Raw genomic sequence first — 72,089 nt, forward strand, 5'->3', positions numbered from 1 at the left:
TTCTTGAGATCTGATATATTCAAATGACCGTAACGCTTGTGCCATAAATTATTTTTAGGATTTTCTGTATTTAGCATTAAATTATCCATTACCTTTGATTTAATTTTATAAATACCATTCGAAACAAATGCTTTGAATTGAAATTCTTCATTCTTAAAAATTTCCACCTTGTTTTTCGAAAATGTTATAGAATAACCTTTTTCAGATATCTTACTTATCGAAAGAAAATTAGACTTTATATTTGGTATGTATAAAACTTCCTTTAATGTGTAACATTTATTCCAAAATTTTACCTCTATTTCACCAATTCCACTTACTTTAAATTTATCACCAGAAGCAAGTATTACACTGCTATCATACTCATTTAATTTTGAAAATGCATTTTTATTTCCACAAACATGAGATGATGCACCACTATCTAGGATCCATTCATCCCGATTTTCTTCATTCATACAGGAATTGATGACAAGCATAGCACTATTTACGTTGTTTGCTTTGTTTTTGGAATAACACTGAGATTTGATATGTCCCTTTTTTCCACATTCAAAACATTTTAAATTTTTCGATTTATTTTCATTATTTGATCTACTCTCATTATACGATCTATTTTTGTTGAAGTTTTGTTTCTTGTTTTTAATTGCAAACACTTGTTCCTTACCGGTACTAACGTTTTCATTTTTACGCTGTTCTTCTTCCAAAATTTTCGTTTTCAATTGTTCCAGACTAGGCATTGCATCTCTGCTTTCAATTGCCACTACAAAATTTTCTAAATCTTGAGGTAAACTGCATAATAGAAATATAGATAATAGTTCTTCCGGAAAATTTATGTCTAGATTTTTTAAATCTTCAGCTATGGAACAAAATTTATTAATTTGTGGTCCATACTTTTCGTCAGATGTGAACTTAAATCTTACGAATTGTTTAAATAAATTTACTTTTCTTGATGGGTTTTTTGCTCTATAAATATTTTCTAATTTATACCAAGCCTCCTTTGCTGTCTTACAATCCTTAATATGTATTAGCTCAGAAGTTCTCACCGCTAATGTTATTGTTGCTAGGGCCTTGTTATCCTTGATCTTCCATAACATCTTTTCTTCTTGAGTTGCCGTTTCACTCAACGTAAATTCAATCATATCCCAATAATCTTGAGTAATTAGGAGACTTCGCATCTGTATACACCAAGATGCATAATTATCTGGATTCAATTTTTCTATTTGGTAATTTGAGTTTGCCATTTTTCGATAAATATTTTACTTTTTATATTTTATGAAATCAAATTGCACAGAATCTTTTATTGTAGATCTGGGCCCATAACCATTGTTAATAATATTACTTTTTATATTTTATATAAATTATATTTATTAAAATTAATATTTATTAGTTGAAAATTTCTGACAAACTAAAAAATATTTTTTCCAACATTAATACAAATTTCTCAAAAACTAATTCGATAGAAAATTTACATTGAAAATAAGTACAAGTATAAAAAACTAAAGTACAATAAATCCATTTCCAACAGCCGTATATATAAAATGATATATAACTGCTATCGGACGATCTTGTGCACGATAAAAACTTATATAGAACTTTAAGTTGGAAGTGTAGAAATCGGATGGCATACATTTTTTTCCGGATTTCATCGTTCTAGGGTGTGTACTACAACAACAAACTTTTTTTTTTACAAAAAATGTAACTATGGCCGTATATATAAAATGATATATAACTGCTATCGGACGATCTTGTGCACGATAAAAACCTATATAGAACTTTAAGTTGGAAGTGTAGAAATCGGATGGCATACATTTTTTTCCGGATTTCATCGTTCTAGGGTGTGTACTACAACAACAAACTTTTTTTTTACAAAAAATGTTACTATAGCCGTATATATAAAATGATATATAACTGCTATCGGACGATCTTGTGCACGATAAAAACCTATATAGAACTTTAAGTTGGAAGTGTAGAAATCGGATGGCATACATTTTTTCCGGATTTCATCGTTCTAGGGTGTGTACTACAACAACAAACTTTTTTTTTACAAAAAATGTTACTATAGCCGTATATATAAAATGATATATAACTGCTATCGGGCGATCTTGTGCACGATAAAAACCTATATAGAACTTTAAGTTGGAAGTGTAGAAATCGGATGGCATACATTTTTTTCCGGATTTTATCGTTCTAGGGTGTGTACTACAACAACAAACTTTTTTTTTACAAAAAATGTAACTATGGCCGTATATATAAAATGATATATAACTGCTATCGGACGATCTTGTGCACGATAAAAACCTATATAGAACTTTAAGTTGGAAGTGTAGAAATGGGATGACATACATTTTTTTCCGGATTTCATCGTTCTAGGGTGTGTACTACAACAACAAACTTTTTTTTATACAAAAAATGTAACTATGGCCGTATATATAAAATGATATATAACTGCTATCGGACGATCTTGTGCACGATAAAAACTTATATAGAACTTTAAGTTGGAAGTGTAGAAATCGGATGGCATACATTTTTTTCCGGATTTCATCGTTCTAGGGTGTGTACTACAACAACAATCTTTTTTTTTACAAAAAAATTTCATCGTTCTAGGGTGTGTACTACAACAACAAACTTTTTTTTACAAAAAATGTAACTATGGCCGTATATATAAAATGATATATAACTGCTATCGGACGATCTTGTGCACGATAAAAACCTATATAGAACTTTAAGTTGGAAGTGTAGAAATGGGATGACATACATTTTTTTCCGGATTTCATCGTTCTAGGGTGTGTACTACAACAACAAACTTTTTTTTACAAAAAATGTAACTATGGCCGTATATATAAAATGATATATAACTGCTATCGGACGATCTTGTGCACGATAAAAACCTATATAGAACTTTAAGTCAGAAGTGTAGAAATCGGATGATATACATTTTTTTCCGGATTTCATCGTTCTAGGGTGTGTACTACAACAACAAACTTTTTTTTACAAAAAATGTTACTATAGCCGTATATATAAAATGATATATAACTGCTATCGGACGATCTTGTGCACGATAAAAACCTATATAGAACTTTAAGTTGGAAGTGTAGAAATCGGATGGCATACATTTTTTTCCGGATTTCATCGTTCTAGGGTGTGTACTACAACAACAAACTTTTTTTTACAAAAAATGTAACTATGGCCGTATATATAAAATGATATATAACTGCTATCGGACGATCTTGTGCACGATAAAAACCTATATAGAACTTTAAGTTGGAAGTGTAGAAATGGGATGACATACATTTTTTTCCGGATTTCATCGTTCTAGGGTGTGTACTACAACAACAAACTTTTTTTTTACAAAAAATGTAACTATGGCCGTATATATAAAATGATATATAACTGCTATCGGACGATCTGTAAACAAAAATAACTCACCACACCAAAAAAAATGTTTATTTTGATAAAACAGCTGTTACGGTTTGTTTTATTTTTCGTCGGGTTGTTTTCTTTATGTGCGTATAAATGATGTACTCCTAGAACACTGACTATAAAACATCTTATGTATTCAAATACATATATTTTTCTTAGCACAAAATGAATATGTTTAGTAATTTGTTTTTGTTTTATTTGTTTACGTTTTTACGGAAACTCACCACACAACAATCTAAAACAGCTGTTAGGGTCTCTTGTTTTATCAAAAGGTTGTTATATTAACGGGCATAGAATAGATGCCAGATGATTTGGGTGCAAAATAGTCAATTTTTTAGAAAAAATAGTAAATTGATTTTTTGAAATCGTCAAAAATTGTTATAGATAAAAAACATATTTGATGATATTTCTATTTCTAAAAAATCGTCCCAAATAATACACAAGTTACAAAAACACGAAATTTTTTATTTATATATTTTTAATTTTCGGTTATTTTTAATTTTAGAAGAAATGAAATAACACCCCACATTGTGTATTTTACTTTTAAAAAATTAATAAAAAAATTAAATTTTTGAAAATGAAAAATTTTCCCAAACAACGCATACAAAAATTTGCGGTGAAACTTATATGGAATAATATTTCATTACGAAAAACTGCTTTAAAATTGGAATTAATTTTTATTTTATTTTATCGCGAGCAATATTTTACTTATTTTGAGGTTAATTTTCATCAAAAAATTGGGCGTTTATTTTTTGTCTTTGGGGTATTATTTGAGCCATCTTTTTACACGTTTTCCTTGAAATGTACTTTATTAATATATTTATTGAGAATTTTTTTCTTAAACATTTTTATTTAAATAAAAAAAATAAATAAAATAAGGCACATAATATGATATAAAAATATGGTATTAAAAACAAATCATGTATAATTATGCTATTATGCTCCATGAAACATGCATTTGTACTTCTTCTTCTGTCTGGAATCTCGTGTTTTGATAAGATAACCGGTGGCATATTTCTGGCTCAATATAGAGCCATCCGTGTAATAACGGATTTTTGCTGGTATTTACTCTTGTTTACCGCTTGACCAAGACATTCTGAATTGTGATCAGACACGTCCGATGATTGTGTATAACCTTCCAATGTGGCCAGTGTCCTATAACTGCTTTTTACCATTTCGCCTAAAGTATAGTGCCAATTGGCTATAAGCGCCGCCTCAAATCTTAAAGATGTTTCAATGTACACATGGCACCACTTATACCGAAGCAGCATGTACGCTGGACTCCCTGTAGTAATTAACTACAGTGCAAAGCAGTCCACCAGATTATTGAAGCATTAGCTAGAATTGGTCTAATTACACTTTTAAAAAGCCAAGACCTCATTTCATGCCCATAGTTTTCCTTCATATTGCCCAGCACCGATGTGCTTTGTTGATACTATCCTCTATGTGGTGTCTCCATTTTAATATTTGGTCAAGGATTACACCTAAGTACCTAACTTTGTCTGTTACTGGTTGAAATTTTTGTCTTTTTTGTGGAAATATGAGATTTCCGTCTTCGCCGGGTTAACATTGTTACCTCTCGGTTGAGCGCAGATCAGTGTCGTATTGAGAGCATCCTCAGACCTGTTACACAAGCAATTTGGATCCTTTCCCTTTAAAAGTATTACGAGATCGTATGCGTTGCAGACAGGTCTAAGTGTTTTCTCAGTTAGGGTCCATAGGAGGCTATTTATCGTGGTAACCCAGAGTAAAGGTGACAAAATGCCACCCTGTGGTACACCGCGAATTAGCATTTTCCTGATAATTACATCGTACATCTCACAGCTTATCCATCTGTTCATTAGCATGTAGTCGATCTAGTTATGGAGCACGCGGTCAACATAAATCTGTTCTAGAGATTGGGTAAGAGAATCAGTGTGCACATTGTTGAAAGCGCCTTCGATTTTACTGCATACCGCCAGTGTGTATAATTTTCTATCGAAGGATTCACCTATGTAATGGACAACTACATTTAAAGCGGTTTTCACCGATCGTCCCTTTCCATAAGCATGTTACTTAAAATTTAGGACTTTTCGTCTATTCTTTTCAAGGTTTTAAGTAGAAGGAAGTAAAACTTATCGGTCTATAGGATTTAGGTGTCGCAATAGCTCGGTTCCCTGGATCAAGCATGCAATGAATATCTAATATTTTTACAGCCAGCTCAGCATTTTGACCACCAAGAATTTCTAATATACATTTATTATTTGCACTATAAAGTGCATGCATGGGCCACTATTTTGTTGTTGACCAGGACTTCTATTTATCTCTGTTGTTCTATTGGAATTTTGCCTGTCAGGTTACCGGCATCGTAGACTGCATAGCAAAAATCGTCCCGGTGTCTTCTAGCAACTTTGGCGTAAGATTGACGACTCTTTTCCTTATTCACTGTCCAGCTTCCACTTTCTCATTTTTCAGGACTTTAGAGATATCCTTATCTTCGAGGTTGATCTCGAGAACGTGGTCGCCTTCGAAATATCTGGCTTAGCGTTGTTACTCTTACTCGCAGGAATTTGACTTGAGCTTTCTTTGAGTGAAGTATGCCTTAGCTTCGACTGTGTATTATAAGAAGGCGTTGCTCTTTTTCTTCTTAGGTTAATTCTCAGTTGTCATATCCTAGAAAACCTGATCCTCTTTGCTTCAGATCTTGTGAGGGAGTCCGATTTTTCTTGGGAGTGTCGTGAGATTGACTAACTATTATTTTCTCAAGCATCTTTTTTAACTTCCTCCTCTGATCCATCATCACCCCAAAATCCGCCATTTGCCTCTATTTACTTGTAAATTGCAATATAAATTAAAAACGGTTCTTCTAATTGGTGGATTGGTGATTAAAAAAATGTAAAATGTAGATAAATATAAACCCCACATTTTAAAATCATTTTGCGCCAAGACACTTAGTAAGAAAAATTATTATAATATTGTTAGGGTTTTTAACTTTCTTGTATTTTATGTCAAATCCAAACTGACAACATCGTCTTTTCCCTCTGTATGGAAGCTAATACGTATTGTACCTATTCTGAAACCTGGCGTTGTTTACGATATAGATGATTTAAGGCCTACTTCGCATATAACATATAAATAAAGAATATGGTTTCTCTTGACTTGACGAAAGAATTTAATTAAATTAATTACTCTGTAATGATTCATAAACTGAACGAGTTTTTTGGTTTCTCGAAATCAGCTTGTAAGTACCTACCTTTCTTGTAGGCAACAGTTTGATGGGAAATATTCCCGGCTTTTACCACTAGATAATGTAGATGTTTTCTTTTTGCGGATGATGTCTTTCTCCTTTTTACTGCTAATCGAGATAATAGTGATGGACTTGAGTCTAATATTGATTATAGTCTGGCACGTTTTTCTCTTCTAGTAATTCATTAGTTAGTTAGTTAGTTTGAAAGGAGGATGTACATATATACATCAAATCAAAAGAAATACACCTAGGCCTCTATCGGGCCTGTTGTGCGCTCCTTAACCAGTGCCTCAGGTGAGAATCAAACCCACCACCTCCGTCTACCAGACTAGAACTGTAACCACTAACCTACCGGAGGCCAGTAAGTAATTCTTTAGTTGTTAATTCTGGGAAGACTAAAGCTATGCTTTTTGGTCTCTCTTTGGTGTTTGGGTCTTCATATTGATGATCGGCTTACTTTTAAGGGACATGTTGACCGCGTATGCTCCGATAAATAAATTGTGGCTTTATTAAATAAATCGGCTTTTATTTATATATCGTTTATTCTCGCTACGATGCAAATTGACCCAATTGTGACCGTTTGATCACAATAATTTTATTATGAATTTTGTTAGGGAAATGTCAAATAGCCAGCCACAAAGATCACGTCTTACAAACGCTCAGCCGCAGCCACACGCACAGTCTCAGGTCCCACACCCTCATGGTCAATCTTCATCAAACTCTAAAGAAAGTGAACAAGTATTATATGAATAATACTTGTTCACTTACCGAAACAGTACAAGATCAATTAAACGCCGAAAAAATTAAGATTTGTCCGCTGGCAGCGTTCTCAGGTAAGCCAGAGGAATGGCAAAGTATTATCGAACGTCTTTTCGCTAGAGGGATAACTGGGAGGGAGTCAGAACCATATTTGCAATACGGCGTATACCATTTAACCATACCACTGTGGATGTCAGTCCACTTGAGAGCAACCGCACGGTTGTAATTTTTTTATGGAGTTTGACAAACGTCCGGTTTAAGCCTGTATTGTTGATCATGGTGTACTGGATATCAGGTGACATATAATTTAGCATAAACATATGGTGAAAATGCATTAATGTCGTTGTAATATATTACATATATAACAAAATTTAATATTTTGTTGCTCCTCCTTTATTAGGTATTGCCTCCTTAAGACGTTTTGCATACTTAGAGTCAAATTGTTTAAGGCATTATATGGAATCGCATTTCTCCTGCATCCTTTCCTAAAATATATCGATGTTTTTCCGGCTTCTAATGGAATTTTGTCATCTAGAACAGTTCACAAATGTTCTTTTGGATTCACTTCGGGAAACGATTGTAACAAGTCTACCCGCTCCTCCGGCTGAGAAACAGAATTGAAGTATGGTCATCATCTTATTTGTAGTCTTTAATTTTCTTTCACAGAACTTCTTTAAACTTTCTTTTGACTTTCTTATTTTGTACATGTTTACTATATTTCATGTTCCTGATAATGAAATTTTGTATTTTCCTTGTATTTCATCCGACAAAGGTTTAATTTTGGCCGTCTTGTAAAATTGATTAATTAAATTTTAATTTTTACCAATTGATCAGTTTCTAATATAAAAATGTATTTGGAAAATAGAAATATCATAAATTAACTTACCTTTTTATTTTTATAAAATTTTTAATAATTCTACTCCAAAAAAATTACACTTCATTTTGTTGGACTCATATTTTACTTGCATTTAATAATAGAGAAAATTAGTGATCATACAATTTTACACTTCATTTTGTCCGATAGTGTAATTCTTCATCAATTGAATTGAAATCAGTCAATTCAGCAAGTGCGAGATATTTTCAGTTGCCACTACAATGAATTTTTTGCCTTTAATGATGTGCTATTTTAAATAATCTCAATAAAATTGTTTTGCACGGGATCAGGTTCGTAGTTATGCCTATATAGACGATGGATCTAACGCCACCATAGTGGACAGCCAAATAGCACATCAACTGAGAATTGTTGGTAAAATTGCACTCTTGAGTTATATGTCATCCGAACAAACAGAAATTATTAAAATGGGAATACGTGAAATTGAGGATAAATTAGTAAAATATAAAATGTCAAATGTCTATACGTCATCCAATTTAGCGTAATCACTTTATACATAATCGCCGCATTTGATCCTATATAATCGGTCTCAACGAATATTTCATATATAGTAGAAGGCAGTTGGCATTTATTCTTATCTTATGTCAAAAGCATGGGTAACGTCTAATAATATTGCCGAACAGTACTTTTTTTGTTCAAAAGACTTTCGCGAAAGCCGAATTTATGATCTGGGGTAATGTTTTGACTTTTTTTAAGAATGTTTAATTTTTCGTTTGAAAAACTCTAAAATAGTTTTGACAGACAAGGTAATAAGGTGATCGGTCTACAAGAGGATGCCAACGTTAAATCCTCTCGTGGCTACGGTACCATAATTATTTGGGAGATTTTCCATACGCTCTGAAAAGCTCCTAGAGACAAGATCGCATTAAATATTTCCTGCTAGGTTTCCAATCTAACTATTCGAAATATAAGCGTGCAACGACCTGGATGCAGCGATATGTCGAGAATCTTAAAAATTGTTCTAATGGTACAAAGTGTATAAAAGGGCCCTTGACGGTGGATGAAAAACGTACGGCAAAATTTTATTTATATCGTTGGGCACAAATGCATGTTTATCCAGAAGATTTGGCCAATCTTACAAACAACAGCAAAATAGTAAATAGCTCTTTAAAAACTTTATAGGTGAAGATGGTCTAACGATGCAATAGTCGTCTATAGCGCGCCCAGTGTAGTCCAGTTTCTGCAAGAAAGGCAATAATATTGCCAAATAATCATACACTTTCACATCTTATAGTTCAATATAACCACAATAAATTTCTACACATATATACGGCAACCATTATATGTAAGACAAGGCAAACTTTTTGGATTCCGCTAACCAAATGAGCGCACATTTGAGTGATTGAGTTCAGCTCTTTGTTAGGCCATTTACCTACACAAGAGTAGTTTTTGTGGACCACTAAATGTGGTCCAAATCAAAATTGTTTTTTTAAATGTTTTACAATTCGCGCAGTTCAACTAGAACTAGCCACAGACTTGTATAGTGATGCATTTATATTGTGCCTTCGAAATTTTATGAATAAGAGAGATATACCACTACAGATAAGAAGCATTTGTACAAACTTTGTTGTAGTAAATGAATTAAAAGGTTCTGGAGACTTTCTTGACCACGATGGCATCACAAGAAAATTAGCCTCCTGGTAATGAAATGGATTTATAATATACCAGCCAACTAACCGCAAGGAGGAGCATGAAAGCGTTTAGTAAAATTCTTTAAAAAGTTTTTACATAACATGTTAAAAGAAAAAGCGCCAGTTTACTTATTGAGGCCTAATGTATAGTTAACGCTCGACCACTAACCCAGTTACCTGTCACTCCAGATGAGCCTAAGCCTCTAACCCCTAACCACTTCCTAATAGGGTGTTCAAATTCTACGCAAACACCTTCATCATTTGAGCCTCGCTAAATATGTTTACGTAAACAATGGAGAGTGTAAAAAAATAAAAAAAAATTATTTGGAAGAGGTGAATAAGGGAGTATTTGCCCAAACTTACGAGGCTAACTGTGTGTTGTTTTCCAGCCCAAACACTCAACAAAGGAAGGTTAGTTTTGATTTGTGACCCTTATGCCCCTAGGTCACTTTGAAGGCGAGGAAGAGTAATTTAGTTATATCACGGTAAAGATGGAATAGCCAGATCAGCAGATGTTAATACGGCGTACTCAAACGCCCTATTTCTTAATTGGCAGTATTGGACGTTGAGATTTCCCCAGATGGCCGAATATGTGATTTTCAAGTGATCGATTAACGGGGATTGGAGTGTTGGTGACATGGTAACCTTGCATTAGAGATGACAATAAATGTATTATTTGATATGTATTTGCATCTATACACTTGTAAATTACAATATGAATTTAAAACGGTTCTTCTAATTGGTGTATTGGTGCTTACAAAATGTAAAAGGTAGAGAAATATAGAACCCATATTATACATGGTGTGTAACACCAAGAAATATTAATCTAAGACCCAACAATGTGTATATATTGTGGGTCCTTGTGAAATTTTGAAACGAACGATGTCCGTCTGTCTGCCTGTGTAAAACAAGCTCACGTTAAAACTAAGCTAAGGATATCAACCAAATTCACAAAAAAAAAATATTGTTATTCTAAGCAGTTCGGTATTGAAAATCAGCAAAATCGGTTGACGACGTAAAAAGTTATGAGTAAAATTTAGGACTACCTCAAAAAAAATTATGTTTTTTCTTCTTTTCTTCAGCATTATTCGCAGAAACTTTGAAAGATAATTAGATGAATTTTGTCTTACATTATTTTTTCTGCCAGGGATCAAGTATGTGGAAAATCATAAAAATCGATTCAAAATTTCCCATATCCCCCCTTTAAATATATAAATTTTATTAATTAATAAAGCAATTGGGTAAAATTTGACATGAATTTATTAGCTTTATTCCAGAACTTTTCTGGCTAAAGAGAATTAATGAATTTTCTCTTCGTACTTATAAAAAGTACGGGAACAGAAAAAACTAAATTTCTCTTTCAATAAATTTGTATTGATGTTTATTCATATAAATTTCTATTGATATTAAAATTAAATTGAAAAACTACAATCACACATACTTACTTATTTATAAAAATAAATCAAAAATATCAAACATTTTATTTCTATTTGCCAGGAAAAAATGTTCTGGCCAAAGTATAACAAGTAGTCCAACTCTCACAAATAAGAAATTACTCTCTCACATCTACGAGTGCCGTGTGAATTAGACTCTCTTGTGAGAAATTAAAACTTGTCAAAACACTCAAATGTTTAACTTACATTTTTGGCCACTTTTATGTATCGTACGCGAAATTGCAGTTATCCACAAAAAAACCGCAATTTTTTAAAATAGTTTTAAAGCACTTTTAATTTAGAATTTTGTTTAATTTTCATGAACTGGAAAAAATTTTTGGTTAATTTATTGACATTTTATTTTTGTTGTTGTTGAATTTTATGTTACAAACAAAGTTTAAATTTTTGGTATTGAAAATTCGAACAAATTTAAAATTGTAACTTTTTTTATAAAACTCTGTGTGTTTAGAATGCACCAATACATATACATTTTTGTTACTAACACATATTTAGATTTAGGTACTTTTTCACTAACACATGCTTAGAGTTAGGTACTGCTGTCAAAGAGTCGGACTACTTGTTATACTTTGGTTCTGGCTAAAACCTGCAAGTTCTGGCAAAGAGAAAATAATTTTAATTGCTCAAATTTGTTCTCTTTTACAATTTCTGGTAAAAACCTGCAAACTTGACAAGTAAAGGAACAAAGCTATTATGTGTGCACAAAAATTATTTTGATATTTTATTATTGATGGAATTAATGTTATTGATGGAATCAATGTTAATGTCTGGTATACAGCTTTTAACCATACTATCGACTATCCGTTCCAAGGTGTTAAGTAGGATGGACGTAAGACTTATCGGTTGATAGGACTTAGGTGCCACATAGCTAGGTTTCTCAGGTTTGGGTATAAATATTTACCTGCAACCTGCCATTTTATGGGGATATATGTGAATTTTAAGCATGCAGTGAATATCTGAGACAGATGCACGGAAAACAGTCCCGCTTCCACCTGTAAAAGTTCCGAAAAAATGTCATTCGACCCCGCAGCTTTATAGGGAGCAAAGCTCTTGAATGTCCATTTAACCATGACAGATGTAATAACTATTTCCGTATTCGGTTCATCATTTGTTACGGAGTGCCGCATTTTTCGGGATGGTTTCGAGGTTTGCTCGCTAGTTAGCGATTTTACTCTGAGATCTAGTGGCTTATTGTGTTACCCTTAGAGTTACCATTCCCTTATATTGAGAAAATGGTTTCCCTCCCTAATTTCGTTGACTACTTGGTTCTTGCTATCTCCGTAAAAACATAAAAGAGCTCTACCAAGGTAGAGTAGTCTGTGCGCTTGTAAAGTAAAGTCTTCTTCGTCCAAACAGCTATAACGTGGGTTGCCTGTACGTTTTGACATATATCCAATCATGAGTTCCCAGTAATTATAGGCTTCAATTAGAAGTATAATCGAGTACTTTCTAAGAGACAAGAGAGTGCTAGTACTATCCGTTGTCAGAGTGGGCTAGACAGGAATTCATATTCTACAAGTTGTAATATTTTACCTTTTGAGTTACTTCTCACTCAAAGCCCAATCATATATACATTTTAATAGCGTCAACAAAGGAGTGCGAATATCACTTTGGAAAAGGGTTTAGTCTAGGGACGACCCTTTGTTTGCGCAATCATCAGATGTGTCGTTTTCAGGATGACCTCATGTCCTGGAACCCATATAATTTAACGTGGTGTGCCAATGATTGAATAAAATTGAAAAGACATTTCCATTTAATAACTTGATTGATGCAAGGCTGTCCAAGTATATATATGTATAGATTGAATTTAGTTTATTGCTTAAATGCGTTGAAATTTATTACAATTTGCTTGGAATCTAAGCTCGATTGTAATCAAAAGTTATTTTCTGAAGAAAAATACTTCCGGTTGATATATTTGTACAAAGTATTACGAATACTGTTTAATATAAACAATTTCTTTTAGCATAAAATTTAATTCATCAATACCGCCGAGACCAGAACATAATTTAACATGATTTGTTTCAGAAACTACATAGTGCCGGTCCACACTAGGAGACTCTTGTTGAGAAACTTTTGATTTTGTGTGTTGATATTTCTTTCTCTTACATACAAAAATTAAAAGTTTCTTGGTGTGAACCAAGTCTTAATTGCATTGATTTGTTTTTGTACGAATGAGAAACATAACAAACCAAGTTTCCGAGTACAAAAGCTCCATACCGCGAGCTTCTTTTTTGATTCCCAGCAGTTCGACGGGACAGTTCCGAACCTACCACTTGTGGTGGCCCCTAGCCACCTGACTACCATTTTAACATCGTCACTCTACACCCTACAAAGAGACAGTAAAGAGACGATTGCCTCCGCTCTCACTTACAAAGGGGACACTAAAGTGTCGACTATCTTCATTCTTGATTACAAAGAGTTTATTTGTGACGAAACATGCGAATTGGAGTCAGCCAGGTGGTACTTCCGAAAGTAGTTATTTTACCCATCTTTTGGAGAAATGATTATTACTTTCTACTGGATGACTCAAATTTATATCTTTCGGGTCAATCGTCACATTATTGTTCCATAGTATTCTAGAGAGTGGACACTTGAAATTTTTAAATTTTAGTTCCATTAATATCTATCCACTTGGCTGACTCCAATTCGTATGTTTTTGGTCTTTCGTCAAAAATAAACTCTTTGTAAACGAGAATGAAGACAGTCGTCACTTTAGTGTCCCCTTTGTAAGCGAGAGCGGAGGCAATCGTCTCTCTACTGTCTCTTTGTAGGGTGTAGAGTGACGATTGACTTCCTCTTAAGACAAGCCCATGTTAAAATGGTTGGTCACCTAGGTAGTCAGGTGACTAGGGGCCACCACAAGTGGTAGATGAAGTGGTCAGTTCGGGACTGTCCTTTCGAACTGCTGGGTTATTATCGAAACCTGCTATTGGCATTTTATCATCACGATGTCCTATATTTACGATTAATTTTAAACCACTTAAATTTGTAAACATCGAGAAGATTTATTCAGTACTCATTTTTTATTTTCTTGCATTATTAATAGACATAGTTTTATGTATATGTTTATAATGAAATCATAATATTTATTTGGCCGTAGGTTTTGTTTGTTATTAATGCTTTTTCAGATTATTTGACACTAAATAATGAATTTCGAAAATGTTTTCTTATATGTATATGATCATTTATGTAATGTGTGCATATGTATATATGTATTTGTAAAATACGTGTAACAGTTTAGTTTATTGCCTCTTAAATTTAACCCATATTGATGAAAATCAATTAAATTGTCATTGCATTAAAAATTGCAGTTTCATAAAGAAATATACATACATACGTACATATCTATATTATTCGTATTTTATAGTACTACTTAAAAAAATAACTTCAAATTAAACTCGATAAATTTTTCATGTTTAAAAACATCTTAATATTTTCATACTTTGGTTTAATCAAGTCAGCTGGAACGAAACGTAATGTCAAAAAGAAAAAAATAATAATAGCTGTAAAATTTTTTTAATTAATTATTGATTACGATTAAAAATAATATAAAAATAATCAAAGATTAATTTATATTAATGAAAATAATCGAAAAAAATCAAAACTGATCAAAATTAATCTTCAAATAAATAAATATTTGTATTCGAGATTCGCAATCCGATGTACAAAAAATTATTTTTATTAAAGATAAGTTTTATATGGAAATAAAAAAGTATGTCCTTTTTTACTACAGTAATATTAACTACGTTGAATCGCCCGCTAAATATTTATTTTCAGATTTCAGATAATATAAACTGCTAAGTGTGCTACATGCTATCGACAAATTAAAGGAACCAGGGAAGTGACTTCTTAAAGCTTTACCGCCTTATTCAAAAACGATTATTAAAGTTAACAATGGTTTACTACACACTTTTTCCATATATAAACAGGTTTTAACAACCATTGTTAACTTAATAATCGTTTGTGCATAAGACGATTATTGATTACATGTGTCATTGGATTACAGACAAATTAAAACGTAAATCTGCTGCCATGGCGTGTAAAAGAACTTTCGGAACACACTCGGCTGAAAATATTTCTCAAATGATAACTGAAATAAACACCATTTTTGGATTAAATAATTTAAATATAGTAATGACGATAACGGACAATGGTTCTAATTTCGTAAAGGTATTTCGAGATTATAGCGTAGGAAATAACATTTTTGAAGACCAAAATAATAAAGAAATACCTTACTTTGAAAATGGGTGATGGTTGCCTACTCATCAAAGATGTTGCATCCATACCCTAAATCTGCTTGCTTCAACAGACTACAATATAATACTTAAAACTGAGCTATCACTTTAAATGAGATCGAAATAAACTTGATAAATCTATAGTTTTGTTTATTGTTCGAATAAACTGTTCTCCATTAGTCATAATGGAAAAATATGGATACTTTACTAAATATAATAAAAATTATCTGTAGCATAAAACATGTATCGCTTATGCCGACAAAATATTGAAAAAGCGGTTAAAAATAATATTATATTACAAAGTGGATAAAACAGTCAATACTTTTAATATTTTACTGATCGTGGCTTTGTTTGTATGTATTTCTTGCGTTCAATGTTCTGTCCAATTGTTACACTATCCGCTTTATGAATAATGCTGTGTAAGCAATTAATTACTATATATTATAAGAACTTTTTCAATAAAGACACACTTCGCTTAACACAGGAGAGTTGTAATTTAGCTCTTGCGAAGAATTAAGATTGAACTTAAACATTGGCACAAATTAGTTTTATTAAAGTATAAATGACATTTGTTATGATCGAAGGGCCGATCATACGAACCCCCTTCAAAAAAATGTCTAAAACTTCCACAATTGTCTTATAACCATTCGCAATGAAATTAAGCATAACAAATCTTAAATAATAATAATTTACAATTTAATGAGTATCGGCCTACGTTTGACCTATACTGAATGCCATAATTGCTTAAAGTCTTTGGAATTAAGGTAAAATTAAACATATACGTTTCTTTATGAAAATTAATTCATTTTTAAAATATTTTCATGGTGTAGTGTACCATATGATCGGCCATGTCTGACTATACTTTCCTAATTGTTCTTTATAAAAATCACAAATAAATGATTTGGCGATAGTATTTAATTAGCTGTATGTAGAAATAAATTTTCTATTAAAGATCTCCATATTCAATTCGATTTATACATAGAATTATATAATATTAATACATATATAAATATGAGAAGGATCCGTTCAAAATTTCGTTAATAATTCCGATATTTTTTTACTTTTTGTAGATGAAAATATGTGAAATATTTTTTAAACTGCAAATTTTAATTCAGAGAATAGTACATGACAAAGTATAACAAGTAGTCCGACTCTATGACTGCAGTACCTAACTCTAAGTATGTGTTAGTGAAAAAGTACATAACTCTAAATATGTGTTAGTAACAAAAATGTATATGTATAGGTGCATTCTAAACACACAGAGTTTTATAAAAAAATAAAATTTTAAATTTGTTTGAATTTTCAATACCAAAAATTGAAACTCTGTAAAATAAATAACTGCAATTTTGCGTACGATCCTTAGAAGTGGCCAAAAAAGTAAGTTAAACATTTAAGTGTTTTGACAAGTTTTAATTTCGCAGAAGACAGTCGAATTCACACGGTACTCGCAGATGTGAAAGAGTAATTTCCTATATGTGAAAGTCGGACTACTTGTTAGACTTTGGTACATGATTTAAAAATAGAAGTTTGTTTCAATTTTATTTTTTGACAAGGAGATATTTGAAGTTTAATTTTGGTTGAATATTCAAGGAAAACGGTTAAATACTTTAAGAAATTTTTAAGCAAAATGTGTAGTTATTAAAAATGAAATTCCAACAGTATTCATAAGCTTTTGCCAAATTTAAAAATTATGAAGTTCAAAAGCATATTTAGGACTCAAGTTACAAAATATAAAAATATTTAATAAACAACTTTTAGTTTCTTCTTCTATTATACCTTTTGATTATTTGAAAAATTGTATTAAAATTATAAATATAAGAAAACTCTCATTTATATGTTAATTATTAACGTGAGGTTTCATACGTGCCATATCCACAAACAGAACACTAATTCATATTGCACTTGAAAGTAGACACGATATTTCAGATTACGTTTTTAAAACGCAATGTATAATGGGCCATAAATCGTATACATATTTCGGCAATGAACTGTAAATAATTGCAAATAGATGACGTTCACGTCCCATTAGTGCTTACAATATTAACAATTTTGGCAATTCAATATAGAGAAGAAGTTATACCAAATGTATTCAATATGTTTTTATTGCATGTACGGAGCTTAGTTTATGGATGTCCGGAGCATCTTGTTACAACATCGAAGTGGCTGCAATCATATTAACACTTTCGCTTTCACGAATTAGTTGAATTTAGGCAAATTTTTTTCGTCTTTTGGCGAATTGTAACAAAAATTAAAATTTTTCATTAATATTTAAAATAATTGTTTTATTTCAAATTTGTACACATAGCATTATTTTAAACATAAACTTCATATCAGTGTTTAAAAAACTACCTTAACTACTAAGTATTTTTCTATTTTCTATAACTACTTCTCCAAAGAATTTCCGGTAGCGGAAGCAATAGTTAAATTTTATTTTGTAGTTTTTATTTTCTATAACTATTGCTACCTTTGGTAGTAGTAGTATAAAATAAACTACAAATGAAGTAATAGTTTAAAAATATGAACTATTGCTACTGAAGATAACAATAGAAATTTATTGAAGTAGCAATATAAAATTTATAGAAGTAGCAATAGAAAACTACTAAAGTAGCAATAGAAATAATAAAAATAATAATGGTAGCAATATAGTTGTTAAAAAATAAACATACAGGAGCATATTGTTTATACAAATGAAAATGCATAGAAATGTTTTCTAGTGTTGCCACACATAATAGGAAATTGTAAGTGTAATTTTTTAGTTTTGTTTTAATAATTTTGAATTGACATTTAATAGTCTTCTTAAATTTTTAACCAATGCCGAGCATTATTGTGTTTGACACTCTAAAATTCATTAGTAATATAAAATAACTTCGAATTTACAAAATTCATCTTTGGCAACTTTGTTTTGTTACAAAAATTGACAATTTTATTAAAATTAATGAACATTTTTATATCAAAAAGTGATTGTGAAGGAAAAGAGATTGTGGAGAAAGAGTGATTGTAAAGGAAATAAATTTATTCGCTATTTAAAATGCCAAGAAAAAGTGTAATGGATTTCGAAAAACATTTTGAAAAAAGAGATGAGATGCGATATGCAAACATTGCAACAAACAATTTAAAACAGAAAGAAAACTTAATTTAAAAAACATGTAGAAAAAGTGCACAAAATAGTAATCAGAAATGAAATAAATAAAGAAAATGCACAAAAAACACAAGTTTCTATTTCCAAATATAAAACCAAAAATATTAAATGTGAAATAAACAAGAAACTCCTGATAAAATCATACATTGGCTTAGTGACTGAAGATGCGGCGTCCTTTAATTTTTTAAACTCACCTAACATGAGAAACATAATTGATCCCATTTGTAAGGGAATAGAATTGAACTCTGGGAAAAAATTTTGTTTAAATGCAACAAATTGCAAAAAGACGCTATGTGAAGTTGCAGAAAATATAGTAAAGTCTATATCAGCTGAGTGTGAAAATCGATTAATTTCATTAAAAATTGATAGTGCATCAAGACTTGTAAGGAATATTTTCGGCATTTCCGCACAGTATATAAAAAATGATGAAATCAATTCAAGAATTTTGGTAATGGTAGAACTGAAGGGACAGCACTCATACACTTCTAAAAAATTAGGAATAGAAATACTAAATGTTCTTAATAAATACAAAATAAATTTGCAACAAATTGTTACTATAACAAGCGATAATGGTAGTAATATGATAAAATCTACAAAAATTTTATCGCATTGCTTAAGTGAGGAAGAATGTTTTGTGGATGATACGTATAACAACAATTTATACTTTGAAACTATTAATTCAATGGAATGTCAAACTGAGTTGTTGCATGTTGGGGAAATCGAAATATGCCTTTGTGCTGCTCACACTTCCCAGCTGTGGGCATTAGATACTATAAAAAATGCCAACATTAAAGATAAAATAATTAATTGTCGAAATATTGTAAAATTTTTAAGAAAAAATTAAAATGGTTTCAAAGACCTTTTTGAAATAAAATCTTTAAAATTACCACAGCTGGACTGTCCTACACGCTGGGGATCCACGTATAATATGATTAAAGATTTGCAAAATGCCAAAGAAATAATTGAGTCCGTCGAATCAGTGGAACACAAATCCTCTGATGAAAGTTTTAAAATAAATTCTGATTTTTAGGAATTTATTGATAGCTACTGTATAGCCCTTTCTTCACTACAAAAATCCATTATAAAGTTTCAACAGGAACACCTACATTACAGTGATTTTTATTTACAGTGGCTAAGATGTAAACTTTTAACAACAGAAATAATAAAGGAAAACAACACGAAGAAGGAATCAATGTTATTTAAAATAAGCTCAGTATTGCTTCAGAGCATGGAAAAACGCGAAGAAAAGTTACTCTCAAATTGCGGTTTATTATCTTGTTCATATCTTGACCCCAGAATTCGCCATCTCCTCACAGATAATCAAAAATTAAACGCAATCAAATATTTGAAGATGTTGTGGCAGAAGATAAAATTGGTGTGCGGAGTGGAAATTGGCAACACCACTACATCTAATATAATAACACCAGAAATACGCAAAGAAAACGATGATGATGATGATATTCTTAATAATTTTTAAATCAAGTTTTCCGGGGTAATGAAGTCAACAATGTTGACGTTAATTATAAAATTAAAACACTTAATCTGCCACAAGCCCTGTAAATGTTTTTAATTTTTGGAAAGACAGAAAGTATAGTGACCCGGAGTTATATGCACTTAGTAATGTCTGTATTAAATTTCACCACAAATTTCTTTTATGATGTTTTAATATTTTTTAATTTTAGGTCTCAGTTGAACGAGCATTTTCGTCTTTAAAATTAGTTTTAACGGAAAACCGAAACCGTTTAAGTAAAGAAACTCTTGACAATATTCTACTGGTAAAATTGAATCCATCATTTCTATGTGAGGGAATAGACAACTTGACACTTTTCGAGCAAGATGATGAAAACAATGAAATGTAGTCCATCAGTTTATAATTAAAATTTTAATCTATTTATTCTTATAACTTGAACATTATTTTTTTATTTAAATTTACATACATAAGGAGTGAGATCGAAAAATTCTTAACACACGTTTTTCATTACATTTTTCAACCAAAGTATTATTTGATATTTTTTTGATCAAGTTACCTTTGAAAAACATGTCAGTTATTATGTGTAATGTCAATTATATTAATTTTTTTGTTAATCTGATTAAAATGAGTGACCAGAAAAAAAGTGCGTACTGAAATTATTAAATATTTTCAACTAAACCCAACTTGGTCTTACAAAAAGTTGGCCAAGCATACAAAGGTCTGCCGTCAAACTGTTTCCAATGTTATTAAGCAGTACCGGGAGAACTTGTCAGTTGATAGAAAACATGGTTCAGGTAGAAGGAATGGTCCACATGATGTTTCTAAACCCAAAAAAATAGAACGCATTTTCAAAAGAGCTCCCAACACATCCGGTAGGAAAGCAGCTCGGTTAGCTCAGTGCTCGGACTATTTGGTACGAAAAGTTAAAGCTAATGCAGGTTTAAAAACATACAAGGCTCAAAAAGTTCCTGACAGGAACGCTGCTAAAAATTTAGAGGCCAAAAACAGAGCACGGAAATTGAAGTCAATTTTTATAAAAAAATATTCTTGCTGCATAATGGATGACGAAACGTATGTTCTGGCAGATTTTCGCAACTTCAGGTCAAAGTTTTATGTTGCTGATGCTCGAGGGAATGTTGAAGAAGTTTAGGACCCAAAAAGCAGACAAAATTTCCCCAGAAAGTTCTTGGTATGGCAAGAAATATGCAGTTGCGGCAAAAGAAGCCAATCATTTGTTACAACGGCTCTATAAATACCGAAATTTACATCAAGGAATGCTTACAAAAAAGGCTGCTTCCATTCATAAGACTTCATAATGTGTCCACTTATTTTTGGCCTGACTTGGCATCCTGTCACTATGGTAAACAAGCCCTTGAGTGGTACAAGAACAATAATGTGGTATATGTACCAAGAGAGGCAAATCCTCCAAACTGCCCGGAGCTAAGGCCAGTGGAGAGATATTGGGCTCTTGTTAAAAGAGAATTGAAGAGTACAAAAAAGGTGTCCAAAAGTGTGGTATATATTAAGCGGAGATGGACTACATGTTCGAGCAAAGTGACAGAAAGCACTATAAAAACGTTAATGGAAGGGTTTCCGAAAAGGGTTCAAAATTTCATCACTAGTGATTAAAACTATAAAAATATTTTTTTTTTTGTAAATTGTAATAATAATTTGAATCAAATAAAAAAAAATAAAGCTGTAAGTTTAGTGGTTTCTTTTTTATAAACATATATGTATGTTAAGAATTTTTCGATCTCACTCCTTATGTATGTACATTAGAGGTGTCCAAAAAATATCGATATTGCTCCGATGGGTCTTATTTTGTTAAGTAATTAATTTGCGTGCCGGAAATCGATTGAAAAGTGTATAATTCGGTAAATAATAGGACTTTTTTGTGACATTAAAATTAACTTTTCTTAGAATTTCATCCAACGAGTATAAAACATTTAACACCCATCAGAGCAAAATCCTATCAATCTAAGTCTGAAATTCTTATACAATTTTACCTAAGAAATATATTTGCTTTCTTTGTAAATTATATAATTTAAATGTTCTTATGTACATGTTAAGGACTTTTTTGGGATAATCGTTAGTATCGAAAAATTCAAATAAAATTTGATATAAATAGAATTTGGAAAAACGAAAAACCATTTAGTTAAAATTTAACGAAGTTTATGATATATTAATGTCAGATAATTATGTACATATATTACATAAATCTATGTAAAAATAGAAAAAAGGTGAAATTTTTCAGAAACATTTCAAGATTTACAATATTTTTGATATTCGCAAAATTCTAAAATGCTATTGAAAGCGTGTCTCAATTACCTTTCATATGATATCAGAACGATCTTTTTATTCTTTGACACTGCTCACCGAGAATGAACTACAGTTTCATTTTCGGTGGGAACGTCAGTACCTTATTTTTTCTCAATACGAAGGGGCCACCTTAATGCAAATAATAAGAAAAAACTATTGAAAATCATAACAACATACAACGTTTATATCTGTGTTTTCTTTATTTGTTTTGATTTTATGAATGAGTTTATTTTTTACTAACAATATTTAAGTAGCATTGCTACCAATCTTTAAATAAATAGTATTGATAGTAGAAATGTCAGAAATAGTATTAATAGTAGAAATATATATTGCTACCTATTGATACATTGAATGTATTACATTCAATTGCTACTTGAAAAGGAGCAATAAAAATGTAGCAATAAAATAATATTTTTCATTTTTCGTTTTTAGGCTACTACTTCAACTATTGCTACCAAAATTTTATGGTAGCAGTAGTAGTAGAAAGTGATAGACTAGTAGCTTTGACGCATTTTTAAATTAAAAAATAGTATTTTTTCGTTGCTACTGCTACTTGTAGTCTAGCCTTTCAAACACTGCTTCATATCGCCTTTATTGTCAGAAGGTTAATCAGGTTGACATAAGGAGAAATTGAAACTACCTTCTAATATTTTTATACCATGGAATAGTAATTGAAATTAAGATTTTTAATTAAAAAATTTACACTCAAATTCAATTAAATTTGTTGTCAAAATGTATTGAACATTATTTATATATGCGAAGCAAACCAGATTTTAAAAATTTTTGACATTTTTAAAAAAATATTTTGTATTAATACAAAATCACATAATGTAAAATTCATTTTATTAAAATGTTTATAATATATATATATTAGACCGACTCATAAAAAAGGTGCTTGTGTTACCCCCTCAAAATATTCCATTACCCCAAATAATTTGGGTTTAGTTTTGTCCGTTCGTGAGCTGGACAGTTTTCAAGAAAATATCCTATGGGGATACGATATCATTCATTTTTAATTCAATATTTTACCCAGCTTCAAAAAATCTTTGTTTTGTTTTATGATTGTTCCCAATATATTTTTAGTATATTAATGGGCGTTTGTGAGCTGGACCGGTTACAAACAGTACATCAGCGGTAGTCATAATATAAATACTAACCCCCATTTCCTATAGGTCTATTTATTTTTCAACTTTAAGATCTATTGACAGTTTTCATAGAAAAATTATCTTAACTAGAAAAATAACATACAATTAAACGATAAATGGATGTGGTGAAAATGGGGGTAAGTTTAAGAATGCTTAACAACATAAAATGTTGTAACTTTATGTATATGTACAGGAGAGAGAAGATGAAGTTTAAACTGATATATACATATCATATAAGATAAAAATTTCCTTTGCTTTAGAGAAAATGTTTAACATTATCTAATATAAATTATTCAATCAATATGGGTAAACTTATTAACTATTTTCGAGATTATAAAAATTGTTTCAGTTATACATATTTTTGTTTTGTTTTCGGATTTTTTGTATTTTGTATTCTTTTAATAGCTTAACTTAAATACTGTATTCAAATATAGATGTATTTTTATATTTTATTTGCAATTCAGTCAAAATTCTGTAATTACTACTAGTATTATTCATGTTACGTTTAATTTTACATATCTTATATTATAGCACCGAGTACAAATACTTTGTGAGCAGCAATAATTTTATTATTAACATAATCCAATACTAAGAGACAATCGGTTAATTGTTTGTTTGTTTGTTATACACTGTAATTCTAACTATCGTGTATAATATGGTAACTACTCCTATATTTAAAATAAGTTGATAACATTTAAAACAATAATGTTGAACAAGTCTACAAGGAGCCTTCTCCTGAAATCTAATTAAAAAAGAGAAACATGTATTTAAAAAAAAAAAACAAAAAGACTTTGATCGTTAATCCATACCTGAGAATTGGAACTATCACTTTCAACTTGTTCTGAATAACAATGCTTATAATTAAGATAGTCTAAAAGTCTTCTGGGCAATGGTAATGTTTGTATTAAGTCCTTTCTTACCACCGCTTTTAATATTACAAATCTTAAAAGAAAATACATTTAAAATTGTCATAATTCATACATAGAATTTATGAATAAAATCTTACCTGCACATATGTTGTAAACTTTGCACATGTTTAAATCTAGATACCGGATTTGTCAATTGCACACGCATTGGTCCATGTTCTGGCCTTCGATGTAAAAAGAATAAATATCTGAAAAAAATGTTTTTATTTAATTTATTGCTTTATTGTACTTCATATTGATTATTCCTTACCTGCCACTACGCGAGTGTTCCACAGCTTTTTCAATAAATTCGGTTATTGTTTGAGATTTAAATTTTGCATATGATCCAAAGGAAAATGTGCCTTATAAACATAAAAAATAAATTAATTTTATTATTCTCAACATTAAACATGATAATACAAACCTTGATCTTGTTCAATTCGAACATGCCGGACACAGTTGTTTAGTTTAAAACTAAGAGAAAATATGTAATGATCATCGGAGCTGTCACGTACTATAAAACTTCCATCGGGCTCGTTTGATAAAACTTTTTCCGCTGCTTCACTTGATAGTGGACCCCAGTACCAGCCATACTTGAAAAGATAATAATATTGAAATTTTCAATTTTATTAAAAAATCGAAACTGTCCTGAAAGAAAATATATTTTAAGATCCTTTATGTAAGTATAAAAATAAAAAAATAAATAAATTAAAATTAAGTATGTATGCTTTGCAGAAAATTAACCCTTTTATAAGTATGCAAATTTTTATTATAATTTGAAAATCTTTTTAATGTGTTTAAACTTTAAAGGTACAAGTGTTTACAATAACTTTAAATTTAAATATTTTTGAAAACTAATTTGTACATTTAAGTCCATTTTTTACTCATTGCCATATATAGCATTTTATTGTTATTTGATTCCGCAAACATTGTTTTCTTAATCTTGGCTTGTATTACACATCAAGACTGGATTGTACTTAAATATAGGTTGATAAGAAACACTTAAAGAAAATATATTCTATATTTTATCTCAATTGTTCTTTTCTTCTTTAACCATGACACCCTTTTTTACATAACATATAAGAGCTTGACATGAGGACCACAGTAAAAACAGTTTGAATTGACTCAAAGAATTATTGGAATACATAACAATCGTACAAAAATTTTGTACTATGTACGTCTTCTTGATCAGGGTAGTTATGATATTACGACACTAGACACGTACTAGGTTCATATGCGAGAGAATATGTGATATCATCAAATAGTCCTGGAATAATAGATTGGATTGCAAAATATCAAAGGTCCTCTGATTAAAACTTGACATTGGTGCTGCCAAAAACCTTATAGGACTGGATAGACGCAGTCTAAGATTCTAGAAGTTTTTTTAACTGGGCACTGTTCAGCTAGGACCTTTGTCAGTAAGTGGAACATTAGTATACCTGACCATTGCAGGTCATGCGAAGATGACAAGGAAGTAGAAACGATCAAGCATATTATTTGCCAATATCCTAGAATACAGAATCTTAAGCTAAAATTGCAGGGAAATAGGTTCCACGACGAACTGGGGGAATTCTAGGTGGTGCCCCCTTTAGGAAGAGACCGTTTTCCATTCATTTATACTCTTTGCTTATCTTCTTACTTTCTTGTATTGTCGTAGTGTTCTTTGCTTCTTTATTTTAAACTCTCCATTTCTTGAAGGGATATACACCTTTGTTTTTATGGTGTATAACCCTTCTTAACCTAAACATAACAAAATAATTGTTTCCATAATCTGAAACAACTTTAGATTGCGATGATTGAAATTTTTTTATGCAAAATTTGTTTTTCTAAAATTAATCTTATATTTTCAATTTAAAAATTACTTTCAATAAAACAAAAGTGAACTTTATACTTACATCTTTAACTTTCTCAATGCTTGATGTAAAATGGAATGATCGATTTTCTGTTTTTTTCTCTTCTTTGTTATTGGATTTGTCATCAGATATTTCCCGAGTTTCTTCTATAGGTTCTAAAATAAATAAAAAATATTCCGGTAATTTCTTATTTATAGTAAAAACTGGTTTATTTTATCGCACAAATCGAGGTTTGAGGAATATTTTGTAAAATTATTATACTAGGGTTACAAAATTGGTATGATAATACTTTTTGATACTATTTGATTTTTAGAAGTACCATGATACTCTTGATCACGTCTTATTTGATACTTTCAGGACCACAACCTTAATATCCGATTACCGTTTAACCGGTAGTTAATGTGTTTGATAAAATTATTTTTGTATGAGAACTTTCAATATATTTATACAATAATAATATAAAAAAATTTTAATTAAAAAAAATTGGCTTTAAAACAAATGATTTCAAAATTTCCAACCTCTATCTACTAACAAGTATGAAGTTATAGTCGGGCGAGGCCGACCATATAATACCCTACACCTGTATATGAATAAAATGTGATTTAGTTTTCATAATAAAGCATTTAAGTTGAATTGTACCTTGCCTTAGATAAGTATATCTAATTTGTTGTATAATATCCATTTGTTGTATAATAAAACTGAATATTTAAGTAAAATTTTGATGGGGGCTTTTTATAGGGGCTAGGGTCAAATTAGGCCCTATAATTATAAACTTCATCAGGGTTATCAAGGCTAGTATAGAACTTGGTTTTGCAGCTTTTTGTTGGATACGAGTATATCAAACATAATTATAAACTTAAAAGCCCTATTCGGCGGGTTCGGTTCTATGGGGCCTAGGTGAAATAATGGACCGATGTTAACTATTTTCAATAGGCTTCGTCTACAGTAGATCATGTGCCAAATTTCATTGAATTATCTCCAAAATTGCAACCTGTAGTTTGATTACAAGGTTTACAAACTCTTTTCGGGGGTACAGTTGTATATGGACTAGGTGAAATAATGGACTGAGGTTAACTATTTTCAATAGACTTCGTCTACAGTGCCATAAAAGATTATGTGCCAAATTTCATTGAATTATCTCCAAAATTTCGACCTGTAGTTTGATTGCAAGGTTTACAAGCTCTATTCGGGGGTACAGTTGTATATGGGCTAGGTGAAATAATGGACCAATGTCAACAATTTTCAATAGGCTTCGTCTACGTTACAATGGAAGATCATGTGCCAAATTCCATTAAATTATCTCCAAAATTTCAAACTGTAGTTTGATTGAAATGTTTACAAGCTCTAATCGGAGATACAGTTGTATGGGGGCCAGGTGAAATAATGAACCGATCTTTACCATTTTTAATAGGCTTCGTCGCTAGGGTAATAGAATATCATGTACCAAATTTAATTGAATTATCTTCAAAATTGCGACCTGTAGTTTGACATAGCTTAATCGACTCAGAAAATGATTCTGAGTCGATTCCAATTAGTACACTTTAAGGTGGGCATAGGAACACTATTATTGTGCGTTACAAACATCAGCACCTACCCAATATACCCTCCCCACTATAGTGGTGTAGGGTATAAAAACGACATGTTTTGAAATTAAGCAATTAACTAATGATAATAATAAGTTTTTAGTCATAAATATTTGGACTTATGTCTGCGATCTATTGGCTCGATACTTCTACTTCCCAGCCAAAAATAATTGATGTCATACTTTACAAACTACATCAGAATCACATCTAAAATGCGATTACATATTCACTTTTATAAATCAAATATTTCCTCACAAATAAAAAACAGTTAATAGTAAAAAAGGAGATGTGGAAAAGTCATTACAAATAACATATTTGAAGTACATCAAGGTTTGGTGAAATATACATAAGCGTATCATTAAGAGAATGTGTTTTATTTTTGACATCCAAATATTGGATTAACAATATCCCTCCACTTCAAGTTACTAGTTGTGATGATTCGATGATTCGAAAACGATGTTATATTGGTTCAAGCTATTTGTTTAGTACGTATTTTCTGAATATATTTAAAACATTTTTAAGGAAAAATTTTATAATAAATGTAGGAAAAAAATATAAAATAATATTAATAATCAAAATTATGTTTAATGATACATAAATCTCTCTTAATTAAGTAAACAATCTGAATTGAAGACATTTTTTAACTGCGGAATAGGTAGAATTTAGGAAGACATTTAGAATTAGTTGTATTGACACTGTTATTAAAGAAGTCATGAAACTTAAATTCACTTTGCACCAATGCAAAATTTTTTCTGGGTACCTTTATAAATGACCTTCTATGTCAAACTTCCGACACTATCTTTTGCGCAAGACAGCAGTATCTGCACAATATGAAGGAATCGCTTAATCACGATTTGATAAAAATCTCTGATACGCATGAAATTGCGTATCAAATTTCATCAAATTAAATCCAAGAGAGACATTGAGGGACGTATAAAGATTCACCATATCAACAGATAGTGCACTTTCTACTTCTGCAAAAAAAATATTTTTATATCCCAGTGTTATACCAAATTCGACTGATAAGAAAAGTAGATGATGGGGCGGACGCATATGATATGACAAAGTCTTATGAACTAGAATATTAGTCTAGGAAAATAACGGTATTAGCAAAGAATCTTAAAAAGCTAAATTAAAATATTAAACTTTAAACTGTAAATATGGTTAATAGTTTACCTTTTTTGGGTAGAGGTGGAAGAGCTCTTGACTGGAATTTTTTACGTTTTTCATCTGTTGATTTTGAAGAGATATGTGTTCCCTTTTCACTATTTGAATTATTATCATCGCCCTCGTTGGCAACATTTCTACTACTACAACGATTATGATTTTTACGAAAACGGAAAATGCTACAAAATTTTTGTTTTAAATTTAATGTGAATTGTGACTTCTTTTCATTAGGCGCTATAATGTTTGCCTTAATAATTGATTGTGTATTGTGCATTGATTGATCCTTATCCTGATAATGGTAGGCTTTAGTTATGGGTGATTGATTCTGATTTTGGTTTTGATTATTGTGATTATTTATTGCAGTCAAACTGTTGTTATTATTAATACTATGAATCGCTTCAGTGTCTGAAGCAAAATGTTTCTGGGAAACAATGTTGTTTTTGTTGAAATGTGAAGGGACATTTTTATCAGTTCTATTTTGTGCTAGAGTAGAATTACTACTACGCGAACGTGCAGTCGATCCGCTCCAAATTGTTTCGTTGGAGGACTTAGCAGCGGCATGATGATTTACATTTTTAATGTGTCGAAGTGCCGTTCCACCGCCCCCACTACTGCAACCACCTGCGTCTGGATTTGGTTTTGTGTCTGAGTACAATGTGTGATAAAACTGTTTGACCTCGTCTAATGTCATATGCAATGGTTCGCTGATATTAGTGTCGTCCTGAATACTAGATGTAGAGATAAATGTCGAGGTATACCTTGATGCTGTGCTAGTTGATATGTGACTTGGCGCCTGATCACTGCATTCTCCATTGTTGTCCATACAATTTGAAGTCGATCGTTTTTTTCTTTTATTCCTATTTTTACGATTTGATTTTGTCTGGTGATGACACTTGGCAATATTATGTTTATTACAACTGTTCTGTAGCACCATTTCTTTGGTTTCATGAACAACGCAGTCGGATGTATTGTGTCTGTGATTCTGTTTGAATCGTTCCTTTTCAGACCTGATCATATCAACGGGCAAAGCATAAATATCAGAGTCGATTGGAACATTATAAAAATCGGAAATCTCTCTAGTTAAAAGAGCATCATGTGACATTGCTTGCGTAATAAATATAGAATCGTCGGGTTTATTCGCCGAAGATACACTCAATGAATTGTGAGAGCTTGAAAGACGGCTATTCAAAGAGTTCCTTGAGTTGGGTCGGTTACTGCTCATACCTTGAATGAAAACAAATATATTAGACAAAATGTTTTAATTAAACAAAATATACTTACCACCGTGGTAGATATGATTGTGGCAATGATGTGAGTTACTTAAAGGACTATACATGACTTTTCGTTGTAGACTATTATCGTATTGTTGATATGTATTTCGCTTAATTCCATAATAGAGATCATAATCATGTATTTCTGAAAGACCTGGTATATTGAAACGTTGAGCTGCAGTTGTTATGTTATCCTGTTCCGATGGGATGGCTTTGAAATACCGCGTATGATCCTGAAAGTAGGGGCACAATGTCTGTTTTATTTTGACTATAGATACTGGAGGCGGGGGCGGTGGAAGTGATTGAGATGGTGAATCTGATTCCAATACGTCAACGCTATTGCCAAGTGACGAGCTTAGTATGTTATTCGGCTCGTCATAAATGTTATCTGTATGTGAATTAAGAATTGAATCACTTGAGTACAAGTGCTTATTAACGGCATATAATTCCTTCGATATTTTATCATCTTCTAATGTATAGTTATCCTTATCGATGTTCCCATCAACATCACAATTGCTAGTATTACCTAATGTTGCAATATTTATATTAGTTGTTTCGCCACTACCATGATCCTTCAAATGTTCAAAAGATGACTGCGATGATGTCCAACGCCTTAAGCTGCCAACTCGATTTTTTGTCATAGATCTCACAAGTGTTGTTTGCGGAGAATCTTGAAATTCTGGAGGAGGGTCTATAGGAGCTAGAGGCCCCTTTTTTAATGTATTGAAATTTTCAGCACTCATGCCCCCTTCAGAGCAATTATCCAATGAATCAAATTGCGAAACTTCGCCATCACTCTCAACAATCTAAAAAGTTAAAAAAAAGATAATAAATCAAATTCACATATTACAAAAACATCTAAAGCACATACTTCTATATCGAATTTACACAATCCCAATCGATATGAATCACCACTAGATATTGAACTATTTGTTGTTAGTGGTACACCAGAGTCATCGCTCAACGAAGCTGCTGCATTTAATTCAATACTATTGGCACTTGCCAAGTCATGATGATGTGGCGGGAAAATACTAAAACTGTCACTACTACAGATGCTAGCTATCACCGAAGCAGTTGCTGAAGAATTGCAACAAGAATCCTTGATTTTCGTCGAAGAATCCATATTAATAATGAACTATCTTCAGCCTATAATAAAAATTGACATTTTTTAGAAAGTGATCGAATATATTGAGAGAATAAAATAAAAAATAAATAAAATAAATGTTTTCTAAGGATATTATGCTAATGTAAAGTTTTTATATGAAGTTTGACAGTAATATACAAGTTACTTGCTACGGTGCTCACGTCAACTAGAGTACAATTTTACATATTCGCAAATTTTAAATGAGAAAAAAACCGTGACGTGAATATCTTTATATATTAACAATTAGATCTTCTAACGCATATAAAAGCCATATTCGAAATCCATTTTTAAAAAAGTGTAATTTTGTTATTATTCGAAAATCGGTTTCTTATAAAGACAGTTAGTTTATTTGAATAATCAAATTAAATTTTTGTGTAGTATTCGCCATAACCATTCAGATCTCATAAGGCTTTCAACAGAGGCTATGTGAAAGTTCAACCCCAGTGGGAATGTCGAAGGTTTTTGATACAGTCAACAGATATTTTATGTTGATGCAGTTTGTTTAATATTGGAAAAGGGCAAGCCTTGACTTCAAATATTTCAAATTTAAATTATATTTTTCTTTTTGTTAAAAACGTTTGAAATTTTCTTCGGTAATGTTTTAATTTCTTAATGATTTTCAGATTAAAATCGATGAAATATTTGCGAAATTGGCCGGATGTTATGAAGATTATATGTTTTACTATGTTTGCTAATGTTTTGTTGTTTAAGATTTTGTTTTTCAACATTTCAATTTATGTTTTTTATTATACAATATTCGCTAATATAGGATTACTATCTACTAAATATGGAAACATATAAGTAGATATTGGACTTCTTTTGGAATTTTTTTTTCATAAATATCGTAGAAAAAAGAAAAAAATTAAAAAAATATAAGAATAAAATTTCAGACGTAACTACGTATATAGATCCAAGTCTTTCTATATAACTCTTTTTTGCCCTCTTTTTCTATATAGAAATACTGAAACTCATAAAGCTCTTTTTGGCCCTCTTTTTCTATATAGAAATACTGAAACTCATAAAGCAGAAAAATGTACATAAAGTGCTTACAGTGACGTTATTTACTGTGCGATAAAAAATACTTTGTAAATCTTTAAGGAATAAATATATTAATTAACTATTTGCTTTGCGTTTTTTAAATTCTGTATTCAAATAAAAATTGATCATGTTTGGATAGTGCTGTTGGAAGCATTGCCCGTTTAAATGTGCCATATTTTATTTACACGCTTCTAAAAAATACGGCTCTTTTTATGTTGCAACTTTGGAGGGATCTAACTTTTTATTTAGAATTTTATCAGAAAAATGTAGAAAATTTTTAAAAAAATGTACGACCCACACATTAACTTGGAGGGGATACTATCTTCTATTCCGCGATCGTTCACTAACAATTGACAATTAACTCGAAAACACATCAGATGCAAACATTTTGATATATGCAATAGTTCCAGAGATACCGATTTAGTTCCAAAAGCAAAACAGTGTGTTGATATACCTATACAAAATATACGCTCGAACAAATTTCCGAATGAAATTTATTTTTTTCTGAGTAGAATTTAATTAATTTTTAAGTAAATTAAATTTTTAATTAAAGTAAAATTAATTTAAAATTTTAAAACTATTTCAAAAATTTGATTTTCAGAATGCTATTAGGTACCTTTAAACTACATATAGGCTGTTGATAATGCTTTCATTTTTCGCAAAACAAAATTTTCTATCATAAATTTTTTTAATGCTATAAAAAGGGAAATTAATAAACAGAAAGTGAGCTATATTTTTGAGCAGTATAGACACATATTTGCAATTTTTTATAAATATGATTTTTTTTAATTATGCCATTTAATTATACCCATCTATATAAGTAAATAAATAAAAAATAAAATCAAAATTTTATTTTATCAATCGTAAATTTAATACTCTTAAAAATGTGCGAAAATATTGTATTTATAGTATAAATTTTAAACCCATCATTAAAATTCATTAGTTCAAAGCGAACGTAATTTTCATGACTTTTTTATAACAGTGCAAATACAACTCATTCTAAATGCCTTCCTAAATGCAACCTATTCCCTAATTAATAAAATTCATTTAGATTTAAAAATTAATTTTTATTATTAATTTATGTGTTATTATAAATAATTTTGATTATTAATATTGTTTTACCTACTTCTCTTTCATTAATATGTAGGTATATTAAAATAGTTTGGTATTTTTATAACCAATAATAAACCTTGCCTAATAACAGACATTGCTTAACAAAAGTCGTTATCGTTGAATGATTATCTCCACGAAATACATCAGTTCTTCACTGCGCGTAACCTGAAATTATCACCAATGAAGTCGTCAACAACACTCTTTACCACCTGGACGAAGGAAGTAAACCTAAACAATGGCATCGTGGTCGATGAAGTCCAATTCCGACCGTGCACCACCCAAATATATTGGGGGTTACATTTGATAACCTCTTTACTTTCTCAGCATATGCAGATATATGCGCGATCCACTGGATTTGTCCTCGTATTCGCTAGCTTTGAACGACATTCATAGAGACGCCATAAATTCCGCGGTCGTAGGATACCGTATGAATGTCGTACATGAAGGTCACCCACGGCCCATAGCAGACACAGAAGAAAACTTGCCGCGGAAAACAAGAATAGTTCTGGCACAACTAAGATCGGGATGGAGCAACTGGCACAATGCCTACGTATAGACTGTGCCGTCTCCAACAAATGTCTTGCATGTGGTCAGGGTCCTCATGATAACCACCACATATTTAACTGCTCAGCCAACCCTACTTCACTCTGTCCAATGGATTTATGGGCGCATTCAGTTGAAGTATCCAAATTTTTAGGCCTGGACATTGATGTAGAACCACCCAAATAGATTATTGTATAGTTTTAGCTGTTACAACAACAAAAGTAATACAATGACCGACCACTAAAATCCCATACAATTTCATATAATTCTTTAACAAATCAATAAAAGTAAAATAACTTTAAAGTACTATATTACTTTTTAATAGTTGCTATCATAAGTTAGTCCAGGATATATAATTTAGTTTTTTAGGTACATGATCAAATCGTTTTAAATTACACTAACTGAAAAATAAAGTTAATAAAAAAGTTAATAAAAAAGTTAAAGTTGCACTTATTGCGACCATTTTTTAAAGTTGCTATTATAAAGACTGTAATTTTAAAAAAATAGGCCGTTGCGAGCCCGCAATGTAGTTTGGTTTCCTTTTTATTCCAAAATTTAAAGAAAAATTTAAATTTTAGGTTCTGTTATTAATAGACCAATTAATCGAAAGACTATAAATTTTTAATTCTATTAAGACACAATTGAAACTTCAAAGGATAACAGATTTCAAAGTTTATTACCATATACATTATTCAGAAATTAATCTCACTTTAAAAATGCCAAAATACCAAATATTCTCAAAGAAGTATTAAACGATTGCATTAATGAAATCAGCATGATTTTGAAATTACTATTTTTTTATTATTGTTTTATATAGTTTTATCAAATGCAAAATTTAATTTTTTTGGCATTCACATTTCAGATTTTTAATGTATTTAGTATAAAAAGTATACTTCCTCCCAATTTATTTCAAAGTATGAAAGAATGCCGGTATCAAGCATACACAGGATATAAGAAATACCATTTATTCCTATAGTATTTAATTGTCACTAATGCATGTATTATTTATGTAGTATTAAAAAATATTTATAAAATTATGTTTCTGAAAATTCTTTGAAATGATTTGTAATTTGTTTTCTAATAATAATAAGACATTACGTCTTTGAATATTTAGGGATGTAAATAGTTTCATATACTATTTTTTCAAATACAAGTGTTCGTGATTGTGTTTGTAATATATATGATGCAACTTTATATTTCTCGTAAAACGAAATGTTTGTAAATTCTTAAGGGTTAATTTTGTTCTTGTTTATTGTACTGACAGGATGTTCTACAACAATTCACGCCCATTATAATTTTACGCACTGTTGTCGGTAAAATTCGTATATGTATATATATAGACATATATATTATATGTATATAAAGTCTCACAAAGGTTTTCCAATTGGAAAAATCATATTTTATTAACATTTTTGCAATGTAATTAAATTTTCAATAGCAAACAAAGAATTATTTTATTTTCCACAGCATACACTGACAATTTCTTAATATTAAGCCAGTCACATACACACATATGTATATACACAAATATTTCAATTTGCTTTTAAAACAAAAATATTTCGTATTATATTAAGAGCTGTTTATATTTTTTTATTATTACTTGTTTTTTATTAAAGTATTTTCCATCAAAATATAAATTTTACGCACAGATTTTAATATTTTTTACATTTTTTCACTATAAAATATACAATCAATTTAGTAGCCATATTTTGAACAGTTGATAAAAAAAGTGTTAAAGCTTTTTCCATTCCCACCAGAGCCCTGCGCCGATAAATATTAACGGCGGCAGCGACTGACACCAAATATGTCGGCGTCGGCTTAAAATCGACTGTAAGCCGGCAAAGTTTTCAACTAAGTTTAGTTTTTAAATTTTCTACAATTTTAAATATAAATGGAATCCGAAAGATCAGAAAGTGGGATTTTGGAAGCAAATATATTGTTTTTAACAACAAAAGAGCAACCACAAAAATTGTGATTATATTTGACTCCATCCTCCATATAAAACATCTTGCTCAAAATAAGTTTCTAAAAAATTTTACATTAAGAAAATGATCAATAACGTAAAAACAAAGATATTTTATTTATTTTGTAATAAAAAAACAGTTTGGGCAAAATAAAATTACATAGTCTCGTGGTCCTGTCTGTTCTGTAAGCCGAATTCGAGTAAATTTTTCGTTTAAAAACGAATTCTCATAATTTTTCTCGTTTTAAAACCGAGTACAAAACTATTGGATAGTAAATCGAATATAATTTTTTTCTAATAAATGAAATAATTATTTTTCTGCGTTTTTTAATACAATTGTAACTAAATATAAATGCTATGGGCATTTTAAACTCTTTTTCGTATAATAGCTGTGTTCCTTCACTTGTCATGTTTGCAAGTTTTTACCAGAAATTGTAAAACAGAAAAAAATGAGAAATAATTTATTTGTTTAAAAAGGACAATGAAAACAAAAAATGTTTGAATTTTTTTATTTATTGAAAGAGAAATTTAGTTTTTTCCATACTTTTTACAAGTACGAAGAGAAAATTCATTAATTCTCTTTAGCCACAAAAGTTCAGGAACAAAGCTAAAATATGTTTATTTTTCGGAATTCTACGTTAAAAAAATCGATTTCAAGAACACCAAATTTTAAAAGTTTCAATAAGTGTTAAGATTTTCTTAAAAAAGATAATCAGAACCAGTGTTTAAATAACTAGACTACAAGTAGCTGTAGTAACGAAAAATAACTACTTTTGTAGTTAAAAATTTTCAAAAACTAGCAGCAAATCATTTACTATTACTACTGCTACCTTTAGATTTTGGTAGCAGTAGTTAAAGATGTAGCAAAAAATAAAAATTTTAATAACAGTAGTAGAGTCATTGGTATTTAAATATTTTAATGTAGCAATTGAATTCTTCAAATAGTAGCACTAAATATTTTCTTCAAGTAGCAATAAATGTTATTATATTTTTCAACAATTAAAAATTTGGTAGCATTGCTACTTTATTTTGGTAGCAGTTCTAGGTAGCAATGCTAATTAAATTTTTGGTAGCTATGCTACCTATATACATCATTCAGAAAAAAGGCACAAGCTGCGGGATTAAATTTAGGACTTCGATTTGTGGGCCTTCTAAAGACATATTTACGTATTATAAAGTTGCGATATTAATTTCTCATTATGTTCACTACTAAAAGGATTCATGTATATTTATCAAGGATTATGTATCAAATTTTGTATGAAAATTTTCTTCATAAGATTTTTATAAGTTCTAATGAATACAAATTCTTCGACTAAAATCTTATAAAAAGCCTTCGACAGATGACCATCTACAAGCCTTTTTAAGTAAGCATGTATAATTAAAACGATTTTTTAATGCGACTTGATGTACATGTGTCTATAGAATAATGCCTTTAGTAAGGCCCCTATATTGAACATTTTTCCCGTTGGGATATGTGTATTTGTTAGTTTATTTTTTGTTTTCGAAGTTTTTTACTTTTTCTATTGCTACTTCAATTTTTATTCTATTGCTACCTCAATTATTTGGTAGCAATAGAACGAACAACTAGTAGCAAAGATTTCTATTGCTACTTTTCAAAAGTAGCAACAAAATTATTTATATTTTTAAGCTACTACCCCAATTGTAGTTTATGTTTTATTTAGAACTATTTCTACTTCTAATAATTTATTACTACTGCTATATTTTAGATTTACTTTTTTATAAGTAGCAATAGTTTTAAAAACGTATGATTATAAAGCAAAACAAATGCACTACTACAACTTCAGACAATTGTTTAGAGCAGTAGTTAAAGCAATAATATAATTCTTGGCAGCAAACGTAGTTTTTCTAACACTGATCAGAACAACATCAACTAAAGGGATCATAAAGAGATTGGAAAATATTCCAAAAGTTTCACTTTAGATTATAGATACATTTTAGATTAGATTATTCCTATTTTAGCGGTAATTTCTTTATGATTAAAATAATTAAGAAGTAAGAGTTCGGCAAATCACATGTATATTTTTAATTCTACCATAATTCTATCATAGTGATAAGTTTTGGCTATAAAAATTTTATTATTTTGTGATCGATTCTACTCTACCAATTTTATATTGAAATCGATTTTCTGCATCGATTAATCGAAAATTTTGTTCCTGAAAATAAAAAGCATAAAGTTTCAAATTTTTAATTATAAAATTTTACACAAATAATTTTTCTATAGCTCTCTTAAATATTAAATATGAAAATCGGTTCACATTTATTGGCAGTCTCTATAAAAAAGCACAACAACCTATAGGTATAGCTATACAATTCTAGACAAACAAGTTTTATGTGAACCATGGCGTAGCTCTGCCATAATGTGAACCTACATATATATAAATGTATATCTCTAATAAATTTCATGGAAACTAAAATCGTGTTGTACACCTCTTAAAAATTACTTTGCTATGTTTAAGAAAGAACCATTCGTAAGCTGGATCAATTTAAAAAAAAAAGATATTTTCTAATTATTTTTTTAAATTTTAGTATTTAGTTGCAATGACATTTTTTAGTGATATATGTAAATAGGTTCACATCATGGCAGAGTTTCGCCACGACCTCCTCTAAGTCCGGCAGTTTTTGACCGATAGAGCTGAAAATTTGTGTCTGGCTACTACTTATACCAACCTTGCTGCAAATTATATTCAAATCGATTTTTTGAGTTGGGGCACTTGACACGAAATTGTCCATATATATTTTTGATAGAATATACATACACAATAGTGAAAAATCATAAATAACGGCCTCCTTATAATTGTCATATTCCAAACAAAATATGTATATAATTGTAAGGTTTTTATAAAAATAAAAAAATGCACAACATTATCAAGTTTTGTACACTGCACTATGGTTCAGACGATCACTTTCTTTGACCAATACTTCGGAACTATAGAAAATGTTATTTTTTCATAACCATTAAATTACTGTTTAATAACAAGTCACTAAAGTTGCTTTTTTTCATAAAAAATAAAATGTAATTTCAAATACAGATTTTTGCAGATTCTTTTTTCAACTAAAGCAAAAAAAAAACTAATTAAAAAAATTAATGTTGGATATAAAAGATAAAAGGAAGTACATTAATAACACACATTTAGTAATTAATATTTTTGTTTGCTTATGGATTGAAACATAAATTTTGGGAAAGGGCTATGTTCGGTGGTTAGTCTATGTATTTAATAATAAATTTGTGTTTTTCTGTTTGTATGTTTGAACGTTATAGACTACTAAACTGATGTACCGATTTTCTTGAAATTTTCACAGCGTATTCCTGTATGTTTGCTAATAAGTAATAGGTTACTTTTTATACTGAAATTGCAAGTGGGTAAGGAGCCACGCCCATATTAAGAAAATATAAAATCCGTATATTTGAGATAATATAACAGTTAGAGTCCTCAAATTTTGTTGGAGCCACTTTAGTGCCAATATGATTATTTAGGATAAAAAGTGGGCGGAGTTGCGTCAGGCGAGTGGCACCTCCCATATAAATTAAATACAACAATTCGTTTATCTTGGCAACTATAACAGTTAGAATCCCATATTAATTAAATAATTCATCCCATATTAATTAAATAAAAAAATTGTTTATCTGGGAAACTAATACAACTAAATTCTTAAAATTTTGCACGAAGAATTTTAATATTCATTTGAAAAATTTTAAGAAAAAAAAGCGGACTTTCATCTGTGGGGGTTTGGAGCCCCAATATGAATAAAATAGAAAAATTCGTATATCTGAGAAACTATTACAGCTGAAATCTTTAAATTTTACTTGATGAATTTCGAAATTTATCTGAACATTTAGAGTATAACGAGCGAACTTTTAATGGGGACTTGATATCTCCCATATAAATAAAATACAAAATACTGTTAATCTAGGAAAATATAGCTCTAGATTCATCAAATTTTGCATAAATTACTTTAATATTCATCTGAACATTTTAGAGGAAAAAGAGCGGACTTTCATCTGGGGAACTGGAAGCCCCCACATGAATTAAATAGAATAAATCGTATATCTAAGAAACTATTAGACCTAGAATCTTCAAATTTTATATGAATAACTTTGACATTCACGTTAACATTTAGAAAATAACGGGCGGACTTTCAATGGAGGGCCTGGCACCACATATATGAATTAAATACAAAATTTCGTATATCTTGAAAACTTTTCGATAATTCAAATTTTTCATAGATAGATAGAAATTGGCGAACTTGCAATAATTTGCTTGGCATCTCTCATATGTAACATATTGTTAATCTGGAAAACTATTGTGGTTAGACTTTTAAAATCGTTAAGTGGGGTTTTTATTTATACTAGAGGGTAAAACAAAAAATATTGTGTATCCCAAGGCATTGGAATAAAAGTTATTTTTTAAGAATAAAAGTATATATTAAAATTTAGCAAGTAAGAAATAAATAGATCATTAATGTATAATTTGAAATTTAAATGAAATATATTGTCATCAAGAGAAATTAGTAACTCAATAAATACTTTTTTTGATTATTATGTATAAAATTTCGGTTGGGGTAGCGAAGCACACCGGATATTAGCTAGTTTAAAATAAAATGTAATGTTATATTTCAATATCTATTTTTTTATTATAAATAAAATATTAATAAATATTCCATTTTTCCTTCTTATTTTTTATATCAAACACAATTTCAAAAAATTTAAAAAATCGTTTAAACCTAACAACTAACCTGTTTTTGAGAAAAGTGTGACTTATTTATTAAGGTATTTTGCTTCCTAAACTGCAAATGTATATACGGTTATTAGATCTAACAATATTGGCAGAAAATGTTCGGTCTACCGGTTACGTCTCTAGGTTCTGTTGCCGAATCAGCAATGGTCAAGAGCAAAGTACTTGTGCATGGACCTGTCAGAGCTAATGTACAAAAATTGCCACCTGCGTTCTTCATTGAAGAACAAAGGCGATGGTAGACCGTTCTCAAGTCTACCAGTGGATGAAAAGGCAGGCTCACGTTAAAACTCTCGATATTCTTGGCTGTAAAAAAATCAGGTACAGGTTAAACATGTGGATATCAAAACTGCTTTTCTTAATGGCAATTTAGACACTGAAATTTATATACGTCAACCCGAAGGGTGTGTGGAAGCTGATAAGAAAGAGTATGTATGTAAATTAAAACATTAAAGCGATCTGTTCGCTGTTAAAACTTAAACATTAATTAAATATAAATTAATTTTGGATTCAATAGTGGAAAGACAGAGGGTACTTTTTTGGATCTCAAACTACTAAAATATTTTTTTTTCTAAAAGTTTATAATTTCTAAAATATATTTATATATATTTGTTTTCACGCTGATTAATCTTATAGAAGCGCCTAACTTAGTCTTAGAGTTTTGACAATTTTATCATTTTTTCTGATAATATGAAGAGAATTTAAATATTGTATAACTTTAGTAGCTGTTTCCTACAACTTTTATTTGATGGTCGATCCTAAAAAAATTGGAAGACAGGTTTTGATTCGTAAGAGACTTACTTATACCGAATTTCATAGCTATACTCACATTTTTCGACCGGTAAGGAGTGTTAAAGTTAAATTCTAAAGGGGACCTTTTATGTGGGGTAGGGTCAATTATGGACCGATGTACATTAAATTTGACAAAGACCTTTTGTCTAGCATGGAACATATGTGTGCTGAAATTTATTCGTATTTTCAAGCAAGGACCTTATATGGGGAGTAGGGTCAATTATAGATCGATCAATATGAAATTTAGTAGAGAGATTTTGACTCACATGAAACTTACGTGTATCGAATTTCATTGCTATATTCTTACTTTTAAGACAGTAATGAGTGTTGTAGTGATTTTGCGAAGTGGACCTTATATGGGGGGTAGGGTCAATTATGGACCGATCTTAAAAAAATTGGTAGACAGGTTTTGATTCGTAAGAAACTTATTTATATCGAATTAAATCGCTATAATCGCATTTTTTGCCGGTAATTAGTGTCAATTATGGACCGATCCTAAAAAAAAATGGTAGAAAGATTTTGGCTTATATGAAACTTCTTTTTGTCGAATTTCATTGCCATACTCTCGTCACGCTCGTTAAAGCTGTTTTCTGGAGGTCCACTTGCTTGAGGGCTATTTGAAAAAGTGAACCGATATTGCCCATTTACCATACCAAGCAAACGTTAGCAATAGAGAATACTTATGCGAAATTTCAACTGTCTAGCTCTTCCCATGTGGTCTCTATCGTGATTTCAACAGACAGACGGACGGACATGGCTAGATCGTATTAGAATTTAATAAGGACCCAGAATTTGTATACATTTATGGGTCTATGACCAATATTTCGATGTGTTACAAACCCCATCTTTTTTATGGTGGGTATAAAAATTATTTTATCAGACAGATTTACTACCGGTTAAACGATAATCGGATATTGAGATTGTAGCCCTGAAAATATCAAATAAGACTCGGGAGTATCACGGTACTTTTGCACATCAAATAGTATCAAAAAAAGTACCATCGTACCAATTATGCCATCCCTGGTTTGAAGTAGGGTTCTATAGTTGAAACGAAAAGTCGACTTTTCGATTTTTTGCATTTTATGAAAAGTCAACATTTCGACTTTTCGACTTTTTGCATTTTATGAAAAGTCGACTTTCGACTTTTTTCATTTAATTAAAAGTCGATTTTTCGACTTTTAATTTTTTATAAATAGTCGACTTTTCGACTTTTTCCGACTTTTCGACTATTTTTGACTTTTGACTTTTTTCGACTATTTTCGACTTTCCGATTTTTTTCGACTATTTTCGACTTTTTCCGACCAGAGTTAAAAATTTATAAAGTTGCCAGAAAGAAGCGTCTATTTATAATGTTGCCATTTAACATTATATTATTATTATTTATTTATTATTATTAATAAAAAAAATTTATTTATATTTTTTCGACTTTTTTCGACTCTTTCCGACTTTCCGACTTTTCAACTTTTTTCGAATTTTCGACTTTTTCGACTTTTATTTACAAAGTCGACTTTTCGACTTTTTTCATAGACGATAGTCGAGTTATCGACTTTTTTGGAACAAAATAGTCGACTTCGACTTTTCGACTTCGATTGTTCGATTATTCGAAAGTCGATTTATAGAACCCTAGTTTGAAGGCATATGTATTAATTTATGTGAATGACATATTAGTAGCATGCAAAGATGATAATGCAATCAAAAATGTCGATTGTATATTAAACAGTAATTTTGAGATAACCGATCTAGGCGAATTAAAATAATATTTAGGACTTGATATAATTCGTAAAGAAGAAATTTTATACTGATCTCAAAAAGAATACATAAATAAAATTTTAAATGAATTCCGTTTTGCTGTGGACGATAAACTTTGATCTTGGAATTGGAAAATGAGCAGAATTTTTCAATATCTTAACTGTCAATAGCGGCGATCTTTATGTTAAAAACAGAGAGGACAGGGCTGAGAGATTGCTCTCGACGACTTCAGCTGATATGCCGTACGAAGCTATAGAGCCATCTGGTAATGAGGTATTGATTCTGACGGCGTATGCCAAACGGAATGGTGTTATCCTTATATTGCGTCTATTACAAACGCTCATCATAGTCAATAGGGCAGTACTGATATTAATAAAAGGGGTGAGTTAATCATTCGTTTCATCACTGCACGTTATCTTAATATCTGTGATGGGGGTATATGCCATCGTTAAGGAATAAAAATAGCAGTCATTGATATTATCATTACTAACCGAAATAAGGATCTTATTCAAGATTTGAATAGATCTAAGCAGGAACGCCGTTTGCCGAAACAACAGAAATGCAAATGGCAGTGATGTTTTCGCTTCTCCGAAGTTATGCTACAGATCAGCAATGGCCTGAGATTACATTGATCGAGTACTTGAGCAAAGTGCTTATACACGGATCTGCAGAACCATGTACAAAAATTTCCACCGACGTGTAAGAAGCACAAAGGGGTGGTAAGCTCATCCTGTGGTTTTACAAGTATCACCGTGTAATAATGCCAACATGACAGGTGTTCTCGTATAGCACTTCGACTCACGTATCTCTTGTCTTTCCGGCAACTTGTCAGCCACCGCGTGCATCCGAAGGGACCTCTTCAATAACCAGGATGAGACAAAAATGACAATACAGACGTGTAAGGGAACGTACTTATTTAATTTTGACATGTTTTTATTAAAAATTAAATATATTTAATTTGTTATTTACATTTTTTGACAAGTGGCTGCGGGAAACTCTAATAGGTCGAATTCACAGTACCCATATGTGTGAAGAGCCTACTTTATGTTTTCAAAAAAAAAAAAAAAATGACATGCTTATTCTCTATTCTTTCTCTATGGTTTGCGATATCTCAACAAATATTCAATTCACTTCATGGCTTGTCACACGGTGGCATTAAAGTAACTACAAAACTTGTCCAAGATCGTTTTGTATGGCCAAACATGAAGAAAGACATACACAAATGAACCCTAGAATATATGCAATGCCAGTAACAAGACACACACATAGTCATGGTGAACTCCTTTAATCTATATAATTTATAGGCAAAGCGATTTTTTGTGACCCCTTTTACTCTTACAGTATTGATCCCATTTTGGCCAAAGGTATATCAATTTGAAGGTGCACAATACATATATTAATAAAATCGGTTCAGAATTTTGGGAGCTATAAGCATTTGAAGTTGTTACTAACACATAGAAACAAACGTACGTATGTTTGAACTAAAAAAAACAAACAAAGCAAAAAACAAAACATAAAAAGTAAACAACACAGTAATCCAGTGATACCACATATAATCTTAAAAAATATTAAAATATTTATCTGTACTCATTTTACATATGCAAACATATTTTTACAATCTGAATTTTTAATTTAATTTCGATTAGGGAGGCGGAGCTCCCATTATGTACTCTAGTACGTATAAATCGCCGGATCCGAACGGTGTTTTTCCAGTCACGCTCTATAACATTCCTGAAGTCGCTTTGAACTAAGCTAATATTTTCAAACGATGTCTTCTTATGAAATACCATCCTTGGGGATGGAGAGAGGTACCGGCAATTTTTATCCGTAATCCCGGTAAAGCATGCCACACGCAAGGATTTTAGGTATATCAGCCTATCGTCTTTTCTACTGAAAATCTTAGGACGTCTGATATAGACAGAGCTATATAGATAACCATCTTACTAGCAAACCTCAACATGTCTTCCTAAAGGGTAAGTCGGTAGAGAGTGCGCTACATGAGGTGGATGTTTGTATTAAGCACCGCTTAGAGCATAGGGAATACAATTTAGTAGAGTTGTTTTATTAGAAGGCGCACTTAACTTGGCTTGATAGTCGTACTGCACTTTTTTAGTATTTATATCTTTTACTGCATAACCCCTAAACGAAATGAGAATTATATTAATTTATTTTAAGTCACAAAAAATATTTTGCCTACTCTTTTAAAAAGTCCTTATGAACTGTCTTAAAAACTGCAAGGAACTTATTCGTAGTTGTATTTAATGGGTAGCTGAGAGAATTAGTCTTCCCAGACCAGTGAGAAAAAACAATACAAGTAATTTTGAAACCAAAAGGTTTGCCCAATACACACTGTAATTTTTTTTCAATGGATTTCTGCCTTTCGTGGAGACAAAAGGAGGTCTCTTTAACAAACAATGTAGAATGAATGTATGAAAAGTAGCGACTATGAAGTACTAGGCATACTCTAGACGTAAAAAATTCATTAACTCCGTAAATTTTGTTGTCGCCACATGGCTCATAAATCTATTTGCCTAATTAATGTATTTTTTTGTTTTCATTTATATTGTTTTTTATTCTCTTTTTTAATCATATTTGTTTACAAACTAATCGCATTCTTTGTTCCTATATTATATTGCAGTATTTTCGTTCAGTTTATTTAATTGGAAATGAACTGCTCTAAAAGTATATAAAAAAATACACCTAGGCCTTTATCGGGCCTGTTGTGCGCTCCTTAAACAGCGCCACGGGTGGGAATCGAACCCACCAGACTAGAACACTAACCACTAACCTACTGGATGCCAGTCGCTTAATTTATTTATAAGTTTTCCTTTGTAATAATTTTAGTATTTTTTAATAGAAATTAACGTTTGCACCCTTGCACCATAATTATTTAAAATATTGTAGATCTTTCTTGGGTGTTTGTTGAATTCGCTATTTTCAACATTTAGGCTCAGGTCGTAGCCACCGACAGATTATATTTCGCATTCCTTGGAGCGGTTGTGCTCCATGTCTGCGAAACGAAATGTATTTGAAATCTTGGACGAAGGTGTTTAAAGGTTCTTGAAATAATAATTTAAATTTTTATAATAAATACAATTACGCATATTAAAAGAAATAAAATAAATATTTTTATAAAATCAATTGATTATACTTTCTTGGTGGAACAAATTATAGTTGTGTCTTTTATTTGTGATATATTGTAGCTCCTGACTGCCTAAGTAATGAAATTTAAATCTACAGTGAATAACAATTAATTTGTGAATTTGTGCTTTGGGCTACGCAAACAAAGCCTGCTGGAACAAATTTATTTTTGTGAAATAGTTGGAGTGTGTTGCTGTTTGAGATTCATAATGCAACGGTCACCAGCTAGAAAAAACCTCCGGAAGAGATGGTTTAGCAAATGCTTCTCAAAGGCCGTCGGTACAAAATGTCAGTTCTGTTGCACCCGAAACAACAATAACAGCAACTAATGCCTGCAAAAGTGTCCATAGAGAACCGACACCTTCCGTATCAACCCATAACATTTTTAGTTCATCAATTGAAGAGCAAATCAAAATTTAAACATGCCGAGTGTTATTGGACAAAATGTGCCACTCATTCATTTCTCTCAAGGCCAATTGGTTTGTCTGCCCTTGAACATTCGAAAGCGGCATATTCGTATGCACCCAAATAATGTGCCAACAGTTATAGAGCAATTAATGCTACAATATGGTAGTCCAGAGTTGCTTATTCGATGCCAATTGCAATAAAAAATGCGATCGATAAATTGATGCCATATTCCATTAAGGTCAGAAAATTTGCAGCATGTTTGGAATATGCCAATGGTCATTAATATTTGTTGAATCCAACTCTGATGGAAGAGTTAGTCCAGAAGCTTCCAATGAGTAAAGGTTTGGAATGGGCCCACTTTGCTTCAAGTTTACCTCAGTTTCCGACTATTTTGGATTTTAGTACCTGGCTCCAGCGTGTTGAAAATTTGGTAAGAAGTGTACAAATAAGTAGTTCAAATGGCAGTAAATCTAGCAGTGATCTAAAACTAAAATGTACTATTGAAACTTATGCTTTCCTAGATGAAGGTTCGTCGGTCACGATGATGGATAGCTCTTTAGTGAGACAGCTTGGACGGCATGGTCGACAAGTTAGTTAGTTTGAATGGAGGATGTATACACATCAAATCCGAAGAAATACTCTATCGGGCCTGTAGTGCTCTCCTTAACCAGTGTCATGGGTAGGAATCGAACCCACCACCTCCGGTCTACCAGACTAGAATACTAACCACTAACCTACCGGAGGCCACCATGGTCGACAAAGTCAATTGAATTTGAGTTGGTATGGTAGTAAATCCGCACAAGAAGCTGCCATGGTGAAAAATGTGTATGGTGTCTCAAATTTGAAGTTGCCTAGTCAGAGTTTTAATGCAGATTTACTAAAGAATTGTGGTGTTCCAATGATTGAATCTTGTTGGACGGGTTATTTTTGGAAACATGAAAGGAGGTCGCTCTGGAACACAAGCTTGTTTGCTGACAACACTGTTGGATAATTTGTCGGTAACCCTAATAAGCCTGGGAAATTCGTTTGGTGTTTGATTCAGCAGCAAAGGTGGAAGGTGTCTCGTTAAATTCAAAATTATTAAAAGACCCTCAGCAATACAAACCATTGACATTAGTTTTGTTTAATTTCAGTGTATGTTCCGTATGCGAACACATAAAGGAAATCTTTCATCAAGTTGTGCTCGCAGGGGTTATTGTTGCGAGATAATGAATGAATTGGATCATCATTACATATATGACTTTGTTAATCCGTCAAAGGCCATTCAAATTGCCGCACAAGTTCGTGAAATATATAAAGCTGCTGGTTTTGAAATGCGTAATTTTACATCGAATTCATCAGAGGTGGTTGTTGCTTAGAAGGCAGTTTAAATCATCAGGTCAGCTTCTCGGGTGGCTTAAATGAGATGGACGGCGCATTCAATTTTTTTCTGAAATTCCATCATGTAAATTCTGACGTCATCAGAGGTGCCGTTTTATGATCACAACAAAACTTTAGATGAGAGAACTCTGGAAACATGGTGTACTTTGGGACGATATGTTGCCCGCGTCATTACAAGCGATGTGGAATAAATTGACGCCAATAGCTTAGAAATTTTATCCGTGAAAAGGAACAATATCTCAATGTTTCTCGTCGAATCTGTTGGAGTGACTCTACAACCGTCACTAGTAGGATTGGTTCTGAAAGAAGGAGTTATAAACCATTTGTTGCCCACCGGATTGCCAAAATACTTGATTCTACATGCACGAATGATTGGAGATGGTTGCCTACGGATCTCAATGTTACCGATGACATTACAAGAACTAAAAATTAAGTTGATTTTGCCATTGAAACACTTTGGTTCCAAGGGCCACAATTTCTATATAGAAACTAAGCTGATTGGCCACATAAAATTTCTGAAAAATCTGATGAATTGTGTAACGAAATATACATTTTAAAATCTGAATGAATTGTGTAACGAAATAAACATTTTAAAAGTGAAACGAGTTATTTTCGCTTTCGCCTTATTTTGATGAAAAAAAATTATTTCAAATGAGCGATCGTATTAATGGTGCAAGTTTCTTATCTTTAGATGTGAGGCACCCCATTTTTTGTCGCCCTGTCACCGCTTTACACAACTATTTGTTGCCCATGTTCATAATAAGATAAGAAATCCAAATCTTGAGGCTACCATAGGCGAAATAAGGAAAAGGTTCTGGATTCCACGAATACAAAAGCTGTTGAGTAAGACCACATCAAATTGCAACATATGCAAGATTCTACATTTTATGAGATCATTGTCAAAAGATAGACTAACTTTATACGTCCTTCCAATTACTTATACTGGTGTGGATCATTTTGGCCCAATAAACGTAACTATTGGTAGACGTCATGAAAAACATTATGTTGCCCTGTTTACATGTCTCACAAATAACATCATGGTGAGGGGTATATAAGATTCAACACAGACGAATATAGAACTATTAGTTGTTTTTTAATTGCAATTGTATTTTCAAATTACGATCTGGTCCGCCAATCCATCATATTAAAAAGTTCACATGTTATACTTGTGGATATGATTTAGAAAATTAGTTGACGTTATCTTCATAGTCTGGAAAATATTTCGTTTTAATTTCATTTAGAAGTGGTTTATGATCTTTCGACTGATGCGTGCATTTTGTGTATATGGAATTTTTTAAATCGTCGTGGAACCCCATTAAACATTCGGAGCGACAACGGAAAGAATTTAATTGGAGTTAACCAAGAAGCCCAGCGAATTGATGAAGGTTTTAATTTGGTTAAAATTGAAGATGAGTTGTCACAAGGGGCTTTGAATGCTATTTTAATTGGCCACATAATCCGGAAGAAGGTGGTATATGGGAGCGAATGTTTCAGTGTGTTAAAAAGATTTTAAGAATAACTGTGCCCTAAAAGAGCACACATTGCAAAGTTTTTTAATTGATGCTGAAAACCTAGTAAACTCTCGCTTGACTCACTTGCCTGTCAGCCCTGAAGACGAAGAAACATTGACGCCAAATCATTTCTTGTTGGGTTCTGCGCATACGGCTCATATCATGGAATTTGTTAGTGGTTCCAACCTAATCGAAGTTTTTTTTATATTGATTTTAAATATTGTGCAGAAACCATTTCTGATAGCATTATAAAATTACTTGGTAATGGAGCAGTGAGAGAATTGCTTTAAATCGTCAAAGAAAATAATAGTTATTCACCCAAAAATTATGTACTTACACATATCTACTTACTGGGTAAGTTAAGATTTTGCTGGGTGACTCTCAGAACTTAAAAATAAAAGGAAACAATATGAACATTTTACAAGAATAAGATCCTTTACAGAAATATGTTAATAAACGAATTTATTTGCATTTTCTTGTATTTTTTTATACAAAAATGTTTGTCAAAAAGGTATATTTTAATATTTTATAATATAACTTAATCTAAATATTTATGTATTGTTTATTGAATGCAGTACATAATTTTATGTATATTTTATACTAAATTTTGAATTAGTTTATTTCAAAGTTGTGAGCTTTATTGATTCTTGGAAGACAAATATAATATATATTTAAAATTGCAGCTTAGAGAGTAGACTTAGTAACGTATGTATGTATAATATACAATTACAAAATAATTTCTTATATTCTTAAGGTTCGTTGTAAAAATTTAAATATCGTTGACTCAAGTCTTTTGTTCGTACATTAAATATCTATATCTTCATGTTGAATGCTGATTTATCTATAATTTTTTTCTTTTTAAACAATTAAATATAAACAATAAAAATATGCATGTACGATATGTTAATTATAATAAATAATTTTGATGTTCACTAGAATTTTTATTTAGATGTTTCCTTTCCGGCCTCTATTGTTCATCCAATATTAAGTAATTTACACCATCATAAATATATTTAATTAGTTGCTACATATTTAGAATGATGCAAAAAATTGGCTTAGAAAAAATAAACACACTCAGTACTGTATATATTTATTTATGTACATATGTATGTGGATTTGTGATTTTGATGGTGTATAATAATCGTTTCTTCTTAATAGTTGTATGGTCCATATTGCGACCCATGGTAATATGGACCGGCAAACATTTGTGGTTGAGGGTAATTGGCGTAGGGTGGGTAAGGTGGTTGTTTTTGTGAATAGACTGAAAATAGTAAAATAAAAGGTATAAAATATAATTATAGGATCAGGCCTGTTTGTTATTCGCCATTTAGTTAAATCTTTTGAAAATTTTGTGAAACAATAAAACAAATTTTTTAGTCATTATAAATAGGCATTAGAGCAACAAAAAAACACATTTCACACATTAATACATATATAATTAGTAGCTTTACATTCTTCCTACTTAAATCATTGATAAGGCTGATTATCCTTATCAAGGGTTTAAGTAGGAAGAATGTAAAGCTACTAATTATATACATGTATACAAAGAACTCAAATAGAATTACATGCTTTTATTAAGCTAATGCATTGACATTTTATGCAATCCTTAGATCATTCCAAGTTGACCGAGTACTAAGTGATTATATTAACAACATACTATAAGAAAAAACTTAGAAAAAGTAGCATAGTTTCTAAACATCTGACGTTCACACATTCTGAAAGCACTATATGTATATAGGTTTTCCCACAAGTTGGGTGATAACTACAAACCATAATACCTAATTACAATAAATATAAATTAGAGCGAATGGTAGCAGAAGTAAGTGAAAGCATAACTAAGCTATCAGTTAAAAAAAGGTCATCAGTGGAGCTGAAAACTGAGAACAAACCCAAGAAATTAAGAACTTCACATCCTCCAAAGATAGACCAAAACTTTCTCAAAAAGGACTCTAGTAAGAATCCTACGAGTGAGTGAGACTCATCGGCCAAAATATATTCTTAGGATCAGATGTCTAAACATCACTAAAAATGCGACTTTAGAAGCTAGAAACGAGAAGTCTTTGCAGAATTAGGGCGAGTTTCTTACTACTCAGTTAAACTAGGCTTAACATACTATTAGATTAAACTCGGATCGAATTTAGGCGGACTTTAACCGATTAAAGTTCAGTAAACTTTGTTAGTATTGCCAACATTTCATTAAAAAACATAAACAATGAACAGCTGTTTTTTGCAAATATTACTTTTGTAAAATGGAAAATTTGGAAAAATGTTAAATAAACATTTAAAACAATAATAAATAAAACAAAACAAATCAGAGAATTGCAATTAACTTAAGATATTATGTTTTTGTTCTTACGAAGTCATTGTTTTATTGTTTAACTTAAGTTTAATTGGCCAATAATACTCAGTTAAACTAAGATAATAAGTAACGTTACTGTTAACTGGAAAACACAAACATATATTAAACTAGGTTAAAACAATGAATGTAGATTATCTTTATTTGAAAACCCCGTCCTTAAAAGCAATAATATAAACTTAGACAAATGTAGAGACTGTGAAACCCGCTGTGTCATTGCCAGGAATTGTTCGAAATTAGATCGATGTAAATGGTCTAGGAGCAATGATATTCCAAATATTACACTTCTCTACGGGAAAAACCTTTCAACAAAACCTAACCTTTAATAGTTGATTAAACCTTAAAAATAGATTCAGAGTTCAAATTAAGTTTAAAATGAATAATGAGTACTTCGATTTTAAATAAGTTCATTTTAAATCGAATGTGATGTTCAAATCATACATGATTTATGTAAATCTAAACACTTCGGAACGGAATTCTTTGACAGGCTACAATAATAGATTTTATATATAATATATATAATTTTTTTATAACTACCTGGCATGAGGTATTGTAGGTTTAGTTGTTCTTCCTTTTCCCGCTCACTTCTCAAGCAGACTGCAGCACCCGATAATAGTATAGCCGATAGTAGACAGGATCCAACACCAGCCCATGCAACTATGTAAGACCAGTCATAAGTAATTTTGGTGTTATCTTTCAATACCTTTAAAAATATTAATTAAAAATAAATAAAAAACATTATTGCAATGAAAAATTTATATTTAACGCCAATACTAACCGTGTTCCATTGTTGGTAATAATCTTCTCCAACAACTTTTTCCTTTTCAAAAAATTCTACGGTATGCCAAAGGCCCATAGCACCAGCCGCAAGTAGACATGTTGCTAATAACAGTATTGATGTTGCTGTTATAGCACCAGATGATCTTTTCCAGCATCCAGAAAGACCGGTCCAAAAAGCACAAAATGTTGTTATAAAACTGTTTAAATATAAAACAAGTATTATTAAAGCTCAATTAAAATTAGTTTAGAGTTATAGATTTATATTGGTTTAAACCCCAATAATAATAATAATAATAATAATAATAATAATAATAATAATAATATAAAAGTCACTGGCAGGCGAATATGTTTGTTAAGGCCTAATTCATAACAATTTATCAAAGGTTAATTAGACAAATTTTTATACAAAATAATAAGGTAGTTAGTTTACAATTGCTTTTGAATATATCATAACTCTTCTAATATTAAAACGGTATAATTCAAAACTCTAGTTTTTGAAGTGAATAAAAAATATATGCCTAACGTTTCCATTCAATCGTTTATAAATCTATGATTTAAAATTTAATCCAACAAGATTTGCAAATGTAAACTGCGTTATGTCACAAAAAAAAATATATTCACTCAAATTGAATGCTTTCATTAAATAATTAACATTTAATTTTGAATTAAAAAAAATAAATGATAATATGTAAATTAATGGCATTTAATAAATAAATAAATAGTATAGAAGTATATGTATTAACAACCATATTTTTATTTAATTTTATGTAAAAATATCTTTTTTATCTATATTTCAAAATAAAGTTAAATATTTTTTTGGAAATTCGAATATCAAAAACACTTTTAATTTTTTTACGCAAAACTAGAAGATTTTAATTCAGTGAGAAATGTTTTGATGAATATTATATAAGGACAAATATAAATTAAACCCTGAGGTGAAACTTATTAAGAACTATTATTTAAGAAATAGTAAAGTGTTATAAAATAGTACCTAAGGTTTTTTTATAATACCAGTAGTTATTGTATTTATAAATGGAAAGTATAAAATAAAGTTAATAAAAATAAGCGTTGTTGTAAAACATCGAATAATTAAAAATGTTACTTTACCTTAATATAAACATTGCCACACAGGAACGAGCTAAATGTAATCTTGAAGTTGAATCTTCACCATAACTTTTATCCTCATCCATCTGAGGGAAATAGTCAATATTTGAACAATGGGTTTCAATTGGCGACAAATATGTTGGAACTAAAATTATTGATATAATTGTATAAAAATATATATTTAATTTAATTGTTTTATAAATGATTTATTCCCTTATTCATAAACATTTATCAAAGGTTTATTGTACAAATTTTGTATGAAAATTTGATGCATAAACCTTTGAAAAAGTTTATGAATAAGACCTTATTATTGAAATTTAGTTTTATATATCGTATTCACCTGCACTTGTAGGTGGTCTTTCTTTGGGATAGCATATCCTAAATAGACCTCGTGTTCTCGTATAATAATAGTATTTGTTGTTCAAGTTACTTAATAATGATTCGGCATCCGAGTGTTTGGCGGCAAATGTCTAAAAATATTTTCATAGTAAAATGTAAATTATTATTAAGTTAAACAAGTAAGAAGTTATTGTCGGGCGAAGCCGACCATATAATACCCTACACCCGTATACAAATAAAGTGTGATTTAGTTTTCATAATATAACATTTAAGTTGAATTGTACCTTCCCGCAGATATACTTAAGCCATTTATTGTTTAATAAAACTGTGAATATTTAAGTAAAATTTTGATGGAGGCTTTTTATAGGTTCTAGGGTCAAATGAGGCAAGATAATTATAAAGTTCATGAGTGCCATCAAGGCTAGTATAGAACTTGGTTTTGCAGCTAAGTATGTGGCTAAGAGCGAGTTTTTCTGATAAAGATAATCTACATTCTTTGTTTAAACCTAGTTTAATATATGTTTTGTGTTTTTCAGTAAACAGTAACGTTTCTTATTATCTTAGTTTAACTGCGTATTAATGGCCAATTAAACTTAAGTTATAAGTGAGAAAACACAATTAACAAAAACAATAAAACAATGATATCGGAAGAACAAAATCTTTATATTTTAAGTAAATTGCAATTTTCTAATTTTTCTTTTATTTATTACTGTTTTAAATGTTTGTTTAACATTTTTTCAAAATTTTTCATTTTACAAAAGTATTATTTGCAAAAAACAGCTGTTCTTTGTTTATGTTTTTGAGTGAAAACTTGGCAATACTAGCAAAGTTAGCTGAACTTAAATCCAAAACTGAAAAACACAATTTTCTGTTAAAGTTTGCCTAAATTTGTTCCTAGTTTTATGTAACAGCTAGTTAAGCCTAGTTTAACTGAGTAGTAAGAAACCCGCAATAAGTGAAATAATGGACCTATATTTACCATTTTCAGTAGGCTTCGTCCCTGGGACAATAGTATCAAATTTCATTCAATTATCTTCAAAATTGCGACCTGTACTTTGATAACAAGGTTTACATGGACGGTCAGACATACTTTGGTATACTTTAAGGTGGGTATAGGACCAACATATTGTCCTTTACAAACATCAGCACAAACCCAACATACCCTCCCCACTAAGGTGGTGTAGAGTATAAAAAACAACTGTTTGTAATTAAAATGTGTAATGTTTTTAATGCATACAAATATTTTAGTATCCCGTAAGTTTGAAGAGAATATATATGGTCAATGCAAAAGTGATGTTCATGTTACGATTATAAAGATATGTTTTACATAAAATTCTCTCTAAATAAAATAAACCGATAGAAATATATAAAAATTTCTATTACATATTTTCACATTTCAAAAGATTTAAAAAAAATTTCTAATTCGTATTACTAGATAATAGGGATAATATTTAATAACGAGCGCGTTATTTAATATTTTTTGTTGGTTTATTACTTCATTGGATATTTATTTGTGGAAAGACAAAAAAATTATTTGACCATTTTAAAAATAAAAGTGAAAACAACGACATATTTGTCAATCGAAAATGTTAGTTTTATAACATTAGATAGACTTAAGCAGATCTACTTTATTAAATACTTGTATATTTAAGTTTAAATATTAAGTATTAAACTTATAAATACATACGTATATTTGTATGTATGTATAAGCACGTATGTATGTACACAACTGACCAAGTAATTTTCACGTACGAACACCTTATTCTCTTCATACGCACTTTCCAATAATAACCGTATTAAACATAAAATGTGTACTTGATTTTAAACATTTCCTAAATTACAGACTTATATCTGTTTTGCATTTTCGATTTTTTCACTCAATAATATTTTTTATTTGAAAGTAATTGATATTGAATTGCTCATCCTTATTAAATTTGGGAAAGAGTTATGTTACTATATACCCGATAAAGTCAAAATCAGAAGGACTGGTTGTATGGAAGCTAGGTGAATCATTTTTGTCACTATACTTAAAAGAACATTTTATTAATATATCTTAAAAATTATACACAATGTTTATATTACGGACGGACAAAACCTAATCGACTCAGAAAGTGAAAGTGTATCACTTTCTGATATGGTTTGGGGTATAAAAATTTATATAAAATAATGATGGTGTTATATAATATATTATGTTGTCCTAGGTCACTGGAAGGCTTGGATTTATTATATAGTTATACCATGCTAGATTTAGAAGAGTAATATTTGTAAATGTTTAGGATGATTTTGCAACAAAACTAATTCATGACCAATTGTCAACTTACGGCCATTAATATGTATCTTGTTGAAACATGATTTTTTATAAACATTTTCCAAATTTTTAGTATAAATTAGCCATAATTCAATTCAAATTTAAATTATCGCAGCCGGAATGGGTCTAACAAACTATTTAAATGAACGTGTCCATTTGTGAAAACACGAGTGTTAAAGAATGTAATTTTAAAAAGTTATTTTCAAACAATATTGTATATTTGGTGTTTTCGTTCACATGAATATGTATGTAATTATTAACCGGAAATTAATTAATTAAATATGTACAATCTTTTATAATGTATAGCTTTTTATTATATTTATCGGAGAATTATATGAACTAAATAAAATCTTTCAAAAAATTAATCTAATATAATATACACATATGTATGTATATATTAATGGCTACAAGAAAGTGTTAAAAACCAATATTCCCCATCATAATTTTAAGCCATTTTTTACTAAATACTCATAAAGTGAAGCAAAAACACTATTAAATCTTTTCGGCAAGGTGAATTACTTAAAAAATATATATATCTATACATATTTATTTCGAATATGCTTAAAAATTAATATATCCATGACACCTGGGGGTCTTCAAACATATTTTATCTGTCATTAGCCCAGCTGATAATTATTTACATGTTCTTATACATAGACTTGTATACAGGCTTAAAATGTACGTATGTATGTCGAATATTAATACTGAAAAAGTTAAATATGCTCAAATAAATCAATGTCAAAATTATTAAATTTTCAACTTTTCAGGACTAACAAAAGTATTTAGTATACTATGAAATAATTATTTGTATAAGGAAAAGGATGTATGTATGTATACTGTTTGCTATTTCGAAATTAAAAGTTGGACTTATATCCAATGAGAAATGCAAATCTTACTGAACACTGAAGTTATTTTCAGTAATCAGTAAAATTTTCAACTAAAATGCATTATTAGTAAAAATATTATATTTAACTAAAATTCTCATACAACTATTATCATATTGATCTCTGCTACTATATTTCTATTAATAATCTAATATTATAAAATATAATAAATGCTTCCAACAACTTTTTATTAGCCGACAAAATTGTATGGTATTTGATTCAATCCCAAAAAGTAAAATTAATCTTAATACGTATATTTATTATATTCAAAAATATCTTGAAAATGTAATTTTCAGTAAATTACTAGATTATACAGAATACTGTAAACACATTTTAAGATTATTGCAATTTTTGCAGTAATCTGTTAAATTTAAAACTGAAAATTATTTCAGTATCCAGTAAAAATTTACTGAATACTGAATTTTTCTTTCAGTAATCAGTAAAACTTTACTGAATACAGACATTTTTTCAGTAAGCAGTAAAAGCTTAATTTTACTGGTACTGAATATTAGAGTTGATTTTTGAAAATCGCAAATTTATGTGACAGTTTAAAAAAATTACAAAATGACATAAAACTCCATTTATATAAAAGAAAACATTTTTAAAACTGTGCACATTATACATTGCATTGTGAAAATAACCTCCCAATTGGGTATGTATAAAGTGTGGACTTTATAAAGACAAAAAACGTGATGATGCCGCAACACTATAATGAACAATTTTATTCCATTTCAAAATATGTTTTCATGCTTTTGAGTTTATAAGGAAATATTTACATATATTTTAATATGCAAGATAAAAGGGAAAATATGCGTCCAAAAAATATCTAAAATATATTCAATAAACTTGAAATTTAACTTAAAATTATGACTGTCTTAGTCATACATAAATAATTTATTTATTTCTTTGTGTTTGAATTAATTAAAGAGCCAAAACATGTTGAGAAAAAACTTATTGGAGATACTCTATTAAGAAAGACTCAAAAAAAGAACTTTTTTAAAAAAATTCATTGAGAATTGTATGTATTATTTTAAGAAACACAAACAATTAAACATTTTTTACAAAAAACGGAAGTATGATGAAAAAACTATATCCATAAATATTTTAATAATAAAGCAATAATTTAAATTTTATTTTAAAATTACATCTATTTAGTTCTTTGTAACACAGTTACATCAGTTGATCATATAATAAACAGCAATAAAGATTTAAACAAATTTCTATTTAATTAAAATTGTTTTGATTTGAAATATAATGGTTTTCTATAAATAATTCGCTACAGTTTAATTGATTTTTATAATTTGCTTTTATTTATTATCTAAACTGTTTACATTTGCGTTAACAATTTTCCCAAAAAAAAAAATCTTTAAAAAAATTTCAAATATTTGTTTAGTTAACTATTTTTGTAGAATACGTACATACAATTAATAATGTATGTATGTATGTATGTATGTATGTATGTATGTTTTTATGTATGTATGTAATGAGTATTTGCTTAAACACATTGAAAAAACTTGATCAAGAGAAAAACTATTAAGTTTAAGACAGTTGGGTATTTTCAAGAGTATCTTATAAAAAAGAAACTCTAAACCTGTTTCACAACGAAATATATATAAGCATTTATACATATATATGCACATACATATATGTGTACATACATACACAAGTACATGTTTGCTCACATATACTGAAATAATACTTACAGCCATTGCTACCAGATTGGATTATTTATTTCTATTTTCACGATTTTTAAATTCGAAATTAGTAAAATGCAAATTTGTTCATTTTTGTAATTAAATGTATATATTTATAAAGGTAATGGAAAATAATACAAATATTTCAATATCCGGTTATGGTTAACCGGTAGATAGTTTGCCGTTTAAAATAATTTTTGTCTTAAAACTGTTAAATTATCGTTAGGATAACAAAAACGAAACTGGCATTAAGAAAATTGGACTAAAATGTACTACACACGACAACACTTACTTATTAACAAAAAAAACCATCCGTATTTTCAAAAAGAGAATAAAAATCGTTGATTTATATATTTTGCGTATAAACGATTAGCATAAGACAATAGCAAAGTAAGATGAAAACAGCTGTTATATTTTTTTCTATGTCTTCACAGAAAAAAATTTAAAAAAATAAGAGAGCAGTACGTCAAATTTTTCCCATCCGCACTCTGCTTCACAAAATCTTGACAGATCATATTTCTTTTGTACTTATGTAAACTAGCATTAAAACTTTAATTAATTAATTTAAACATAAAGCTAGATTTATACACTGAAAATAATCGATGCTCAACTTTACGAAAAAAATTTCGTAACTTCTATTTTCGTGATATTTACAAAAATTTCGTGTATAATACGAAATATTATTTAATAAAAACCTTTTCTATTTTTACGAAAGTACGAAAACCTTTCGTAATATTTTTTTCTTAAAATTTTAGCGAAATTAAACATAATGATATTAATTATATTATGATTAAATAAAACTACAACATTTTTATAAAATTTAAGAAAAAGTATAATATTATTCTCGAATTATTTTCATAAAAAAATGAAAATTCGTGTGGAGAATAATTTTGAACTAAAATAAGAAAATTTACTTTAAAATGAACAAAAATGTTTGAATAAATTAATATTTCGTAAATTTTACCATATTTATTAAAAATTCCCTTTTTTCAATTTATGTAAATTAATTTTTTCAAGAATATTTTGCATTATACTAAAATATTTCGTACAATTTCGTATATATTACGAAAGAATTTCGTGGTGCGAAACAACGAACGATTCGTACAATGTACGACATTTTTCGTATATACTAGGCATGGATTTTTTCAGTGTACGTTTTAAATACTGCAATATACATCATATACGTATGAATGGTTAACATTTATTTTATATTTTTACAAGTATAAAAATGGTTCCAACATATTGGTATAGACAACTAGTATTAAGGAAATATATTGGTAAGACAACTAGTATTAAGGAAATAATATTTTCTTTTTTATTTACTGAAAACGATCTCGATCATTTCGAGTTTAAATTTAAAATCTACATGTTTTACTTCTTTACGGGTATATATTTTCGAGATTTTTGTCATAATTCACCAGCAGCAAGGAAGTAGATTCAATAATATACATACCTACACAACATTAAATCTTATAAAATTCAGTTTGAACGGGTGTATTTTAAAAATAGGAATACATAAAATGGGAAAATTTACATGTGCAAAATAAGGATTTTTTATTTATTCTTAGTCGAATTAAAGTAGACAATTGAAATTATTATACCCTGGTTAATGAATATATCAGATTAATGACTAAATAAAAATGTTTGTTGCTGTAGATAACAAAGTCAGAAATTTTTAAAATTATAACATTTTTTTACTATTTTTTTTTTAAATTCATCTGGCAGCCAACATAGCAGCGGTTCTCAAATATTTTTAAATGCTAACAAACATAAATTTTAGTGCCATATACAGATTTAAAGTTCATTATATAAAAACATTTTAATTTTCAAAATTGTATTGTTTATTAATAAATAAATATGTATGTAAGATCGTGTTTTGCAAATAAATATTTTTTATGCAAGCAAATTCTTACGGGTGAAATATTTAAATACTTTTCAACTTAGTTTCTCTATTATTGTTTGTTCATTTTTAAGCGCATATTTGTTGTTTTTATTTTCTTCTTTAAACTCGCATTCCAATGAAACGAACACGTACTCAGTGGACCTACCCAACTACATACATATGTAAGTATATCCAATACATACAAACATGAAGAAATACATAACGTATAGTTTTGAGAAAAAGTTATTAAATGGTGGCACTAAAATTTGTAGAAAGTTTGGATATTGAGAAAAACTACAAGCAAAAAACATTCACGTAGTTAGCCTTTTTATACAACAACAACAAAGCACATAAAGTTAGTTTAATAAGTTAATAATATTTGTTTATAAATATTACATATTGTCAATACATTAACAATTATTAATATATATAAATATATACATATACCAATATGTATATATACATATATGCATATATGTATGTATATATTAATAAACTATATAAAAATATTTAAATTAATATAGTTTTATTCATATATATATTTTTGTACATATGTATGCATGTATGTGTATGAACCTATGTGTGGGTTTTTTTAGAATGAAGGAGGTACACACCTGTATATTGTTTCTTTTCACTTCATAATGCAACCAGTTATCTGTGGAAAATGCAATTGCCAATAAAGCAGTTGCAATAATGGCGGATATAGTGGCTATAGAAAGCGTTACAGCAGAGCAGGGCATTTTGACTTTATTTGTTTTTCTTTCTTTTTCTTAATTTTTCTTATTTTACTTTATTTATTTCTTATATTTTTAGTTTCACTAATTTAATTTAATCACTGCTCATTTTAAAAATACAAAGATTCCAACAAAAACCTTAAATATTTTCGAACAAAACCAGTTTTTTTGTTTTTTTTTTTTTGTATCTATGCGTTTTAACAATATACAAAAATTATTTATCGCAAACGCTCTGGACTTTTGTATTTACTTCTAAGACGATGGTTTAACAACTAACAGGTAAGATTTGTCTAAGCTAGAGACCAAAACCAAGTTTTATTGTTATGAGAAGTGAGAAATTGAAATGAGTAGTAACTAGTAAACAAGAAATTTAAAAATCAACTCAATTTTTGAGTGATATACACAAACCTCTATGTATGTATATTACTGCATATTACTACCTGCCAAATGTAATAAAGTAATAACCAAATAAATCTTTGGCACATTCAAAGTGAGTAGCCTAAGTACAGCTGTGTTCACAAAAGTAGAGTTGTTTTCATACTTGGGTATATCAAGACTTTAAGTACAGATTTGATCATAACTTACCGACTCTAAACGGCTGCAATTTCCAGTGTAGCAAACTTAATATAAAATTGATTGGTGTAAATTTTCTTTCTTGCTCCTATTTGGTTTAGGTGTTATAGGCATTTTAGGATTTATAATATAATCTTGAATATTTATTCAAATTTAAAATTTTATGTATCATTCGAAAGGGCTTTCATTTAATGAAAATTCATTCCAAGTCCATTCAATGCTTTTGGATTTATAGAATTAAAAACATATATTTTTATGCATATTTCTTATAATTTTTTTAAAATTTGTTGAAAAATCTTAAAAAATTTAATTAATTAGATTAAATTCTTCATATTATGAAAAAAAAAATAATTTCTTATATTTGAGAAAAAACTTAATGTATAATTCATAAACGTATTATAAAATGTTATTAAAAACAGTTTCCTTTTATTCGATAAACCGAATTATTTTGAATTAACCGATTATAAACACTATGTTATGTGTGGTACTAAACGAAATTAACACTGTTATAAAAAAACTATGTTTAAACCCCTTTATTCCAGCTTTTGGCAATCAATGTTAATAATTCATATACTATTGTACATCATTTCAGAGGTCTTTTCATGACCTCTCATATCATATTACGAACAAATTCTTGTGATTTCTAGAGATTTTTTATATTATGTATTGTTACGTTTTTATTTATTTCTCTTTAAAATAAACCAGACTCTTTTTATTGTAAATAAAAGCGTCAAATTTGAAATTTAAAAATACACAACTTTTACAGTAAACTGTAAGGCGATCTATTTATCTTTAACACAATGAGCACATTCTTTCCGGATACTTCTACCGAAGATTAGTTTGATGAACAAAGGGATGTCCGCGTGCTAGCAATGGCCGGCTAAAGTATAAGATGAAAAACTAGCCCGCAATGAAATATCTGCAGAAAGTCCATTAATGAAATACTCTACAATGTTAAAAATTAAGTATTTATTAAAACATATTTCAATACCACTTCTCAATTACAGAAGTACAAGAATAAATTTGTATTTATAGATTTCGTGAATACATCTGCCAATTGATTTGATGAATACTATTTTGACAATTACTTTCATTACATTATCCCTCATGTTCAATATTTGGATCTTTTGCACTCCATGTTATTTGCCACGCATACACAACCACGATTATTCTCTTAGATCGAATGGTTTCATTCTTTAAAATATATAAATCTTGAAGTAATCCTCTCAGCTATATTGCCTTTCTAATTGAACAAAGTATTACATACATAAGACATTATGTAACATGATTACATTTATGTTATTATACGTAAATTGGCAGGATTATATTCACTCATTGAAACCCTTTCAAAATCTTTTGTATATTGGCTTCTTGAGACATCTCTATGAAAGTATTGTTGATTTCAAACTTCATTCCTAAAAAAATATTTTAACTTAACGCAATCAGATAACTCAAAATGTTTTAAAAATTCAGTTTTAAGATTTTTAATTGACGTCAAGTTCGTATCAGCAACCATTAAGTCGTCAACATACATTTCAATACACCTTTTCTAGTTGCCACCTCTTCTGGCACAGACATACATATGTACATATTAAAGGCCTGCTTAAGACATCCATATGCCGACAATTTGCAAAAAGAAAATTCGTATGCTTATGATGATTCAATCGTAACAGGAGGAAAATTTGGGAAATACCAGTAAACATTATTTTCGGAATAGAACTCAAGTTGAATTTTATATAAAGCCGCTATCAAAAAGTAAGGATGATGAAAACTTTTCTTAAGTGCAGGTGAAGGCCTTATTAAAAATTTTAAATTCGAGCGGTGACAACTAAAAATTTGAACAGCAAATTCTGAAGAATTAAACCCGCAACAAAAGGTCTATAGAATACAGGTATACAAAAGCCTATGGTCCAAACTGAAAGTGAATATATGGCTATTCGGGTCAAACAGGCCTATGCGAGGGGCAGTGTATGTGACTATCACAAAAGCACGGTTGTGAACGGTTATTAACGACCAAATCATTAATTTTTATAGCGACAAACATTTGGTTGGTAACGCTTAAGCATAAAGTCGATCAAAATTGAGAAAAGTATACAGAAATATTTTTGTAAAATTTACTTAAATCAAGAATTATAGATTACGCATTGCGCAGGTTTTTTTTTGGTTTAAATCAACAGGTGTTCGATGTGCTACGTCACATCAACAAATAAAGTGATTGACGTCTAAAAAAATTTAAAAATTAAAAAAAAAATGCGCTGTGAAAAATTGCAAAAGCACCAACAACTCCAAGGCGTGCGAAATTAGTTTTTTTATTTGTATTATGTATTTTATTTGTATCGAAATATTTTTTATTTTTCAAAAATGTCACTTTGTTTATGTTTTGCTTTTATTATTCTCAAGTTCTAGGCTGATATGACGTACATGCGCAGAACGAACATTTTTTTACATACTGAATGCGCAATCTATTTTTCTATAATTCTTGTACTAAAATAGTATGCATATGAAAAACCAGGGTTCAGAAATATTCATACAGGAACACTTAAATTGATACATTCGTGATAAACGGACAGAATGAAATTAGCAATTTCTGTTTTTTATGTTCACATTCGGAAATGATTTGGTTTTATTTTAAGCACACATAAATGAAAACATCTGTATATTATATTTAAGCACATATTTGTGTAAAGTAAATGGTGAAAAAAAATGTCAATACGTGTGTAAGTTGTTTGAAAATTATATAAATATTTCTGAACCCTGATTTTTCAAACTTTAAATATGTTTAGACACATTTTCAAATTGCTACTAATCAATCACGAATGGCGATAATTCAATGAAATAAGTTTTAAATATCTATAAAAATATATTTCTAAAACAAACCAAACTGGAGAAATTGTGCAACCTCAGTCGGTCTTAGCCAAAGGCCTATGGAATTTAAGTTAGTGGGCCTATGGGAGAACTGCGTCATGAGGGCTTTGGAAACAGGGAGGGCATCGGTTAAGGGTGCCTGGAACAATTCGTTCTTGGTAGCAGTTGAGAATACTGCTCCAACCGCCCCTTAACTGTACTAGTGTGAAACGAGTTTGCCTGGATAATTGCCTTTCACTATACGATATCGGGGGTGAATGCTGGTTTAAGATTTTATTTCACCTGTAGCCATTAATGCCTTCTGCAATCGCCGTTTGGTGCAATGCCTTCTGCGCGTTTATTATCGAGAATCTATGGACTTCAGGTGGGATGTCTGTAATATAACGCCGAAAATCTGACCGAATGTGTTGAGGGGGATCTTCCATCAATATTTGATGGTTGGGATGGGATGACATGCCACCAGGAATTGTCTAGTCAGCAACACATTATGTTGCTTGACAGACAGCATCCTGGTTTCTTCATGTATCTTGACATATCCAGTTGCGATTCGGAGTGCCTTATTTTCACTGAGATAAGAGATCCATATTGGGGCAGCATAAATAAGGAGAGAGCGAACGATTGCTTTATTTGTCGCTATTATTATCCTTATCCATGCCCCAGGAGGTGCTAGCGAGTGCTTTTGGGATTTTATTTCTCTATTTCACTTATTGGTTGATGTAGAGGTGGCGTGCGAAGAGAAGTGAAGGAGGCTGTCGAATACAACCCCTAAGATTTTCGGGTTCTTCACTGTCTTCACTGAGATATTGAATTTAATCCTTACTTTCTTAGTCCATGAAGTGAATAGTGACAAAATTGATTTAGAAGTTAATAACTGTAACTTGCGTTAATGAAAATGGTCTCCGTTGTAGCGGGATTGTTAGGTTTAAGAATATCAGGAATCACCATTTGGCGAATAGAGAGTTCGAGAAGGTGGGTGAGAAGTTCTATCCTTACTTTCTTAGTCCATGAAGTGAATAGTGACAAAATTGATTTAGAAGTTTATAACTGTAACTTGCGTTAATGAAAATGGTCTCCGTTGTAGCGGGATTATTAGGTTTAAGAATATCAGGAATCACCATTTGGCGAATAGAGTTCGAGAAGGTGGGTGAGAAGTTCTATTGCTACTTTATCAATTTTCTTAAACATTAGCATTTAGATGCCCGATATTATTCTCAACTCCAGTAGGAGTGAAAGAGTAAGCTCAGAATTTCGTTTGAGATTTTTGGTTCTCCGGATTATAGGTTTTTTGTCCCTGTTCTGCGAGGTGGGGTGTTCGACAAACTGTCGGCAGAACTGATTTGCACATTTCCTGGCATCTGTATATTGCATGTTGTTAAAGGTGACAGCGGCGAGATTTGCATTATTTGTTGATCCAGATAGATTTCTAATAGTAGACCAGAGGTTTTTAGAACTTGATGGAATGGGTCGGATGTGGGAGAGATGGGAGGAACAGTTAGCCTGTAGATAACATTTTGCTCAATAATAAAAGCGAGTCCTCCGCTGTGATCTCTATCCCTCCGAAGGATATTATAATTCACAGAAGTTGAGAGAACAATCACTGGTGAGCTTCGTCTCCTATGTTGGCTATAAAAATGTTGTTATCGTACATATATTTTATGATTGCAGTTTAACTGCAGGACTTGGAATGACTGATGGGAAACAGTAGTATGCCATAGCTATTGGGAGGAGTGCCTTTGGGATGGGAACAGTAAGACATTTGATACCTGAGGTGTTGATGTTGTCTGTGCTAATTTGCATACAGAGCACGTCCAATAGTGTGGGTGTGAACTGTTGTGTACAGAAGGTTCGTACATGGATTAGGGTGTTATACTGAAAGGGGTTGTACTAGTGTTTGTTGGTTGTGCACTACAACAACTTCGCTATAAAGCTAAGAGACCACTTGCGGTGACTGGTGAGACCTTAGCAGTTTTTTAGGTGACCAGTTATTGCATAGCCCGACTAGACAGAAATATTCGCATTTATATTGTAATGGGGGTCGTATGTCGAGATAAATGGTTTTGTCAAACTCCAAACTCCTAAAACATTTATTGTAGGAATTTCGTATGGAAAATGTGCGCAATAAACCTTAAATAAGCGATTAACCGGGGATACATCTCTAAGGCTTTAATAGACTTAGGGTAACACATATTCCTTTTAAGGGTTGGCTTACAATAAAGTTTTTCATAATATTTATCTCTGTATTTTTATACCCACCATCAAAAAGAGGGTATATTGATTTTGTCATACCGTTTATAACACATCGAAATATTGGTCATAGACCCTCAAAAGTATATATATTCTGGGTCGTCGTTAAATTCTAAGACAATCTAGCCATGTCTGTCCGTCCATCCCTCCGTTCGTCCGTCTGTTTTCGGATAGCCTCCATACAAGTGGCCCCTCGAAAAACAGCTTTAACAGTCATAACTTGTTTAAATATACGAATATAGCGATGAAGTTCGTCATAAGTATGATTCTTATGATCCAAAATCACTATGCAAAAAAAGGGACAACTAAATAGGTATATGCATCACTACAATACAAAAACAAAATGTATTTTGTTTTTGTACTTGTATGATATTGATCCTGGCAATGAACCCAAAAAAACAAAAAAGGAATATTTTTTATATCTGGGATAAACAGGTACGGGGGAGTGTTGATATCTGGAATGACCTGATTTGTGCCATTAAAGGTCTATTTTAAACGGAAAAAGTTTGGCTAAAGACAGCGGACCTAACAAAGGGCGCAATGCGGAAGATGGTTCAAATGTATTTTCGTACAAACAATATTATTTTTTTACAAACTAAACACGTTTATTTTTTATTATTCTTTTTTTATTTTGTTAAATTAATTTCAAATAAATAAAAATAAATTTTTACAGAAAATACATGCAGAGAATTGCATATACCTGTTTAGAGTACACTGAATTCGAGTATGAATTTTTGTTTATCCATATTTCATTTACCTTGCGGAAAAAAAACAAAATAAAAATTCATTTATTGTTCTTCTTCCTCCTAAATGTTTGCTTCTTCTGCTTCAATCTCTGTTGAAAATAAACAAGTAATATTTCTATATTCGGCTGTGCCGAATCTTATATACCCTTCACCAAGTATGTTTTAAAAACCAATTTTTATTTATTTTGTATCTCTGCACACATGTCACACATAACATACACACAAACAAATATAAACTGTAGCAGAAAGAAATATTAACCGTTGTACTGTAATACCACCGTCAAACTGTATTACCACCCTCAAACAAATATAAGCTGTATTACCAACATATTACTGCTTTATCTCCTTGTTCTTGTTATACCCACTTACCTTCGTGAGAACAGAACAGCATCCAAACATACAAAAAAATACACAGCTGAATAAAACCAAATGTACATCTTTATCCAATTCACAGTATTGTTGTTGCTTTTTTAACAAAGCATGAAAAAAATGTGGCTTTTTTGATGAAATTTTTAGAGGTTGTCTCGGATTTTTGCTCATATCTCCGTTATTTATAGACCGATTTTGTTGATTTTAAATCTTCTTGAAAGCATGTCTAACTGAATTATTGAAGATTCGGATCTCGCCGATATCTGGGGACCGCTAAAAACTGATTTCAACAGACAGGCGGACAGACAGACAGCTTTTTTAACTTCGGCCGATGTTAAAAAAGCAGTTGAACAACTACATACTACAATACAACTGCAAAATCAAACACATTCAAAATAAACGGAGACAATAGTGCTGAGAGTGAAAAACAAATCGAAATATTGTAGGATCTGTTCGAAACGTTTCGAGACAACTTATGAGTGATTTTACAAAATTTGTGTTTTTTTGTAACAAGAATAAAATACAATAGATACAATTAAGAGTTTACTTTTAATCAGAGACAGAAAATAATTATTATCTATGAAATTTTTGCTTAAAAAAATCAGTATGAAAGAATCGTCATAAAAATGTTTTGAATGTACCAAAATATTTCCTGAACCTTTTGTAATTGATTTCTTCAATAAACATTTTTCTTGATTTTTATAACAAAAATTTAAAATAAAAATTATTTTTGATTTTTATTCTATTTATTTCAAAAAAAAAAAATATATATTTATGATTTTTTTAATAATACTTACTTAGTAATTTTTGTTTATTCAAACAAAAATAGCAATCAATCAATGATTTTTATTTTCCTAAACAAAGAATAAAAATCACCTAAAGAATTTTAATTTTCCAATTTTCGAATCTAATTTCTGCAAAGTTGGTCGATTATATCAGTGGTAAAGAAATTTTACCAAATTTCTATCAATCTCTGTTTAAACCTGATCATTTTTACTGTCTTTTAAAGGTAAATATCGCTTAATGAGTTTTATAATTAATTTTAAAAAATAAAAATCATTGTCTGATTTTTATTGTTGCCCTATGGTTTAAAAATTATTTGTGTTTTTTATTATTGATTTTTGTTTGAAAAAAAATTCTCAGTAATTTTTACAAAAAATATAAAAAATAAAAATCAAAAGCAATTTACATTTTCTGAGAAATAAATTACAAACCAAATAAAATTTGTAATTAAATTTTTTTAAATAAAAATAATAACAATTACTATGTCTGCTTTTTATCGACAAAACTGCAAATAGTCCAGGCAATTATATTATTTCAATTTTTCTCACAAATACATATTCATGCCATAATTTTTACGCGAGACAAGAAATATTTCGTTTCTATCCCTGTTGGCCAAAAGCAGAACTATAATGTGCATAAGCTAGCTTTAGAAAATGTCATAACCGAACGAAGGGTTTATCAAGTGCTTATGAAAATCCGAAGAAACTTTTAGGTGGCTATAATGTACTTAAGTGCATTTAAAACAATTTAGCCTCATTTGCATATTTATGTACCACACGTAATAAAAAACACATATTTCATAATATTTTACCGAAATAACTTAATTTTCTTCTTCTTATTTTTTATTTTCATTGTGTACAATAAACAAACAACTGATTTCACGAAACTATCTTAAGTACATTTTAGTTCGTCACATAAGTTTTATATGTATTCGCACAGTTGCATAAGCTGGCTTAAGCTAGTGTATGCATATTATAGTTGGGCTTCAAATATTCAAGACATCATCGATGACCTGATTTACACTAGGAAACTTGTTGAGAAACTTTTGATTTTGTGTGTGATAGAAAGAGATGGTTGATATTTTTTTCTCTTTCTCTCATACACAAAAATCAAAAGTTTCCCAAAAAAAGTTTCCTAGTGTGAGCCAGGTTGATGATGCATATAGGTCAGTGATAAATCATCAGATTTAACACTGACCTATATGTATGATTAGCGACAGTGTTCTTCCATAATATCGTCGGTGACAGTATAGTGAAAACAAGAATAACATTATCATCGAAGACAAAATAGGCGGCAAAATGCTGCTAGTTTCACAAAATAATTTATTTTTATAAAAATTGTAATTTATTAAAGTCCTTATTCAAAAAGAAAATGTTTTTCTTATAAACGATTTATAAATCAAATTTTGTATGGAAATTCTATTTTTTAAACCTTTTATAAAATAAAATGTTGTTTATGAATGATAAGTTCAAAAACATATCAATTCGACATGTTCAATTATAAAACATATTTTAGAACAGGAATGATTTTTTCGTACTTTCGTTTAATGAACACAGCTAGAACAAAAAGTAATGTTAAAAATAAAAATTTAAATTACAAATTATATTAATAGTTTTTGTTAAAAAGATTTTTAATTTGTTTAAATTAAAAAAAATAATTGTGCCTAAAAAAACAACAACAACGCTAAACGAAATAAAACACAAAATACACAAGGCATCTAAACCAACAGACATCTAAACATACATAACGAAAACCACAGAAAAACCAAAATAACAACGAAATGACGCCAACAGCATCCAAACCAAGGGTGCCCAAGCCCTATGCGCTTGGTACTCTTTTGTTTTTGAAAATGCGCTTAGCTATAGATAGTGTGTTTTCTATACACTTATATGCGCTTAACACTTGCAATACGTTGTTGTTGTTCTTAACAGTATACAAGCAAGAGTAAAACAACAACACTTTCGTATTCATTGCTGGTAAACATTGACGAGACGTAGATTTTGTTTTTGTTTATCGTAAAAAAATTTGTTTTATAAAGCACATGCAAAACAAAAGGGAAAATTATTTTATTTTAACAAAAAATGCAAATCATATTTTTTGCTGTGTATTTTTGGATTCCATGTGTATGTTTGGATTCCAAACATACAAAAAAATACACGGCTGAATAAAACCATATACATCTACACACACGTGTACATCCTTTTCTATATACAGTGTTGTTGTTGCTTTTATAACAATTTTTTGATGAAATTTTTAGAGGTTGTCTCGGATTTTTGCTCATATCTCCGTTATTTACCGACCGATTTTGCTGATTTTAAATAGCGATCTTATCAAAGCATTAGTATCAAAAAACTAAAATTTGAATTTTAAAACGACCGTTAAAAATATCAAAATTTGTCGACCATAGCTGAGAACAGGTTTACGTTATTCT

The 72,089-nt window shown here is 30.2% G+C and overlaps 2 protein-coding genes across 4 annotated transcripts; both read right to left on the reverse strand.

Moving 5' to 3' along the window:
* Positions 1-24,038: 24,038 nt before the first annotated feature.
* Positions 24,039-36,058, reverse strand: LOC111690806 (putative uncharacterized protein DDB_G0277255). 3 transcript variants are annotated; one of them, XM_023453374.2, is made up of 10 exons: positions 35,947-36,058; positions 31,333-31,607; positions 30,472-31,267; positions 29,200-30,414; positions 26,483-26,595; positions 25,012-25,180; positions 24,859-24,949; positions 24,689-24,796; positions 24,492-24,624; positions 24,039-24,424 (listed from the first exon to the last, which is right to left on the reverse strand). In XM_023453374.2, exons 2-10 carry the CDS (start codon positions 31,582-31,584, stop codon positions 24,401-24,403), a joined length of 2,901 nt encoding a protein of 966 aa, XP_023309142.2. In that variant the 5' UTR covers positions 31,585-31,607; positions 35,947-36,058; the 3' UTR covers positions 24,039-24,400. The 3 variants fall into 3 exon arrangements, with proteins under 3 accessions (XP_023309142.2, XP_023309141.2, XP_046801972.1); XM_023453373.2 differs by having other exon boundaries at positions 35,900-36,029; XM_046946016.1 differs by lacking the exons at positions 24,039-24,424; positions 24,492-24,624; positions 24,689-24,796; positions 24,859-24,949 and having other exon boundaries at positions 25,017-25,235; positions 35,900-36,029.
* Positions 36,059-50,413: 14,355 nt separating this feature from the next.
* Positions 50,414-62,352, reverse strand: LOC111690789. The gene is made up of 6 exons (XM_023453352.2): positions 61,959-62,352; positions 54,578-54,707; positions 54,241-54,382; positions 53,132-53,330; positions 52,891-53,056; positions 50,414-51,258 (listed from the first exon to the last, which is right to left on the reverse strand). The coding sequence occupies exons 1-6, from the start codon at positions 62,082-62,084 to the stop codon at positions 51,149-51,151; spliced, it is 873 nt and encodes a 290-aa protein (XP_023309120.1). The 5' UTR covers positions 62,085-62,352; the 3' UTR covers positions 50,414-51,148.
* Between the last annotated feature and the right edge of the window lie 9,737 nt (positions 62,353-72,089).

This window comes from Lucilia cuprina, chromosome 3, assembly GCF_022045245.1.
Source record: "Lucilia cuprina isolate Lc7/37 chromosome 3, ASM2204524v1, whole genome shotgun sequence".
NCBI classification, from domain to species: Eukaryota; Metazoa; Arthropoda; class Insecta; order Diptera; family Calliphoridae; genus Lucilia; species Lucilia cuprina.

Coding starts and splice junctions, on each gene's coding strand:
- LOC111690806 (XM_023453374.2), bottom strand. CDS start 31,584: ATGGATTCTTCGACGAAAATCAAGGATTCTTGTTGCAATTCTTCAGCA. Junction 30,415..30,471: donor CAATCATATCTACCACGGTG/GTAAGTATATTT, acceptor TTTTCATTCAAG/GTATGAGCAGTAACCGACCC. Junction 24,425..24,491: donor GTGATAGTTCCAATTCTCAG/GTATGGATTAAC, acceptor TTTTTTAATTAG/ATTTCAGGAGAAGGCTCCTT.
- LOC111690789 (XM_023453352.2), bottom strand. CDS start 62,084: ATGCCCTGCTCTGCTGTAACGCTTTCTATAGCCACTATATCCGCCATT. Junction 54,383..54,577: donor AAGACCACCTACAAGTGCAG/GTGAATACGATA, acceptor CAATAATTTTAG/TTCCAACATATTTGTCGCCA. Junction 53,057..53,131: donor ATTACCAACAATGGAACACG/GTTAGTATTGGC, acceptor ATATTTTTAAAG/GTATTGAAAGATAACACCAA.